The sequence below is a fragment of the Amblyomma mixtum genome, chromosome 3 (assembly GCF_055824585.1).
Source record: "Amblyomma mixtum isolate Tamu chromosome 3, ASM5582458v1, whole genome shotgun sequence".
NCBI lineage: Eukaryota > Metazoa > Arthropoda > Arachnida > Ixodida > Ixodidae > Amblyomma > Amblyomma mixtum.
Window position 1 is genome coordinate 186958249 of NC_143014.1, and position 72089 is coordinate 187030337.

A 72089-nucleotide genomic window follows, 5' to 3' on the forward strand; every position below is an offset into this window, starting at 1 on the left:
AAAAGCGGGAAGGTTCACCTATTTTTCGTAGCGACTTCTTTTTCCTTGGGTCCGGCAAAGCAAAATCCTGCACTGATCCCAGAATGTTCGAAATAAGTAAGCATATATTTTCTGCACGTCCCGTGAGAGCTTAAGATTTCTCGAGATTGGCGAGCGGCACCCCTAATTATACACAAACATTTTTAGCGAATAGAACTTTGTTTTTGAATGGAACTTTGCCTTCCCTGAAAAAGAAAGTAATGGCTCTTGAGTCATGACCATATGGTTTTCAATGGTTCTTTTGCCTCGCACAGCGCAGTGCGCCTGAAATGAAACAGGCAAAGTCATTGTGCTGCGATTCCCCCCTAAATAGCTCGAACTGACGTATCTTTCTTTACCCTTACGTTCATCCTAGAAACTGTAGAACTGTGAGATGAACTCTCCCCTCATATTATGAGAATTTCCAGTATTCGAACATTTAAAAGTGCGCGTGATGGTGGCTAGCAACATACGACCTTGTTTCCATTTCGCATGTTATTCTCTCCTTCATTTGCAACGTATTTTGTAGATGTTTCTATGCTGCGCTCATTCGAATCGATTTTTATTCTCTTTTCCTCCGGGCAATAAACCTCGGTTAAGGGCCGACATTGTGCCTAAATAAATAAAATTGGTCGGAAGCTTTTCGAGAGAAACTATTGTTTACGAAATATGCGCGTGCCCCAACACTGTAACCTAAAAACGGCTTGTTCGATTTTGAACTCACACGACCCATCCTTTGTTAAGGCCATGGTTTTTCACCACAGAGAGCTCCCGCTCGTTCACCTCTAGGTTAGCGCACGTCAAAATGCACGGCATGACAGAGAAGCGTATTAGCAAGACGACCTCCAAAAAGGTGAAGGAGAAACGGAACAGTCAACCGTCATGATATTTTGCTTTCAGAGCCTCACTAATGGGGGTTGTTGTCGTTGGGTGGCTGCAAATTTTTCCACTCTTAAAACAAAGTGCTGTGTCAAGCAGTGCTAATGACCGCGGCTTCGCATGAGCCCAGTGGGCCTTTCTCTGTCGCCACTGAATAGAAGATAAATGTCCATGTGGAGCGGTTGCTGAGTTTCGCGATTGGGGGGAACAAAATCACAAAAACAACGGTCTCTAACTGCTAATAAGTCCGGAACAAACAAAAATGAAATAAAATATAGCTATGATGTTGTGAAACACCTACGAAAGAACAACGGTGGTCTCAAAACACTGCCTTGGGTTTTCCAGACGAATTATTTAATAGCGGCGGCTGGTATAAAAAGCTTCGCTCATTTGAGACACTTTGTTTTTGCGCGTTTTCCCTTATGTTGCAAGCCGTCGAACCATTGAACCCACAGAGGTAACGCAGCTGCTGCTGAATACACGGCTAAGTTAAAGATAAAATAGGCGCAAAAAGAAAAGTTGCGGCAGGCAAAGAGGCGAAAATTACAAAAACCTGATGCCTTCTTTTTTTAGTCATAAAATTTTTTCCTGCGCCGTCGGTAGAGAACCGACGAAAACTGTGGACAAGAGCCCTTGTAAAGTACGCTCTTCAGTAAACTACACTCCATCCGCGTTTTCTGCAAACAACGGCGAATTTTATATTTTGCAGGACAAGCCTGTTTGACAATAAATTATTAACTGGCTAACCTGATGCAGGAACTCCAGGCATCGACGGCCATTCTTTTTCACTCATAAACTTCGCTTACGGATCAGCGTTTCTTGAAAACACGAATTCTCATCATCGACTCCCTCCTGTTTTCCTCCGTAGTATTGACACCAGGAAAAAAAGTTCTTGACCATCTTGTTTTCTTTCGACAAGCCACATTCTGCGTGGGTTGGCCTGAATTCAAGTATATCGCCAAAAGCACTGCGACAACGTTCTCTCGGATATGGTAGGACCACAACCGGATGGCCATCATTAGAAGCCTTTCTCTCCAAGGGCCCAGATTCTTCGCTCACCGACGGCAAGTGGTTCAAGTCCCCGAAAGGGTTTGAAGAACTTTTTGGACACTCACCGTATTTGTAATTTACAGAGCAGTAGTGGAGATAAAAGAAAACAAAGGAGGCAGGGAGCTGATTTTCAACGCAAAAAAATCCCCACTGCACCCGCCAAAGCTGGGTGCTACTGCTGAGGATACGCGCTGCCACCCACTGCGCTTGCGTTTGGTGATGGATTACGACGCCTTTCCGCTACTGCTCTTCTTGCGGTACATATCGCAGCTCATCTTCTCTCTCTACTACTCCTTTTCTCCTCCAAGCCCACGTGGATCTAACTTCTGACATGGATAGCCAACCTTCCCACCTACGCGGCCACCTATACTGTGCGCGATCCCTTATGAAAACGAATTTTGCTTTTCTACTTCCTCTCTTTTCTCTTTCTGTTTCCTGAATAGACCTGCTTAGACTTTCCCTTTCTTCTGACAAAGGAAGTTCATTTTAAAGTGACTTTCTTTAGACTTTCCTTTTTTCTGAGAAGACTAAGCACACTTTGAACTGACTTTTAACACTGTCCTTTCTTCTCACTGAGGAGCGCACACTTTGGATTGACTTTGTTCTCAAATATCTGAGCAAATTACAGCCACGTTCCTTCCCATCGTCCTCGAATAAATAGAAAGCAAGTATAACGCGCGGCTTTTCCTTTCTATGTATTTTTCTTCTGCCTTTCTCCTTCCTTGTTCTAAAGGTTTAGTTTGGTTTCTTTTTCTGAATCAAAGAATTTGAGTTTTAGTATTCTTTAGCTTCTCGCAAAACAAAATACACATTTTCCTCCTTTCTTCGTAAGTCAATAAAAAAACTAAGTGCTTAGCTTTTTCCTTTTCAAGGTGCTGCCTTCTGGTTTTCTGCTTTCTCTGTGTGTAGGCTTAGTTTTCTTTGTTCTCACTCGAAGAAGTTCAGTTTCAGCAGACACTTTAGCCTAACGTAAAAGGAAATGCCCGTCAGCTTCTTACCTGTACCGTCGGGGAAACATGGAAGCATTTGACTGGCGAACAAGTTGCTGTGCAAAAATTCAAATAGTAGGCTGAAATTTATTTTCGGTAAACTGAAATATATGCGCAAAGACATTCAATATGTGGAACAACTAAATATGCAGAGACGCAGGCTATACAGTGCGAGAGACAACGTGCGTGCGCGCGCTCTCTTCGCGCACATCCTAAGAGCGAACAGCAGAAAGTAAACTGAACATACATGCAAAAAAAAGTGATGAACAAGCAATAAAGCAAATCTGAATGAAAAAACAAAAAATAGCGCCCGTTTATCACAATTCCTTCAGTGTTTCTTTACATTGGGCTTTTTTCTGCACCATTTACCGACTAGGCCAGATGTCGATCCTACTAAGTGTGCTTATTTCCTAAATATTCAGTAAGAAATAAATTAGGTATATTGCCCCGCTTTAGCTGTTCATAACGCTGCTGGTTGCATTATGCTAGGAATTCTTGCGGTGAAATTCAGTATGTAGCACGAATTGGGGGCGCTGGGGAAGCAGGACCAACAGCCGGAAGCATGGTAGCTATAGCACGAGAGGAAACTGTTATTACTCTACTCCTTAAGACTTCGAATGTCGATGGGATTCCCTGGAAGCCTGAAAGAAGCTTCATTGCATGCTTAGCGGCGAACATCTAGCTTCCGCTCGAACTTCAGAACTTGGTAGAAATAACCCAACAGCATACAACTTGAGCAGTAGTTTTCATAACCAAAATTGACTACGTTTCATTAGGTTTGGTAAATTTTAATATTTGTTATCATCCTTGCTTATGAGGGTTAATACATGATGTCTATTTTTTGCTTGTGTTTTAGTGGTTCGTTTTTCTGCTGAATTCATTCTGGTTTTCAGTGTCACGGAAACTATAGTGCAAAGAACGAACTTCGATGCTCTTTTTTGCAACTATGTACCGTTTGCGCAGGTTGGACTGTCTGAACATGACGAGCTTAAAAGACTACATAAAATGCCTCTCTCGCCGTATAGAAAGACTGTCTTCTATAAGCTACACCCTGATACATTGTCCATGACAGCGTGTCTTCGGTTAAACGCCGCCTATGTGATGTGCCAGAAACCATTGAGCATTGCTACATCAATTTTAAAGAAAGACACAATAAAGTTCTGGGCTGTCTTACACCAGACACTGGAAAAAATGGCGGACGATTTGGCGTGGTTTGGCATGATGCAAATTAGGTGCCCTAGCACTTCGGTTTCACTTCGAGGTTCGGTTTTCAAGGTAAAGCAGGCTTCAGACAAAGATCTGCGAAATCGCACTTAGGCTCCGCCTTAAGGCTATGACGCGATAGCCTTAATGAATTGATGCCCATATATGCGGACTTGCTCATTCTTCACTTTACATTCAGAGATCGCTGGGAGTCCTCATACCCCTCCTGGCACGGTGGTGCAGCGGTTGAGCGATGCGCCACTGCCCTGCGATGGCAAGTGTTGCCACTGGGGGGACTTGTGAGACCAGGTTGCTCTTCCCGAGCAACACTTGGCCATGCTTTGTTCCACTGCAATACAAGGCTTCAGACAAGCAAACACACAACTGCTAAATGCGGGGCATGGCCTCTATAAGCGCTAGCGCAATCAAAACAAATTAACCCGACGGCTGATACTGTACGATACTTTAGTGTTCTGCAATATATTGATGAACCCCTAGATATGTTATCTTTTATTGTGCTGCACAGCCTAAGAAAAATCCGCATGATGGACCAGTATTGTGAATCTGTAGTATCGACAAAATCCCATTTCAGCTGGAAAATTGTTCATTTCAGGGAAGCGTATGCGCAGACTTCCAACCGCAGTGGCACACTCTCTTGATGTGCTCAGCCTTGTGTCCATTGTAGTGCTTTGTTGCGAAGAAGTGTCTTGCTTTGAAATGGATTTGATATTCATTTCTAAAGACTTTGTAGGCAGTATATGCACATAGAACATTATACAACTGTAACAAATACCATGTTTAAGAAAAAGGAAATGTACTGCCTACCGCGACGGTTTGGAAGTCAGGTCACTGCTTCGAATCCCAGTGGTTATGTTTATTTTTTACTTCCTCTTTTTTATGCAAATTTTTTTTGTTAACCAAAACTTGTCGTTTTTTGTAACACATTTTAGTAGCACATCATGAGGCACAGAATAATACAGGTATTTGATATCAACCGAAAAAGCGCGAAGGTTAGCACATTTCCCAGTTTGGATAAAATCAAGAACCTCGCTATAACATTTTACTAAGAACGGGTCAAAAGGCGCACACGTAAGTACATGTAAAATCAAAAGGCAGGCGCAAACAAGTTGAACAAAACCTGCTGCGTTGTTTCACTTGTTTTGTTTGATACCAGCGTATTAACGGAGATACTATCGCCTTTTGCGCAAAGCTATTTTGCGCCATGCGTTATTGGGAGGAAAAGTCTCCAGGTTGCGCGAAAATTGATCTAAGCGTATGGGAGCCACTTTTCTCTACGGTCACCTCACCTGGCTGCCAGAAATTACAGTACGTGAATCAAACCGTCACCTCCACAAAATCCCGAACCATGGGCTAATAATACAGCTGTCGGGTTTAGGTTCTGCTCGAGCGTCGTGGAGAATTTAATTCTTCATACGTAGTACGTATACTTGCTCACTTGCTAATGCAATAGTGTCGTGGAGCTCTAGCAGCTGCCAATTTCTTTTCTTGCCTTGGTATTAGCTAATAGTTTCCGCCTCATGATCTTCAAAACTCTCATAATTGGAAGCTATTAGCGTATAAGATTCAGGCTTCACCTTTCGGAACTCGTCAGCTGCCTCATTTTTTTAATGGTAAAATTTCTACATATATTACAAATTAGTGGGCATGAAGCATGTTACCGGCTGAAATTCAGGAAATACCTAATTTATATTTGTGTATTTACCTCTCTACGCCGTAATGAGAATAATTATGGTCGATATTTCTATAGCCCAATAAGCAGCAGCTTTTTCTGGCATCAAGCTATACAGGGTGTATCACCTAAGACTTTCTGCAATTTTCAAAAATAGGCTTTTTGAGTTACAAAAGCGCTTTTTTCGGCACAGCATTGTCAGCGGTGTAGTACATCAAAATTCAGCTAAGACGTGCTAACTAGCACGCCGGTTAACTTTTACGCACGCCGGTTAGTTAACTTTTAACTATTACTATTAGGCTCCTTAATTATTGAGAGACCTGTAGCTCACCGCAAATAATATCTAACTTATATCCATAACTGATATCCACAACGGTTTCTAGAATTCGGAAAACGCGGTTACCGCCGGCGCTGAGGCCTAACAAATTCTGGTTATTTCGACGAGTTACGTACACTGGAGAGGTTGCTTTCCTTGCAAGGTTCTCAAAATCCATGTATTTTGGCGCGATGTGGACAAAATTTGTTGGGCCACAGCGCCGAGAGTAACCCCGTTTTCGAAATTTCAAAAACTGATGTGCATAAAACTTGCGGTAGGCGACACGCCTCTCAATAATTAAGGAGCCTAAAAGTTATAGTTAAAAGTTAACTGCTAATTATTATTCAACCAGTCTGCTAATTAGCACATCTCAGCTGTACTCCGATGCATCACACCGGAGACAGCGCTATGCCGAAAAAAGCGCTTTTCTAATATAAAAACTCTATTTTCAAAAATGGCAGACAATCTTAGGTGAAACACCCTGTATAACAAACCTTTTCTTCTCGAAGCGCTCAGCAAGTGCTCGTTTTGGGATAGAGACTCAGCTAGCTTCAAAATACAAAGTACCGCTGCAAATCGCTTCATTCGCAACTCTCGAAAGAAAGAGCCCGCTGTTAAGGGGACACTGAGAACAACTCCACCCTATTATTGTTCTGTTCTGCTCTTTCTGGGTATGTTAACGTTTGTCCGACAGCAAAACATGCATTTATAACTGAGAAAATTTAATTCCAATATTTTACCGTCAGTCGATCCAAAGTCTTTTCTGCCGTTTTGAAGTGAGTGGTGATGTAGCATAGGCTGTGGTAAGAAGCGGAATAAACTTTACTTACTGGAAAAAGAAATATCGCTCTTGCTCCCCGGGTGAGCTCCCAGCAGTCGAGGAGCCCTCTGACCTGTGCTTGTAGCCTCACCCGGGTGAATTGACTTCTCTCTTTGATCGAGTCGGCGGCTTGCAGTGCGTCCTCCCAAAGCTAATGGAACGGGTCGGCCGCTGAGGCCTGGAAGGTGGTGTAGTGAGTGCGGACTAAGGTATGGTGGATGCGGTTCGCTATTGCGGGTGGGCTGAAGAAAAAAATGAACCGCGAAAAACGAACCGGAGTGGACGGCACAGAAGTGGATGATAGGACTTCTACTATACACTTCTCTGTCATTAGTCCTCTGCCAAGTCCAGTCGTGGCTCGTTTGATTCTCTTCAACATGTCAGCCCAACTAGCCCAAAACTCACCCTTTTGAACCCTATTACTGACGGGACGTACTATCGAAAACAGAAGTGCCGAAGTCGCCCAGCCAGGCGCAACCGCTGGCTCAGTGGATTGCTGCGTCACTAGCGTCACTTAGCGGTCCGAAAAAGGCACGTTCATTTCGCGCCCCAAGGGCTGCTCGTCTGGAATCGTCTGCTCTGCCTCCCCTTGTCGAAACGTTGGCTCTAGCAAACTGAGGTTTTCCCCTCCCTTGTTCATTTTGTGATCCCTTGGGCTTAGTGCGAAAAGCAGCCCACATGATGAATAGAAAAGCTGCCGCGATTCCCGGCCTATTCCGCCGCTTTAATAAGGCGCCGGCAACCTCCATTTCTTTTTGGATTTTATCGGCAGCTCACTGCTGCGGGCTGCCGGAGCGTTGCTTCATGTATCAATAAGCAAGACAGATGTATCAAGCTGAAGTATTGAAGCATAGTTCCAGGGACATTCTCAGGCGACTGCCGCTTCTCGCAGGAATGGTCACGACGATACAAAAAAAAAATATGGCAGTGGTTTAGCTCTGGTTAAACCTGGAGGATTACGAAAGCAACGAGGAGAGAGAGAGGCGATGGAGAGCGCGCGGCAGCGGCGGCGGCCCAGGCACGCTAGCTATGCGCCGCTTCTGTGCATGCGCAACTGGCGAGCGCGGCGGTAGCACCCCTGAGGCACCAGCGCAGCGACGGCGGCGGAGCGCCAGCTGTGCGCCGTGTAACGTTACTGCTCCTCGCGCATGCGCAGTATGGCCTTTCGTCAGCTCCGCGAAATGACTCGGCGACTCGCGTAGTGTTGGTTTCGCAAAAAAAAAAAAAAAAAATGGGGGCACTTAACTTCACCTTAAGGGTATGACGCAATACGTTTATGGTTTGTGGGGTTTAACGTCCCAAAGCGACTCAGGCTATGAGGGACGCCCTAGTGAAGGGCTCCAGAAATTTCGACCACCTGGGGTTCTTTAACGTGCACTGAAAATGCACAGTACACTGGCCTCTAAAATTTCGCCTCAGTCGAAATGTGACCGCTGCGGCCGGGGTCGAACCCGCGTCTTTCACGTCAGCAGCCGAGTGCCATAACCACTGAGCCACCGTGGCGGCCGACGGCGCAATAGCATTGAAGGATCCCTACCGTCGCTTGGGATACTCCTGGCACACCCTTTCGCAGACGTCGACGTGACTGCTTTATTACACGTCATCATCCATATTAACTGTTGACGCTAATGAACTAAGTGCTCTTCTAATGTAATCCGCCTGCTGTGCGGTGTGAGGTGCTCGTACAAAGGCTCCATTTATCCCGCTAGGCGAACGTTCAGGTACCGCGCCCGGCTCCCGACCCAACGGACAGCAGTGCAGTTCCATTTGACCGCCTTCTTTCTTTTCAGCGGAACTGCTTTTCTTCTTCACCACCTCTTACACCAATCAGGATTTTCCAGTCATGCCGACGCCGAGTTTTGAGCCGAACGGGATCTTAAGTGCTATATACAGCGTCATAGGTAGATCGCCGCCAGCGATACATTTTCCATGGTCGCTCGCGCGTTCTGAGCACTTCTGCCCCCGATAGTATGGGTTGGTCTAGAGCTGCCTGCAATTTGAGATCCACGACGAAAATCCTGCGTTTATTCACGCAGTTTACTTGCGAATTCGGCAGGTGATGACGGCACCTGTATTAACGCGATAATGTTAAAAGGTCCCGTTCGGTGGAAAACCCGGAGTCGGCGTAACTGGACAGTCTTTATTTGTCGAGGGGGTAGTGACGCAAAAAAGCAGTTCTGCTGGAAAGGAAAACGGTTGTCAAGTGGAATCGAACCCTTAGGTCGGAAGCCGGGCACTCTACCTCTGCACCACTGAGAAACGTCCGTTCAGTGGGATAAAAGGAGCACCGTGTACGAGCACCTCACATCGCACAGTGAGCAAATTGCATTACAGCGAAGTTCAGCTCATTAGCAACACTAATTAGCGTCACCAGTGATATGGACGATGATGTGTAATAAAGCAGTTTGTGATGGAACTAGTTTTTCGATGTATGCAAACGAGTGCGCCAGGGAACCCCCCAGGGAACGTAGGGACCCTTTAACCTCATCGCGTCATACTCTTAAGGTGAACTGAGGTGCTCCCCAAGTGTCTTGTTTTTGGTCTTTTCTAGCTTATAAACGCTCTGCATTCTGTGGGAGTTGTCTCTTCATAGTTATAATGCCGTAAACCTATCGATACTGTTCAAATTCGATATGTTCTCACTGAGAGTTCGATGCCTGTAAGGTCGGCGTTGCAGTGACAACGTCTGAACAGGGCTGGTGAATATCGAAATTAAAATGAGGAACCAATGTCAGCAAGGCTTCATTAAGCACCGAGAAGATTTTTTTTACTCGCGCTTAGTCAATTTCATGGATGCAGTTAGTATACAGCGACATACACCCATTCGCTAAGTACCTAGTTTATATATTGTGACGCACTGCGTACTTTCACTGCTGCAATTTCAGGGAAGGATTGACAATCTCCGACGTCCCTTTATAACATACGGTCATGCGTCTTAGCTTCCATGGTCTTTTTTCGCTTTTCTACTGAAAAGAGAGACTGGGAAGGCCAGTCGATATTGACAGCGCCCGCTGCTCATCGGCTGTCATGGAGACAGGGAGAGAGTAAGCCTTGGTTGCTCGTCTGCTCGGCCCGCGTCTCCTGCGATGTCACCGAGGCATCCGCATTTTCTTTCCGCCATTTCTTTTTTGCTACTGATCTGAAAGAGGAGAGATTGCTCTGCCCAGCGACCGCGATTCCCTCAGGGACGAGAGCAGGGGAGCGGATAGCGTCTCGCCGTCGACGCTATGCACACTTGAGAACTTCTTCGCGGATGGCGCTGTCGCCTCTTCGGCCCGTGAGCGACTAATATGCCGCTCCCTCGTCAACCCTCCCTCCTCAACACACAGCGCGATGGTGCCCCACGAGCTGCCGCGTCGCGCTGCCATGACTCGGTCCGCTTAACAGACTCCGCATCCTTCGTGTCTGTTTGGATGCTCGAGCTTAAAAGCCCAGTGGTGTCTTCAAGGCACCCATTACTCGTAAAAGAACTAATAGACTTCCTTCGCACTCTGAGCCGCGTACCACCGCTATCAAGGGCGTCGTGAAGCCTCTGGCTCGCGGTGTGCTCCATTGCTGCCATGGTGTTTCATCGCCACCATGCGGGTGCCCGGCAGATGGCAAGCGCAAGCCACTCATTGTGCAGGAAATCAGTAAGTCGGGAATCCGGCATGTGTATTTGTATAAGTAATACTTTTTGCCATAAGGCACGCTGTCGCAATAATAAAAAAAATACACTAAGTAAACGGCCGGCTTCAAGAGATGCTTGTGCCGTCTTTGCCAAAAGTGACCAGGCACCGGGATTTGCTTCTAAGCCATAGGGTGGAGCCCTTATGGCACCATGGCACCCCCCCCCTCCCCCCCAAAGACCAAAAGACATCAAAAAGTGTGTACAAAGGCTCTCCTTAGGTTACACAGATTTAGACCTCAGCGTGTGCCTTAAGTGATCCGGTACACGGCTACGAAGCAAACCCCGCTGCTTCGCTACTTTTGACAAAGACAGTATGAGAGAGTTCACCATTATCATGACTTAAATGCTGCGCATTTGGTTGTACGATGAGGGTGAAATAATTTGTCCATCGGTGCTTAGTAAATTTAGCCTAAAGTGTGCCGAGCGCTATTACTTCTTGTTTTTTTTTTCTATGCAACGCACATATTGTGAGGCAACTGTTTGGAGCAGAAAACCATAGTTTTAAGTCCAGTGTCTTGAGCTGGAAGTAAGGGGAAAGCAATCTGCATTTAACCGACGGTTTAGTTGAAACAGCCGTTCAAGGCAACGCTCTTTTGAAGCGTTCTGTAACTTACAGCGGTGATCCTGAGGCCCTTGACAACTACGTTACGGCAGGTTGCCTCTCTACACTACCTGATGCGAATTTATAGAGATGCCCACAATCTATCTCGTAGAGAAAAAAGGCTGTGCTAAAAATGCATTTTGAACATATTGAATGAATTTCATATTAATTGTGTATTTTTCTCCATATGCTTAAATTGCAATACGAATGCTTTCTAAGTATGCTAGGAGTAATAGTTAGAAGATTCTCACAAATACGTCAAAATACACCTTTCGCCTGCTTGGTATATTAATTGTATATTAAAAATATACTAAAAATAGGCACTAAATGCATTACAATACATTAAAAAAACACTAAAAAATGCATTAAATACATTACATTGCATTAAAATACACTAAAAATATGCATTACATACATTACATTGCATTAAGAATGCACTAAACATATGCATTTAATACAAAGGTCTACTAGTCGGCTTCACCAGATGAGTCTAATCAATGTTGTCGACAGCAGAACTAGTGGGTGGCCCGGCCATGAGCGATAAGCATAGGGAGCCCATCCCTGAGAAAACGCGGAGTTATCAATCAAGCGGTCTATGACATCGCAAGGCAACGTGTCGTAACTTGAACGGCAGGTGTTTTTTGCGCAAAGACTGTGGCCCTCCAAATTGTCGCACAAGTGCCGGACGGGTCCCGTTTGAATCTGGGGGCCATCTACAACCGAAGTGCTAATGGTAACTTGCTTTAGGCATCAGTCAGGAGTCGAACTGTCAGCCAATAAATTCATGGGCGTCTATGGGAGCCGGTCGGCCTTGCCATTCGAGGCCCTTTCCCTTTGCACGTTCGGGCCAGGAGGTGCGGAAGGTGCGCTTGCCAGTATATTGCCGTCAAGTTCTCCTCACGTGGTGAATGAGTGGTGATTGCCTTCTTGCTGGAAGTTACCATAAACGAAAGGACAACAAAAAAGGGAGAGTTTTCACTGTTCCCCGAAACGTGATTTCGAGCACTAGATTGTTTTACGGCAGCTTAAAGTGTGCAGAAAATATGTATGTCTACGCGGACTGCCCATTTGTTAGAAATGAAGTATACTTTGGACAAATTAATTCCTTATTTACGAAAGCACACTTCAAATGCACCACCAACGTGCAAATTCAATTTCCAAACACGCAGTTTCCAGTAAGTTCCCACGACAGTGCGTCCATGCGATGATGATAACTAGTGCATGCAGTTCGATCCAGGTCAGGCTGCTTACGGCAAGTATTCTACAGCAGCTTGAAGAGTGCTGAAAATATATGTACGCATACTGCTCATTTCCTAAATTTGAAGTATACTTTCTACGAATTCAGCGCGTATTTCCGAAAGTACACTTGAAACATATTGCCAGCATGTCGATGCAATTTCCCGAAAGGCGATTTCGAGCGCCAGATTTTTCAAAGGCAGCTTGAAGTGTGCTGCGAATGTGTTAAGCGGGATGCGCATTTGTTATAATGAACGTGTAGTTCGGATGAATTAATTTCATATTTACGAAAGTACGCTTTTAATACACTGACATGATGCTAAAAACCACATACACATTTTTTCACGTATTTGAAACGCACTCGAAGCATACCAGTGAGCATAGTGAGCTATGTTTTGCAAATTTGAAGAATATACTTCGAATTCCAAGCATGAAATTTCAGGAACCTATTTCCAGCATATTTTTAGTGCATTCATGAATACAAAATATGTTTAAAATACAATATTAATATCCCGCCATATATTCCAAACGTATTAGTTTTCGCTAAGGGATACTTCACTCGCTAAATGTACAAATGAACACTACATCATTTTTAATGCGAAAGCATTATTCTAATAGCTGCCGCGGTGGCTAAGTGGTTAAGGCGCTTGGCTGCTGACCCGAAAGACGCGGTTTCGATCCCGGCCGCGGCGGGCGAATTTCGATGGAGGCGAAATTCTAGAGGCCCGTGTACTGTGCGATGTCAGTGCACGTTAAAGAACCACAGGTGGTCAAAATTTCCGAAGCTCTTCACTACGGCGTCCTTCATAGCCTGAGTCGCTTTGGGACGTTAAGCCTCGTAAACCATATAACCTCAATTATTCCGATGGGTCAACCCCGAGCAAGATCTTCGGATGTGTGTATGCTTGCGGGGCTTGTGGATTTGTGCCAATGAAAGTAATCAATAAAAAGAATTGAAATAAATATCCATGACTGGGATTCGAACCCGCGGTGACGCGAACAGATCAGCTTTGCATGGCGCTGCGCGACAGCACTAGGCTATCAACGCTTTTTTTAACATGGTAGTTATTACAATGAAGCGATGTTTTATGTATATGAGCTATCTACAAACATTAAGAAAACAGTTCCAAATCAACACACATAAGCAACGAAGCACGATAAAAGAGTCAACTTGGAGCACGTAGCTAATACATCATAATACGACACATCTGAGCAAGAAAACTAAAAAAAAAAAATGAACAGCACACCACTAAGAATGAGTGCACCCGGGTTCAAGCTCGGTCTGGGCACACAATTCTTTTAGCTATATAATCATTCTACAGAAATGGTCTTTAGCAGAAGCAACAGATTCACAATGTCGGTCCATCATGCCTGTTTTCCACAGGCTGTGTAATCCAATTAAAAATAACTTATCTAAGGGTTCCTCAACAAATAGTAGCACAGTGAGAAATCGCACAGAATGCGCGTCAAATTAAGTCTTTTTTTTTTTTCAGTGTCCGGTGCGTGATGTCCCAGAGAAGCATTGCATCTTCACAATTTATGAAAGAATGCTCAATTTTTTCAGGAGAATTTCAAAGGCGACACTTAAACATAGACACAAAAATACCCTTTTTCTCTAACCATGTTTTAACCGGTAACGTGTCAGTTTAACCGGTAATGTCTCAGCTTAAAAAAATGTTTTTGTACATGGCGAGAGCGGCATTGTACATATTCTCTTGATTACGTCGTGTCGACCGATAATCCAAAATGCACAGACCGATACATTTGTGGAAGAAATAGCACGAACATTAAGTTCTTGTACAACCGCCTCCTCGACATCGAAAAAGAAACTCAGGAGAAAAACGAACAAGTAAGACATTCTGAAGAAATAAAACTACGCAGGAGACAGGACACAGAAAAGATGCAGACAGGACGAGCGTAGACTAACAACTGATTTATTGGACGAAAAAACGACCTTCCTTCAAGAGCAACGCATGCGCAACAAAACTTGACGCCCAAAGCAAAAGTACACAATCTAACCAACCCAAAAAGTCAAGTTCCTTCTAATACAGGTGAATTGATGCCTCGCTAACACATTTTTCCCCACCGTATCTAGCAATTTGCCAGGCTTCAAAAATCTCGCGTGCCTTCCGGTCCTTCGCGCAGCCTGTAACCTTCGTTTGCTTGAAAAGCGGCGTACAAAATACTTTTTTCCTCTTGTCATTGATCTTACAGGACTGGCAGTGCCTTGCTAAATGCTGCCCACCGTGCTGGCTCAGAGAGGTACTGTGCTCCTGAAGGCGTTTATTAATGCAGCGCCCCGTCTGCCCTACGTAAACGGAACCACAGCTGAATGGGATCTCGTAGATAACTCCCATCTTACAGGCTACAAACTTAGGTCTGTGGTTGACTCCGCACCCTACTTTCTTTTGCAGGTTATTGTTAGTTAATCGGCATAAACGAGACAGTTTACATGGGGCGGAAAAGAACACGTTGGCACCAAATTTGCTTTGGGCGTTAAGTTTGGTTGCGCATGCGTTGCTCTTGAAGGAAGGTCGTTTTTTCGTCCAATAAATCAGTTGTTAGTCTACGCTCCTCCTGTCTGCATCTTTTCTGTGCCCTGTCTCCTGCGTAGTTTTATTTCCTCAGAATGTCTTACCAACTAGCCTCTCATCACACACTCCTAGAACAAGTAAGAAACGAACAGACAAATACACCTCATGCATGAATCCCCACAAAACACGGACGACTAGAAACATTAGAAGACACAATGATGCTCGGTAAAGCATGAACTAAATTTACTTGCAGGACTGCACGCACTATTGTGTGTGTAGTGTCCCGGAAAAAACATGAAATGTGAAACTATATTCGGAGATACAGGTGGTCTAAACCAAGGCCGCCAGCGCTTATAGGCTGGAAAAGCTTCTCACGCCTCATTGATTCAAAAGACGAATCCCGCACAAAACTTGCGAAAACTCTGTGGAAACGCTGGATATAAACTCTTGTGCAATGAATAGCTTGTAGTACATGATAAATTTTAGTAGCGACAAATAGGTTACATGCGGTCGCCCTGGCAAAAATCGAGGGACCATGGGGCATAAAAGTCTGAGCATAGCACTGAAGAGTGGCACGCGGTCTTTCCAGTAATGTGCACTGTGCTTATAGGCACTCAAAGGAACGCCAAGGTACTTTGGTGACGTACGTGTCTTTTGTATGCCAGCATAATCGGCAAGTGTCGTTCCCCACATATCAAACCAGACGTTGCAACTCTGAGAACGATTAATTCCAGCGCCTGACACCGAACGGAAGTCTTCCGTTAAACGAAACCTCATCAATGCTTGGCTTATCTGAGCAGAAAAACATGAGGTCATCCTTTAAAGCATAGGCATAGGCTAATGCTTTAAATTCGTGACCCATAATACGAGAACCACTGACAGCTGCACTGTTTACATCACTTGGACAAAGTGGCTCCAAGCGTAATGCGAACAGGAGCGGGTACAGCGAACAACCCTGTTTCACAGAGGACTGAATTCGGACTGGTTGGGAGAGACAGCCATTTACAATCAAGCGCGTGGAACAGTTTTTGTAAGAAAGGCGTATCACAGTACAAAGAATTGAACCAAGATTGACGTGATCTAGAAGAGAAAAAGAAATGAATGGGACACCCGATCGAACGCCTTTGCCGGGTCAATTTGCAGCAGTGCTAATTGTTCATGAGCATGACTTCAATGCTGCAACACCGTGCGCGCCACATATAGATTAGACTCTACTGACCGATCCCTCAAGCCGTATGTTTTAGGAGGTCCAATCAAAGCAGTCATGGCAAGCTTTAGCCGATTTGAGATGACTTAAGCGAAGATCTTATAATCAACATTAGAAAGCGTGATAGGCCTGTAGCCATCTACAAATCGTAGTTTTTTGTTATCGTCAGTTTTCGATATTAGGACAATATGCCTTTTGCTAAATAACTTTGGCAAAAATCTAACATTAGTACTGGTCTAAAAAATTTGGAGTAGGACAGGGGATAACACAGATTTAATTGTCTTATAAAATTAAACTGCAATACACTCTCTCGCTGTGCATTGCACGTCGTCTCCTTCATTCACTAATCATCATCATCATCAGCCTGACTGCGCCCACTGTAGGGCAAAGGCCTCTCCTACATCTCTCCAATTAACCCTGTCCTATTCCAGCTACGCCTACCGTGTACCCGCAAACTACTTAATCTCACTCGCCCTTGCCACGCTTGCCTTCTCTTGGAATCCACTCCGTTACCCTTAAGGTCCGGCGGTTTTCTTGCCGCCGCCTTACATGCCCTGCCCAAGCCCCATTCTTCCTCTTGATTTCGACTAGTGTGTCGTTAACCCGCATTCTAATACCAATACTATTATCAAACTAATATTCGCGCTTTGAGTTATGTGGCAGTAGTGACAGAGAATTGCGCTGCATGGATCTTCGTGGACAATGTTGTGGCAGAAACGTGGCACTAGAGCAATACGCGTTGGAGTTGACAACATGATTGTAGAAACGCGGCTCTGGAGCATAGGCCTCCGACGTACATTAGGTAGACTGTGACTTAAAAAGTTGAAGAAGCGCATAACTGTCTCTTTTGGTCAGTGCAAACAGGTAAAATGAAAAAAAAACAGCGCTTTCGTACGATATTCCGTGCCTAGCAATGCTAGGAATTAGTGCCTGGCAATTTTTTTTCCCTCTATAGCATTCGTGTTCTGTCAGATACTCTTTTAAAGACCGCATAGATGAGAAAGAAAGAAGAGGACATCTTTGTACTAATTTGTATATTCATCTAAGGTCCCTAAATCTGGTGCACCTACGAAGAATTAGGGCTTCCACGCTGCTGCCGACAAGCATGTAAGACTGCCCTCATTTTCTTTGGTTTTATTTCTAAAACCGGTGAATACGTTCTAGCGCACCTTGCTGCTGATTTCCCAATGGACACAAATTCTCGACAAAAGTCCGCGACATCAAAGCGCTTTCTCGTTAAGCTTTTATGCCGAAGCTCCGGAATAGCCTGCTTCCGGCGCAGCCTCACCCGCGGATAGAAACAAAGTCGTCCTGATTTGCTCGCTGAGCAGCACCGAAGCGGCGAGTGGCTTGGCCGCCGTAGACACTCTTGGCATATTTACAGCAACACAGGCCCGTGCCCATGATCCGGTAATAGAATTAAGCGCGCTTGCCTTCCCCAGGTGCACGCATGCGCGCACGCAATGCTTGCAAATGAGACTAGCGAACCTCGCGCGCGGCTGGGCTCGCGTTAATTTAGATAGGATTGAAATCTTTAATGCACTGGCTGCGAGCGCGACTCGCAGCCTCCCACACATGCGCCGCGCCACGGTGGGACGACACAGCGAGCAAAGGAAAAGAGCGCCGCTCAAGAAGTGCCGTAATGAAGTCTTTTCGCACTCAGCGCCACCGCAGGGTGTGCGAAGACGTCGAGGATTTCATGACCGGCGCACGAGGGAGCGAGAAGAGACGCTTTCGCAGCCGGTAACGGTGCTCTGCACATAAGCCATCAGAACGCGCCAGATGGAACAGCCGCAGCTACAAGGGGAATTAGCTATTCAACACTTGAGGGGCAAGAGCGAGTTGGACGGGTGGGTGGGTGAGCGCTGCCTGCGCAGGGCAGAGGAAAGCGTTGCATAATTTGCGGGGGAAGAGTGACTGTCTTACACCTATACAGAACGGCCGTGGAGGTTCCATTCCACGCGTTAAATGCGCGATGCGTGTCGCTTTGATTCCCTAAACGACTCCTTGAAAGCTCTGCGCTGCCAACGGAGCTGGCAGTTGCGCCATGTAGAAGACAGCTACGACTTGCCCAACTCTTGGGAACGCGGGCCTATACGTCTACTGAATGTGCGCGCATAACGCCCTCTAGCTCGCGACGCTGCGCCGCACCGTGCGTGGAAGATGCACTACGACGATAATCTTGAGATACCGTCGAGAGAGACGAGGTTGCTGGGGTGCGTCTTAAAGGTGCTACGCTGGCTCGTGGACGCGCTGTTATGGTTAGTGAAGCATGGAGAAGGTGGTTGCATACACGCCGGCACAAATCTCTGGTTTTCAATGATGAGCGCGTCCATCTCCTCAGCGATTACATATGTGGGTTCCCACCTGTTATTGCATTTCAGCGCCATGCCTGCCAAGTGCGCCTAGACGAGCGTTACGTTGAGCTAATTGGCTGGGCACAGTAATGAAATCTGAAGATGTGCCCAGACACCGCCTCTCTCACATGCCTGTGCCCTTCCAAGAATATCTCCTCATCTTGGTGGCATAAGAGAAGAATATGAGAAAGGCGCATCATGGACATCTCCACGAGCTTTCCATGACGAGCCTAACTCACTGCCGCCACCCGCAACCTCTGAGCTATATGAGACGCAATGCCGTCAGTCAGGTGCCGAAACTGCATGTTGGCGGTGCGGTAGGCGTTCATTTATCCGTCCACGCTGGTGTAGTCCCACGCTGGAAGGATCACAGCGTGCAAATAAAAGCGAGGCCAAGGGTTCCTTACCTCTAGTCTGTGCCCGTTCTTGGCAAAGAACTAAAAAATGAAAGCGAACTACATCCTTAGTCGTTACGGGTGGCGCCCGGAGTAATGAAGAGCTCAGCAAAGAGAAGGTAGAAGACCTGTGTTACATTAGCCGAATGTAAGCTATGGAGCCTTAATGAGCGCTTTAGTCATGTGTCACAGCATGCGCTTGTGTTCAGTAGACACTCTTTCGCTACCTCCAATGAAGATGCAGAAGTTCGTACTAAGCAGGCAACGCGGCGTATGGACTGCCCCGAAGCCCGAACTCATCTCTGTGTCAAGTAATAAGTGGATGCTTGCCTGTAGCGGCGCTTAATTGGAATATTATTAGCTCCAGGTGCCATTTAGTTAATTCTTGTAAACGCAGATGCAGTGTCGCTAATGGAAGGTGCAGTAGCGCGGAAGTGTGCGGGATCCGCGGCTTTCATTGCTCTGCACGGAAAATGTACCTGGACGCTTTATGTCTCTGGAACTGGTGGTGCTTTTCTTCGCTGTGCAGAGGAGTCTCGTCGTAGAGAGGTCTGTAGGAAGAGCTCTTATAATTGGCATAGACGTTCGTTTCTACATAGCACTAAGTCAATAAACATATAATTCTTAAGTGTGTCTCTTAAAAGCTAATGATATATTTTGGAGAAAAAAAATATATCCGAAAAAATAAAAACTGAGTTGCTGCACTGAAGCAGAACAAACCTCTGGGGGGGGGGGGGGGGGGGGATATTTTAAGTAGAATTCCAGTGTAGACTCAGCGACAATGCGCACAGTGTAAAAAAGGAGGGGGGGGGGGGGATTGTAGGTTCTGTGATCTAAATCGTATGCTTATTTCTGAGTTTAGTTAACAATACATGATTATGTGGAGGTACGAGTTGGAAAATACAAGTGCTTCACTGCGAATAGGAAACGTCGGCCATTTCACACTGACAACCTCCGCACTCTTTCCCCGATCTCATGTGGCAATACGTGTTTCTCATGCACTGTCAGTCACTGTGTAGGCTTGCCAATGCTGCAAAGTGTGTTTGCAGACAAATTAGATTAGTTATTTAACCTTAAGGCAACATCTAGCAAAGAGCGAGAGGAAGGCGACTGCAGAGTTCGCGTGTGGTGTTTCTGCGTGCTTGGAGACTAATGAGGCAAAAGGAAGCCATTACTACGCCTCGCTTTGGACGCAAGAAAGAAATGTTTTGCAGCGGAACACTTGCGGCTGCGGCGGGCTGGTCGAGCATGCACTAGCAGTATCTCTCAGAACGAATACAAGAATTTCGCTCAGAAAGTGACGACAAAAAAGTTTATGTAGCAGCACTACGTGACGCCCCACAGCTTCAACGTCAGATTCCGGTCGTGTACAACTTTCTTAGGCACCGTAATGCATTAAGGTCTTTCAGAACATTACCTCTCAGGAACGCTGCCAGACAGAAGACTGAAATGAAGAGAACATGGAAAAATAAAAACCCATCCACCGGCTCGTGACATTTCGCATTCACGACGCATTGTTGCAGAACAATTCTCCCAAGTTTGCGGTTAATGTAGGAGTCATAATGAATGACTCCACTTGGAGGCCGGGAGAACGCGACAGGCTTGAAGAATGTGGCTGCGAAGTCTGCGTTTTCTTTCGCTCAAAAAACTTGCTGTGTAAGCACTCGCGTCTATTAGAAAGCTGACATTCTTACCGGCTTTTCCCCCACTTCTTTATTAAAGGCGCACTAGACGGAAGAACGCCGTTTCCTTTACTTTAGAGTGGCGAGCGACACCAAGCACGACTGTTGTAGCTCACTTTCGAGGATCAAACAGGGGTTTATTTTGAGCATAGTGGCTCAAAAAATTAATTACTACTAATGTTTTGTACCTGCCTTACTTGAGCTATTGTGTCGAAATTACGCCGAAAATAAGCCAGAATAAGCTATATTTCTTACATAGAGTCAAGAAAAATGTATTGTGAACCAAATAATTTCGAAAAATAAAAAAAACGCTAACCCCACTGAAAGGTACAGAATACGTGCCTTTGCTGTCTTAACAGGATACGAAGCTTTATTTTGCATCATTTCAAGCGCTACCTCCAACTCCTTATCAAATTTGTACATGACAAATATCCAACCTCATACACAATCCTTGCTAGCGACTTCAACTACCCAGATATAAATTGGCTGACGTGCACAGCCGAATGCGCTGCAAGGAAAAGGTATTGTAAAGAATTCCTTTGTTTGATTTCTTAGTTCAGTTTGTCGCGAATTGTTTCTGCTCCGACACGTGGCGAGTCGGTCGTAGACCTTGTCTTGACAACGCAACCTGAAAAAATGAGAGTGCATGCCTTGGAATGTGTCAGTGATCACAATGCTCTTCACTGTGAATACACATTAGAAAAAGAAAGAAACCGGAATTTCCTCGGAAAACTATTTACAACTACGCACCGGAAAATGTTGAAAGATTGGTTAGTGAACCGTCATTGTTCAGTGAGCAGTTCCTGAAGTCAATATCAAGCCGTTGTTCAAATGACAACTGGAATCTGTTAAGCGCTGAAATGAACAAACTAAAAGAAGGACACATTTCAATAATCATGGTCACGACGTCATCACAGAGCATGTGGTTCACTTCCAACGTCAAACGATGCAGTTCGTGTCTGCGAATAGATTTTGCTCCGCACTAATCCATGTAAAGTCTGGTGTGCCTCAAGGTTCGGTGCTTGGACCGATTGTCTTCCTTATTTACATTAATGACATAAGCAGCAATATCACTTCTAAGATTAGGCTATTTTCCGACTACTGTGTTATTTACAGAAAAATTACTGACCCTCACGATACTAATTCTTTGTAATCTTATCTTGACGATATCGCTAGTGGTGAAAACAAAAGAATAAGAAAATAAACGTTTCGAAAAACAAACTTGTAACATTTACAACGGCTAGAGTCACTGAGCCCATCTTTTATTCTATCGGTAACGTGGCCATTCAAAAAGTTCCTGTAGTCATATACCAAGGTGTCCACATTTCTTCGGACTTGACATGGCCCAAACACATTGATTGCATAACTACTAAAGCATCCAAAACCCTCGGTTTTATTAGGCGCCACTTGTACTTTGCAAATCAAGAGACCAAACACTTGTCATAGACAACTTTAGCCAGACCACAGCTAAAATATGCCCGTGTCATCTCCGTATCAAGCATATCTTGCCGAGGAACTGAAATCACTTCAAAATAAGGCAGCTAGGTTTATCACAAGGAAATCCGCTCGCTACTCCAGCATCACGGATATTAAATCATTTCTAAATTCAAAGGTACACTATAGAAGAATCTCAACGCGTCTTTTTACTGCGGGAACTCGATCTACACGTTCCGAGCATTCTTAGAAACTTCGAATTGCTGTCCTGTGCGACCGATTTCTATAATTTAAATCGGATTAAACGTCCTGGCTCCGGTCTTTTTTTGAACTCACTGCACACGGTAGCAGGAGTCAACTAACCTTTTAGCCAGTCCCGTGTCGGTTTGTCACTCTGCCATCGGCGGAGCGATACGTAGCGATCGGAAAAAGCAAAGAATTCACGCGTATTTTTATTTCCGTGGGTCTAATTTGCAGCTATGTTGTCTCTGACTGGATAGAATTATTCACATATGCCTGAAAAAAAATAAAATCGAAATCGAAGCCGCCACGCGACTGCCTGAAAGGCACTCCACGCGTTAGTTGACTCCTTATACATATTTTTAGCGCAACCAGTACAGAAACACAAAGAAAGAAAAACAAACATGAACGCTTCCTTTCTTTCCTTCTTTCTTACTTTCTTTCTTTCTTTCCTTCTTTCTTTCTTTCTTTCTTTCTTTCTTTCTTCCTTTCTTTCTTTCTTTCTTTCTTTCTCTCTTTCTTCCTTTCTTTCTTTCTTCCTTTCTTTCTTTCTCTCTTTCTTTCTCTCTTTCTTTCTTTCTTTTCTTTCCTTCTTTCCTCCTTTCTTTCCTTCTTTCATTCTTTCTTTCTTTCTTGGTGTTTCTATCCTGGTTGCGCTACAAATATGTATAATTTTTCACAAATCTAACTAGCCCAACATCTAACTCTTTTTTTGTGGACTCCTTCGACCATGTGCCGTGAGTTCAAAAAAAGACCGGAGCCGGGACGTTTAATCCGATTAAAATTAGAGAAATCGGCTGCACAGGACAACAATTCGCAATTTCTAAAAATGCTCGGAACGTGTACATCGAGTTCCCGCGGTAAAACAGGACTTCAGATTGTTCTTTAGCGCACCTTTAAGCTCACTTGAGAAGCGAGGACTTGTCCGCCTGACCTGCCACTTTCACAGGCTTTACCACAATCCTTCGCCGTTCACAGGATCTCATATCAAACCAGCACATCGCATTTTCTCCCGATTAGACCACTGCTTTAAAGTGCAACCCTAGATCGCTCACATCAAACTTATGCGTCATTCGCCATTGTTCCTTGCCATTTACCATTGAAATAAACTGCCTGCAGAAATCGTTTCCGAAAAAAATTACGACGCATTTGTTACCACACTTAAGTTCTTCCTCCGAGCTGACTGATTCTTAATACACTGTTGTCAGAATTGCATTCCGTTATATTTTGTCTCCAGCATTGTGGTCCATGTGTCTGTGTTTTCTCAAGCGCTTCTTCTATCCAGTTATGTTCCCTTTCTATTGGAGCGCATGTTTGTTTATGCTTTTCACATTTCAAATTTAACTTTTTTATGTACTACGATGACTTTATGGGTTTTTTCAGCCTCGCTATGTAATGCGCGTAAAGGGCCTTTAGGGTACGCGAAAAAAAATTACTGTTGCTTTTAAACTTTCCCTCATTTAGATCCTCTCTTCAGATTGCAATGAACGGGCGACCCATCCTCTTGTCTTTCCCTTTTCAAGCATTTATTCTGGTCTCTGCCCTATATTCGCAAATTGTTAGCACAGTAGGACCCGGAATATCTCATAATTTTTTTTTGCGCTCATCATTATGTATTTTTTATTTATTGTGAGGTGCCCACTAACAGCATTAGGCCTTTTTACAGTTGAAGAGCAGCTAAATAGAAAAAAACAGTTAAAAGAATATGAAAAAAGGAAACGATGGAGACTATTACAATCAATGAAGTTAACAGTTTCAGTAAGCACAGCAAGTTTTCCCCTGAAGGAGTTAAAATTCTGTTGAAATATGAAATATATCAGGACCACATCGTGCGATGGCGTTATACGTACACATCATTTGCACAATGGGACGTAGTTTGAACGGTGACACGACAAACACACGGCTTTGTCGCGTGGACCGAGCAGGCACCCGAAGATGGAAATGCCTCCGGGAGGTACCCACATCCAAGTTTTCCAGAACCCAAATTACACTTTTAGAACAAATCTTTTATTACACAAATCCCGCTTTTGGCCGTTCCCTTCATCGCTCTACAATTTGCTACTGGAAACAAACAGTTAATAAAATATTGCTAACTATTTATTCAGCCAAATTAGGACTAAAATGTTTATCTTTGTGTGAGCCAAAGGTCAGCAATACTACAGTTGACTACCGTTTCACTCCCAAAGCACGCACTTACTTTTAAACCTCTGGTGTAAGCTCAGTTGGATGCCCTACAGAATATGAACTAGAACAGCGGTAAGTATCGCTCGACACTAGAGGGGAATAGCTCATTTCCGTCTCCTTTGGTTTGCTTCTCTGTAGTGCACTCCCTAATTACCTTAACTAACAGGGGAGGGAGCCTGCGTTGCAGCGCCACGAGCGCCACGAAGGGCGTGACTGCTGCGCACGTCTTCCCCCTCCGGCTCGGGAATTCGTCGAGTGCAGACGCTTCGGTGCGGTACTCTGCCCTCCGTCAACGGTGTGAGGCCTCTTGGGAACATTGTACCGCGAGCTCGTCCCGTCCGCCCTCGGAGCTTCTCCCCTGCCCTACAGTGGGCGAACATCCGCTCGTAACCTTGCTGGTGAGGCGGACTACCTCGATTCCTGTGCGTGTTTTGTAGCTAGCTGTCGTTATCGTTGTTGCAGCAATAAATTCCATTTCGCGTCAGCCACTGTTGTCGTTCCTTCGCTTCCCTCACAGCTAGGCTCGCCGTGGTCGGCATGCGCTCGGGTAGCACTCGCGATCACGGCGTAGGGTCCGGCGGTTTTGAACTGTGTCAACCGCGGTTAAGCGGGGAAAACGTATCTATCCGCCTATCACGATCCCACGCACTCAACAAAATAGTAATCTAAATGCTCGTAAATGGAGCTCTTTACTGACTGCAAGTATTGTCAACTAATAGTTTCATCGTAGCAAATGGATGTTCATTTTCTTGGTGTCGTTATATTTCATTTCCTAAAACACGCATACACCTAACCTATGATGCAGAAGCCCACACGTGCAACCTTTGTAAAAATGTAAATCCCCGGTTGCCTTCTGGGTCATGTAGTAAGGCTAACTTTGCATTTCAGCGTTACAAATACCTCCAAAGCTATAGGAACTGTTGTCCTGGGCCTTCCAAAGATTTGTACTTGCAAGAGTGCTAGACAGCTTCTCTACACGGTATTGAAAGCAACCTTTTGAGCTGTATATTTCTCGTAAAGGCTACACAGTCTTCGTCAAAATTATTTGTGCTATGTGGTTTTCTTTCGTGAACCCTTCGCAAGAGAATATAATGGCAGTGGCGGCGTTTCTTCATCCGCAATATTTAGGGGACTACACTGCTACTGAAAAATAAACCACCAGCCGCCCTCTTGAGCGTATAGCTGCATATGCTCAGCCAAATCCACAAAGATAGCCCGCGAGATGGGAATGACCCGGAGGCGGTCAAGCCCTTATTAATTATCGCACGACACAAAACACGTCGCGCCGATCATTGCCCTCTTTGTTATTGCCGGTCACTCTTCACCGCCTCATTTGATTTTTTGTGTTTAGTCTCGGCTGTTAAGCGAACGTCCAAGTAAAAAAATAGAACCATAAGTGAAGAGAAAAAAAACGTCCTGTTCACTAGCGCTCTTGAAGCTTAGTGGGAGCAAGGACACGATGGGCCTCCGACGGGCGAACGCCACGTCAAGCATGATCGTAAATTTCCAAAGCAAAGCGCGAAGCAGCGTATGTTTTATTTAAGATATTAGTCCTTCTTTTAAGCCCAGGTTATTTTACTGAAGAACTGTATAAAACCGCGCAGCGGAAGACGGGACAAGAGAAGGACAAACACCAGCGCTGACTAACAACCAAATGGTTTATTGCTACAGGTGAGGCCCTCTCCTGCAATATTTTACTGCGCCTCGTTATTTCCTCAGTTCTACCATCAGTTCTTTTTGCAGTGTATATATATTTTCGGTAATTATAATAATTACGTTTTTACCGTGAAATCCGCCAATAACCATGGTTGACTCCTTGTTACTCTGACAAGCTAACTTCTTTAGTCTCCACCGTATCTGAGAAGTACACGACTCGTAGTGTTTTTCCCGAACTGAGCGTCCCCTAAGTTCTGTATTTTCATAACACAGTTTAAAATTACTTTTTCTAGAACCAAACCGGGTACTTCCTTCTAGGTTAAACAGCCTTTCGCATGAAATCGTAGGGCCTTGTATACAGGACATTGATATGGCTTTCAGTAATGACATGTTTTGGAGATATTTCACTGGCGGTTGGTGAACAGCGCGTCATTCCTCCGAAAAATTTAAACAGCTCACAGTAGCGCCCCGCTCTCATTTACGCGCATGCACTTTCAAATTGGACATAATGTTGTGATACACTGCATCCCCTTCAAAAAAGGAACAGGAATGGTTACTCGAGTTCAGACTATGACAAATAATATTTCCTTTGGCGCTAAACTGGAAGGATATATCCGATAGATACGAAGCTGATTACACAGCAGCACAGCAGAGCAAATTTTATTCTTGTGCTGAGCCCTCTTCACCACGACGTCAAACAGCCTGTCGTTAAACAGCTTGTTCATCTGACAAGGCATATTTGTTTTGCTCAATGTTGGGCTCTTATAACATCAAGTGGAAGGCACAGTAGAGGCAGAGGCTATTTCATGCTCCAGAGTTAATAAACTTCCTCCAGCAACTCCGAGCATTAGCAAAGGCATTCCTGGCATCTACTAATCAGCCATTTCGGCGCTACGTTATACTCTCCAGCAGCAGGTTCCATCAACCATTGGTGTTTTGTATAGTAATTTATTGTGCCTCCTGCATTCTTTCGTATTGTTATCATACTCTGTTAATTCCTGGGGCCAAAGGGCTTGTGCCGGGCAACTGCCAAGCTAAAGAACTCCAGGAATGCTCTGCTTTCTCCGAGAGTCCATGAGCTTGCTTTGTTTTCTGTTGGCATTTTCTTGCACTCTTCGCGCTTTCTGGGGCAACCGTTCTGTCACGCCACAGGGCAAGCCGAGCATTAGACTCTGACTACTGAAGTTCAGCTGATAATCAGTTCCGTTTTTCACTGCTCAAATGAATGCACTCACACCGCTGAATTTTGTTTTTCTTCCGCATAAAGCAGCGAAAGGAACACTCACCGCGATTGCAAAAGTAAAACGGACGCTGCAAGTTGTTGTCAACTATTTATTCAAACTGAAACACTAAAATTTGAATGCACTTAGCGCGCATGAGCCAGTTATATTCTCACGATTGTAGTGACAGAGATTAGTTTGGGCAGAAAAAATAAATAAAACCCGCACCGCCGGAAGGCACAGCACGCCATCATTACAACCTTCATGTGCCCGCACGCAGCATGGCACAAGGTAATCTAAGGTAGCGATTCCCACTTGCTGACGACCCGCCGCGACGACGGAGGCGCGACCGTGGCGATGCTGAGTGAACGCATTCCGTGGCGCTTCGACACAACTGCGAAGGGTAAGCCCTCACTCCAATTTAGGATTATTAAACGGTCCACCGAGTGGATTAATAAGCCCTACGCTTCCCTTAGAGGTGCACCTGCGGCGAATGCCAGCCGTCGCTAAGAGACGAAAGGGTGCGTTGTCGGCAGATCGCCGCTGTGCACAATCTGCTACCCACGATCGCTTGCATCTGCCACCACTGGCTGTTCCCAAAGTTTTACTTTGACCGCGAGATGGTCGACATAAACCGATGTCAGTTGCAGTTTTACCTGGAACACCTAATAAGAACAGGTGTGCGCCCCGTCAGGAGAGTTAAAATGCGGACGCAGGAAGCATATTTGCTAGAATTTAGAAGTCCGACACCTTAATACAAGTGGCATGTCCTGTCAAACGACGAAGCTGCGATCATGACGGCGACCGAACGTTACTACTAGTCCACATTCACCCTCTTGCGTCGATTCGACTCAACCGCCTCAATTAGCCTCAGTTATTTTGGTTGCTGTTTGGTTTTAGGAAGTCGGGTTGACTTAACTAAAAGAAGACGCATTGTAACCTATTTACCTCTGCTCGTTGCCCCTTCATTGCTGCCGCTCGGCATAACGGTGGTTTAACAGGCGTCGCGTAAGGGAATAACGCACGCACAGCGTCCGACTTCAACCCCCGCCTGCTACTCGCGAGTGCCACCTTTATCTCTCTCTTAATGTAGCAGAAATATTGGTTTGGTTTATAGGGCTTTAAAGTCCCAAAGCGGCTCAGGCTATGACGGACGCCGTAGTGAAGGTCTCTGGAAATTTCGACCACCTGTGGTTCTTTAACATGCACTGACATCGCACAGTACACGAGCCTCTAAAATTTCTCCTCCAAAGAAATTCAACAACCGCGGCCGGGATCGAACCCGCGTCTTTCGGGTCAGCAGCTGAGCACCAGAACCACTGAGCCACCGCGGCGGGGCGCAGCAGCAAGAAGATAAACTGACCAAATGGTAATGTAACACAGGGCCGCAGAAAGTAAAGTGCCATGCATGGTTGATAGAGCATACTAACTCTACGGTGTCCTTTCAGTGTAGCCCTTTCATGATGTCGCGTAAGACACTCGGAGGTGGGCTTGGGACAACAGCAAACTTTCACATATTAGTGCGAAAGCACTACTCCAGACGTACCAGCCCTGAGCAAGAATCTTGTATCGCGTTGTCTTGTCTTGCGTGTCTTGTCTTGATCGCAACAGATTGCTCGGGATGGGTCGCAGAATCCCTGCCGGTGGCTGTAATAGAAACAACCACCTGCTAGTGCATTGATGCCACTGCGCTGGTAGTAGTAGAGGACTCGCTGCGATCTGTGAATGTTAAGTAGACAATGACCCATTCTTCACATACGGGCATTAACCCACAAAAGCTATCGCGACATACCCTTAAGGAGGCTAACAATCATCAGCCGATATCAACTGTCTTGCTAATTAATGGTAAACACAAAATAAACACTAGTTAAACAGTGTGCTCAACCAGTGCTTTCGCATGGTAAATCGGTATGACGAAGTTCAACCTGGCTAATTTTTTTCACTAATTTCGCGAAAAGTGCAGACAAGTGTGCTGGAGTGGGCCGCTAGGAGGACGGTAGCGCTTGAAGTGTGGAGGCGGAACAAGAGCACAAGAGGTTATGGGATGGCCCGTTTGAGAACGTCTACCAGATGCGCGGCCGGTTGTGGTCGGTCAGGGTCACATGTCCGAAAGGCGGGTCCACAGTGGCTATGAAAGTGCCTATGGGGGTGACCATGATAGTCGAGGATGACTCGCAGAAAGCAAATGTTACATGCTTTAGTGGTGCTTGTGGCCACGAAATGGACAGCATACTTTTGTTGATTGTAAGAAAAAAATGCGAACTGTTTGTATCGAAGATTTAAAAAGCTCAAAGAGGCCGTGCAAGAAGTCATTTTCATGCAAAACAGCATGGTTCTCAAAAAGATTCATTCGTTTTTACTCGTTTTCCGCTGCATTAGTGAATACACTTACAGGCGTGAGAACTGACAACTGTCCGCAGATGGCACCTTACGGCGCATGGGAGGAAGAGGGTGGGTGGGGACGAAGTTAAATCTGACCTCACAACTTTGTACATCAAGCGAAGCTGCAGCCCTTGCAGAAAATAACTACGCTACTTAGCTTCCCAACGAATAGTACGCAAAGCTTGCCCTTGTTACACGTGGTGAGTGCACCGAGCATGTTTATAATGAACCGATGATTTTCAAATATCAAGACAGTACAACCTTGCAACCTGCAGCTGTGCTATTTGCTTAGGCGGACAGCGCACTGCGGAGTATGCCTTCTTTGCCGCACAAGGCATGTGTTTATGCAGCACGGTTATGGGCAGTAATCACCCTTCAGTATAATCACATAGTAAGGCTCAGCTTACAAATACACAGCACAAAATCTGGTTCCCATTCCAACACATTAACAACTTAACGCACTAGGGAGAGGGCTCTGTGAGGTGTTTTGTAGGTTGGAGTTAGATGGCAGTCGCGTTTGTTCGTTTCCTTTCTTTTAACAGAAGGACGTGCCGTAAGAAGGTACATTGTTTCCTTGCGCACCGTCTAGCCAAAGCTTACGCTGTACGTTGGTGCGCAATAACGCGGAAAAGGGAAGAATTTTTACTCCGGCTGGCTCAAACCTTCTGCTCCTTACATAAGATGTTCTCAAAGTGGACTACATAGGAATTACTTGATGCCTCCGGTTCTGTAAAATAAACGTCTGCCTAGTGGAGACATTACGCACAAGCCTTAATCCACTATTTCTGCTTCAAGAAAACCCATTTTTAGAATGATACTCAGAGGGTGCTATTGTTACGCGAAATAATTCAAGTGACTCAGGTTGCGAAATTATAGAATAGCGTGAGAGACAGAACATCGTATATGCGTCGTATAGCAGGCATATATTTGACTAAAAGGCACTTCAAACGGCGTGCTCTAAAACATTTATTTATTCCTTGGCACTCGTACGTAGAGAACTTCGGCCAAAAACTGAGAAGCTCAAAAATGCCTGGATTTTCACTCACTACTTAACTCTCCAAACCACTCATGGTCTTTCAAATAAGATGTTATTGTACCGCGAATTTCCCATGCAGTGTACCCGCTCTGTGCGGCACATTTTAGGCTGAGTGTTCAGCGGCATAGATGACGAGAATGTGACGCATGCGATCACCTATTTTAGCGGAGTGCCCTTTTTTGTGAATTGCCTTCCAGCCGGGCACTTCTGGTTGGGGGGTCAGGTTGCTATGCTTGAAAAATGTAGCCGAAGTTTGTCACAATGACAAGATGAGCAGCTTATTGTTGTTGCGTATCTCTTTCGCGTAGAGCAATACTTTCGCGGACTCTTTTTCGGCACTTTTACAAGAAAGACGCGTGCTCGGCTGCTTAGCATTTGATGTAAAACCAGTGCAACACGTGACCAATAAAAAAAAAGTGCAGATGCTTTTGGTCTCTTCAATGCACTCCTCAGAGTGACAATTCACTTTGCTCCTGTAATTAGAGGGGAGTGCTTAAGACGATGTTCAGGGGCGGCTACGTTCGCCGGCAGGGGGAGGAGGGGGGGGGGGGGGGGCGCTATAAGGAAGAATGCTCTTGCGCAATTGCGCATCGCGACGCGCTCGCATTTGTATTTCAACAGACCAACTCGAAACACGAGCATCGAAATGACAGGCGACAAGAAGCCTAATAGCTGTCACCTGTAGCTAACGTCTCGCATGTGTGACAAACATTTTCAAAGCTCTTAGTCGTGAATGCAACGATACATGGCAGGCAGAAGTGATGGGTTGGCACTCGGAAGGAGTTAGGTGTCGATGCAAGGGGTGGAAGCAGTCGAGTACACCTTGCCAGCGGCTCTAAACCACTCAAGTTGACTGCAGAGTCTAGCCAGCTTCAAGAGGTGGCGATAGGTACGTTTTCCTTTCCATGGCCTAGTGCAATCTATTTCAACCATCAGGCACCTTACATTGGCATCACACTTCTTTTTTTTTCTATTTCTCACATTCTCTCGCAACTGTTCATTGTAGTATTGGCTTAAAGTGACAAGAGAGTACACGATAAAAGGAGGATACAAGACTTAATGTACACAAACACACGCAATAGAATCCAGCTACAGTTTAGTTTACTTTAATACGCGTATTGTAGATACATAGATGCTGCGTGATTGCCTTTCCTGCCCAGTGTTGCACAGGTCGCTGCAATATGGAAGGGAACGACAAGTTTGCACAAAACGACATTTTTTTGCTTATTTTTCTACCATTGTGGAGATTGACTCTTTATATTATGCACCAAAAGGAAAACTTAGTTTCAGTGGCTGTTGGCGTCCATACAGAGGACAACTAGCTAAAAAAGAGGAAACCTGTGCTTGTAAAACGTAAATAAGGAGTACTCATCTATTCAATACTCAAACCTTGCTCTCTTTCATATTGGAGGGACCTGTACATACGTCACACACCACATGTGCAAATCGCTGCCTTGACCATCGCGCACACTTTACAAAACTCGGGTGGCTACATGAGTGCCAAAGCAATAGCGGCGTATAAGAAAGAGCACCTTTACTAGCAGCACTTATACCACCGCACTGCAGCACGAGGTGTGTTCTGTTATTCTAAATGGTATCGCCAATGAAAGGTCGTCTCAGACATAAATAAAAACACGTAGCAAGCTTCATTCAAACAGCTTTTTTCCCAGCGTCCTCTCTCTCCCAGTGGTACCTGTACCACTAAGAGCGACAAATAAACTTGAATTAGCAATTTTGAACGCATTTCTGACGTAAACATCCATTTTATCAAGAGTATATTACTGACACAAAAGTTTTCTACGTTGCGCGCCCGTTTAAATTTACAGCCGAGGAAGGGCAAAGTAGCTGATATTTCATATTTTTCTGCCAGAGTGTTCTTACAAGAGGTGCAAAGAGAAAAATGTCAGGTTTTATACCATAGTCTCTTTTTCCTTCTCTTTCCCAACCTGCCACAGCAGTTGAGTTGAACGTGAAATCTGTAATGCATGCATAAATAGGTACGGCACTGACATCATTTGCACAATGGACGCCACCTCCTCTCAAAGAATAAAGGCTCAGAAGAGCATGGCGTATCCGCTCCCAGACAAAACAAGTGACGATGACGTAAGTGGCTCTGTTGCATAGTTAGAGCCCAATTAAATTTACGTCTTACTTCCTTCCATCGTGGGCTCTCGCTGATTCTTGCAAGGCGAGAAGGAAAAAACGCTGGAGGTTTTCAACGCCTCCCGAGCGCTGGTACTCAAGCTTGGCACGTATGTTTTCGAGTTATTTGGAAGAACGTACATGCCAGCGGCGCAAAAAACGAGCACATAAATACCGGAAATGACAACCTAGATTTCTTCTAGTTGACAGTACACCATCCTCGCCACATTCTTTCAGGAACAATCCTGATTTGCTCGACATGCTGATCGCAACTCCGCGAAATGATGACAACGTCATCAACTGGTATTTGGGTCATAGTAAAAATCTACTGCAGAGTGTAAGGCTTTCAAAAAAAAAAAAAGCTAGCTATTTGGCCCCAGATACGTGCGAACCGATCCAAACAGTCCGATTCTGGATCAAGCACGCACATCACAACAGAAACGACAAAGCAGCTTGGACAGCAGCTGGCGCACCGTCAAATAGCCGTGTCGCGCGAAGGACGCGTACAGCGGCCCTTGTCCCACTCGGCCAGCGGCCTGCCTCTGGTGTCCCGCTCTTCAACCGTGATTCCCCCTCTTTCGGACAGAGGGTGAATGCGCGCGTGACTGGCGCGGCAATAGGCGCCTGTCAGTGCTGAGGTTTCAGGCGAAGAAGAGAGTGGCGAAGCGAGAAGGTCTCGTCTTTTCTCCCTGTGTTCGGGCCGATATGGCCCGCCAGACGAATGACAGCGAGAAGTTATTTGACTTCCCATCGGAGCCGGGTTATTTCGAACGTGTGCGTGTCGTTGACTGTGTACGCTGGTGCGGCGAAACTGCCGCCTTGTGTTCTTTGGGGAAGCGTCATTCAAAGAATCGGCATTCGATTAGAATGCAGGCGCGCTAAGCTATATGTTCATTGTGTTTTCTTTTATTATCCTAGCTATGAATTTGAAAGCTGCGCTGACGTCCTTAAGCTGTACCGGCTCTCAATTTGTTTGTTTTACAGCTGTCACAGTGTAATCGTTTCAATTTGTGTCTGTTCACTATTTTCTTCTCCAGGTAGAGCATCTTCGACATATATACATAATTGTAAGCATTTCATAATATGTCGAAACTATGGGACGGGAAAGAAACGGTTCGAATTCACCACCGGCACAACCGAGTAAGCTGGAGCACAACTTGTGCTAGCCCCAAACTATGGCGGAAAACTTAAGATCACCGTGTACAGTGCACGATGAGAAATATGGGAGGGAACAGAGTTTGAGCATTCATTTAATGATTACTCTGAAGTTATGTGCAACAAGCACAAATTTTTCTAACTAGTTTTCCTCTTGGCGTATAATATACCAGAAATTCTGAAATCACTTGACGAAATTCACATCGCTAATCCGGTGATAGACAAATGCGCAGAGTATAACCAACCCCTATGATAACGTTCACTGATTGCGAGAAAGCATTTGACTCAGTTGAAACGTCAGCAGTCATGAAAGCATTGCAGAATCAGGGTGCAGAAGAGTCTTATGTGCAAATACTCGAAGATACCTATAACGACTTCGCAGGTACTTCATAGTACTTCATAAAGTCAGCAATAAAATTCCAATAAGGAAGGTTGTCAGACCGAGAGACACGACCCCGCCAGTGCTATTCATCACTTGTTTACAGGAGATGTTCCGAAGCCTGAATTGGGAGTAGTTGGGGATAAACTTTAATGGAGAATACATAGGTAATTTGTAATTCGCTGATGACATTGGCTTGCTAAGTCACTCAGGAGATGAGCTGCAAAGCATGATCAATGAGTTATTCAGGTAAAGCAGAACGCTAGGTCTTAAAATTAAAATGCAGAAGACCAAAGTAATGTTCAACAGTCTTGCAAGAGAACAGCAGTACACAATTGGTAGCGAGGTGCTGGAAGTGGTAAGGGAATTCATGCACTTAGGGAAGGTAGTGGCTGCTACTCCGGACCATGGGAGGGAAATAACTAGAATGATAAGAATGGGGTGGAGCGCGTATAGCAGGCTATCTCAGATCATAAATGGCAGGTTACCAATATCCCTCAAGAGAAAAGTATATAACAGCTGTATCTTGCCGGTACTCACCTACGGGGCAGAAACGAGGAGGATAACGAAGAGGGTTCAGCTTAAGTTAAGGACAATGCAGAGAGCTGTGGAAATAAAAATGACAGGCGTAACGTTAAGAGACTGGAAGGGGGCAGAGTGGGTGACGGAACAAACGCGATTAATGACATCCTGGTCGAAATCAAGAGGAGGGCAAGGCATGTAATGCGAAGGCAAGATAGCCGCTGGTCCTTAAAGGTAACGTAGTGGATTCCGAGAAAAGGCAAGAGTAGCAGGGGGTGCAAGAAAGTTAGGTGGGCGGATGAGATCAAGAAGTTTGCGGTAATACGGTGGCTGCAGCTGGCAAAGGGCAGGGTTAATTGGAGAGACATGGGAGAGGCCTTTGCCCTGCAGTGGGCGTAGTCAGTCTTATGATGATGATGATGATTCTGAAATTTAGTAAAGAAATAGCCAGAAAATTTGCAATTTTTCGGAAAATTTTTATTCCCTCTCATATTGCTCACAACTATACGAGTATGGCTGCGCTGTGAAGGGAAAACACGCTTTTGTCGCGAAGACCGTCGACCTCCGGAATATATAGTGGTCAGGGTGGCTATCGGTGATTTTCTAAAACGAGCAACACACGGCGGGGACCCTGTGAACCACTGAGAGAAGGAGTTGCCGTGAAAGTAACCGCGTGTTGCGCTGAGCACTGTAGGCCATTCTAGTTAGCGTTTCGAATCACAAATTGATCTTAGACGCTCCTTTACGTGCTGTCATTTCGTGAGCCCTCTGGTGACAAAGACACAAAATGATGAGCTGCTGCGGAACACTCGCAGGATTTTCAGCGAGTCGAACGGCATGCGACGCATAACGTCACAGTGGGATGCATTGCTTACTATCTTCCCTCTGAAAATTAAATCCATGATCAGGGTTGCACCGGGCGTACACATACTTTAGCTTTTAGCAACACCGTCACAGTTAACCGGAAGTCCTGGGCCAGCAAAAGGGACAACCACACTGCACAGCCTAGCGCAAAATCAACACCGTGAGAAAAATAGGTACCGAGGTTGTTTGCCCCTCATGAGCTCCTCCAAAAACACATCTTTGCCTCCTGACTGCCGCAGATGACTGGGCTGCCGCCCATCGCTCGTCTACAGTTAAAAGTTCTGGCAGCGCCCATGCAGGAACGGCGGGCGGGAAATCTAAGAACGCGACATGCAAGCGGCAGAGCGACGTGCGCTTGTCGCTGCGGCTGCGAGCGCTCTTCGGCAAGTCGGTCTGGTTTGCCGCCCCAGGCGAGCCAGAATTCCTTCAGCTGCTGCGCCTGCGATAATGGCATTCTCGGGAGTCCAAATAGTGTTACGGCTATTACTCATGACGAACTACTATATTTAATTATAAGCGGTTGTCTAACTGAAATCAGTTAAAAGTTAGCAATTCTTTTTACAGAACAGGCTTGCTACTCAGCATGTCTTAACTATTGTGTGTTCTCTGCCAGTAGTGTCAACATTGTGCTGAAGATGACGTCATTATAAGTAAAAAAAAATCTCTTTTTAAATATTCCTAACAGTCTTCGGTGAAACAGGCCGTAGAAATCAAGCCACTGTTTTATGCTCGTAATTTGCCCACATGGCATCATCTTTTATTTGACGCCGAGCCATCACTTGCAGTGTTGGCTCCATTTATTCTGCAACAAAGCACGAGCTCGGGTGTTCGGCATTAACTGCGGCGGTGGAATCTCGATGTAGGTGCAATCCGAGGCTCTGAGTGCACATTTAAAAAAGCCAAGTAGTCGTAAGGAATCCAAAGCCCTTCACTACGGTGCTCCTCCCAGCCGAGGTGTAGATATTTAAAATTTATTATTTTTTCATCTTACTTCGGGAGCATGCGCTGATTACACTCGATTTCGACGTTGGTTAAGAAACATAGATGCTGATGGTGATACTAGCCCCAAAGCGCTTCCGGTATCAATGGCGCGGCGTTTGAAAAGCTTTGCGCCGGTGCAGACGACGCGTGTTGCGCTGATTTTGATAAGGCAGCATTGCAAGCGAAGCATATTACACGCAGTGTTTGATAAAACACCGGTGCAGGTGACATGCCATCTTTCGACGCTTCTCTTTTTCTCCTGGGGTTCCTACTTGCTCGATAAACGCGCCCGTCCAAATTCTTCAAAGAGGAAGTGTTCTGGGGTTAAATCGCAGTGTTTCCAGAACAAAAAACTTTCGACGAAACGGTGCATAGGCTTAACGCTATATTTTTAGGCATATATTTGCAGTGGTGCAGCGCCGAAGTTTTCGGAAAACTGACGGTCACTAGGTTGCGTTTTTCACTGCCGGAATGGCATCTTGGAGTTCGCAGTAATAACCACTAAATGTTAATTTTTACGTAACATTACTCACTTAATGATGACTAAGTTTACGCTTGCATTTATTTTCCCACAAGTACAACGCTTGCATGAGATGTGGCGAGGGAGGTGGGATATAACATATAAGCTCATCAAAGCAGTTTGATTTGCCCGTCTCCCCACACTACGTGGCAGCAAATACGGCGGTTAGGAAGCACGGCACCTATATTAAAAGGAGAGAGTGGCAAAGAGCCATAATTTCATATCGAAAGAATATCCCAATTAACGCTCGGTTCCTAGCTTTTGAAAAGGCCTTCGACAAAGTTCCTCATAAGAGGCTTTTTCTAAGACTTTAAAGCCTAAATCTTAATTCCTTGCTTTGCATTGGATTCGGAACTTTCTTGCTAACCGATAGCAGTTTGTTTTGGCTAATAAGCGTACCCCCTTTGGCAAAAGTAACCGAGCTACAGGTTTTTGCTTCTCACCCGTATAACGGAGCCTTTACGGCAACCCTAAAGACCGAAAGGTGTGAGAACGTGAGGACAATTGTTCACCTTACTTTAGCAGGTTCAGAGATTAAGGGTTGCCATAGGTGCTTCGCTACGAGGCTAAGAAACAAACTATAGTTGCCCGGTTACTTTTAACAAAGACTGTGCATCTTCTTATGCCTCTATTGTATCTCGGGTACCCCGAGGCACCGTCCTGGGCCCTTTTTGTTGCTTATATAAACGACTTAGCAGCTAACTCATGTTCTAATATGCGCATGTTTGCAGATGACTGCGTTATTTACCGCCCAATAACCAACAGTATAGTGACCTTCAGTTCTTTCAATCTGACATTGAATGCAGAAGAACCTGGTGTAACAAATGGCTAACGTTTTTAAATGTGAAGAAAACATCACTACTATCCCTTCATCGACGTCACTCCCAACCAATTTCACACTACTTTATCTCCAACTCGGAAATCACTGCTAATAAGTGAGTAACTACTCATTTGCATTCATCGAAACGCAGCCATACGGCTATAAAGGGAAGCATTACAGCTTTCTCAGAAACTTCGTAGTTAAAGAAAAGTTCGTCCTTGTCCGGGTTTCGAACTCAGGACCACCGCTTCACCAGAACTGTCGCTCTACCAGCTGAGCTAACCGAGGCGGCAGAAGTATTTATATTCTGTCAAAGTGTCACAGAATATAAGTACTTGGGCGTTCATTCAAGGACGCTAATCGCGTTATCGGTTATTTTCGGCGAATCCTTCTCCTAGCACCCCCGTCAGTGAAGTTATTAATTTGTTTAACAGTCATTTGTCCCAGATTATAATAAGCGCGCTTTTTTGGGGACCCCTATCAAAGTAACCTGTTTACCTTGCTGGAAGCAACACAAAATCCCGCAGCAAGATTTATCTACTCGGCCTATTCCTGTCATATAAGTCTCACTGAACTAAAACGGAATGCTCATCTAACTTCACAGTTCACCGTACTATTGCAAGACTATGCCTTTTTCATAAGTTTTACTATCATCCCATGATCGAGTCTATTATCAGCCCTACCGACAGCATCTCTAGCCGCACGAACCATCAGAAGGGCGTTTACCCTCCCTCAGCCGGGACATGAGCTTATCTCTCATCATTTTTGTCCGCACTGCAAAGGACTGAAATGACTTGCCCTACGCAGTCGTACTTCATTCCGACCCATCATCATTCAGATAATCCATCGACTCAGCCCCCGGCCGCCGCTGTTGAATTTCTTTGGAGGAGAAATTCTAGAGGCCCGTGTACTGTGCGATGTCAGTGCACGTTAAAGAACCCCAGGTGGTCTAAATTTCCGGAGCCCTCCACTACGGCGTCTCTCATAGCCTTAGTCGCTTTGGGACCTTAAACCCCGTAAACCAAACCAAACCAAACCAAACCACCGACTATGCCATGTGTCCTGAACTCCACTCCCTCATGAACTACCCCTTTAATGGGACCGTTGAGGTTGTAATAAATAAATAAATAAATAAATAAATAAATAAACATTTCGAAATGAAGAATAACAAAAACAACAGTTTTGTTCAATTACAGTTAGACCATAGGGTGTGAGTTAGTTAATAAAGTCATATAATGTTTTCTTCGGGAGAACGAGTGGTTGTTCTCCGGTTAGCCGATTTTTGTTGGGCATACGTGGCAGGCTGGATCTCAACATCTGAAAACAGTAGTAGGTAACGTCCCAAAGCGGCTCAGGCTATGAGGGAAGCCGTAGTGAAGGGCTCCGGAAATTTCGACCACCTGGGGTTCTTTAACGTGCTCTGACATCGCGCAATACACGAACCTCTAGAATTTCGCCTCCATCGAAATTCGACCGCCGTAGCTGGGATTGAACCCCCTTCTTTCGGGCCAGCAGCCGAGCGCCATAACCACTGAGCCACCGCGGCGGCTACGAGATCGTTGAACGTGCCATTCTTCATGATGGCGGTGTGTGGAATGGGATGACATGTTAATCTGTGTGTTAGCAGCGGCCCGTATTCTTCTTACAGTTTTACGTATTTCTGATTTCAGGGACGCCATGATCTGATGCTCACAGCGAGAAGAAAATTCTGTAACTATAAACTTGCAGAATAGATCGGAAGTATGGGTACTGTACGGCAGGTTTGTCACTGCCCGTACTGCATTTTTCTGTAGCGTAACTAACTTAATTAATGATCAGCTTTTCAGTGCCTTTACCTGAAGCCAAGTGAAAATCATGCAGATGAGATGCGAACAGTGTTCCGTAGGGCATGAAATCTGCAATGAACCTGCATATTTAGTTTTATTTCAAGTTACTGCGCCGACTGCAACCGGTTTCTCTTTGTTTTGTTTCCGTCTTCCGTGTAGCCGATAGGATTTCTCAGTTGAAATTGTTCCGGCAACCTCCACTGATTGCCTACTTTGGACGTCCTGAGAAGAAATTTTCTGCGCATTTCACGGCCCCGATTCTCCTGGCACAATTCATTTTAACCGCTTCTGGGAGGAGTGCCAGGCCTACCCGGCTTTTACAGCTGATCGGGTACAGCATGAACCTAATCCCTGTGTTATTTCTTGAGCCATTCTTGGCTATATACTGAGAAGTTCGGAGTGTTAAACACAATCCACGCGGCTCGAGACAGCCGAAATCGGATGCTGGGAACAATGGTTTGCACTTAGGGCGACTTAGTAACATCGGCTTGTTTCTGCAATAATAAAAAATAACTTAAAGGTTAAAAGTGCTAGTTTGGAGGGCGAAGATGATAGAGGCCGACAAAGTCAGGGTGATGCAGAGAGAGGGCCAAGAAATTTTGCGGAGTGAAGGTGAGGGCAAGAGAGAGCCAGGGAATTTCACAAAATGAGGGTGAGGCAGACCCAAGGATTCACTCGTGAGGGTAACGGAAGAAAGGCAAAAATAAGGGCATTTGTCCACCCCTGGTCGGCAGTGCAGTTATGTACAAAAATATGTTGGCGGTTCTGACAACGTCATTTCCCTTGCTTCCTCGAAAGATTATGCTAGTGTCGTCGGCATAACTAGAGCTTAAAGGTCGTTAACGTAAGCACTGAAAAACAGAAGGGACCAGAACACTCTCATAAGGTACGCCATGCTTAAGTTTTTGTACCGAGGACATTTTATGTCCAATGCCTGTTAGTATTTGGCGTCGGTTAGTCAGAGAGGTTTCAGCTAGACTTTCGGCAACATCGCGAGCACTCTGGTAAGATAATTTTTCAAGCAAGAAAAGTTCAGAAGTAAAGTGGCCGGAACGCATAATCAGCGGAGGTAGCCCGAGATTGGCAAACTGCGTGTACTTACGCAGAGAATTCGCTCCATAACCGCCATAACACTCCTCCGGCGTAAACACTAGCATTGTTGTGGTAATCTGGTTTACGACTTTATCACCTTTCGCTGTACTATCAGATTAGCCGAGATTCACAGCGTTCGCGCTTGTGTCTCCAAAAGCCATTTGGCACAATCATTGTTCCATTTCCTACGCGAGAAAGAGAACTTTCTACATCATGGTTACGCAAATACGCTAAGCCCAGAACATAGCCGTGGGCTTTGTGTACTCATATGGCCTTCGGTCATTGTCCGCTAACGGCCACTCGCAAGAAGCTGATTTCTTTGAGTTCGAATGAGTTTCTGTGCCGCTTGCGATTGCTTGCGGACGAACCTCTTTCAAACCGCTAGCATTCGGCTACAAACGAACAAAGCAAACCAGGGCACATCCCCTTTTACTCTCACGCTTTGAAATTCGAATCATTTGCCATACGGAGAGTAGCTAACGTAACAGTTTTTCTTTAGGACCGAAGAACTTTTCTCGTCAAGCCCTTTTTGTTGCCTATAATCCATCAAGTGCGTACTCAAACGCCGTAGAGAGCCATCAGAAACGGCGTTGACCTCTAGACCTTTCTTTTCTCACTCAGGTAAGGTAAAGTAAAATGGCGCTATTGTCACGAGGACATCCCCGCAGAAACCATGGATGATTGCATCCCTCCGAGGTTATTTGTCGGTAAGACACGATAAATCTTCATCGGGTCAAGCCAACAGCTTCCAGAAGCGAATAACGCCAAGCTTAAAAACAATTGGGGTGTTTTGAGTATTTGTTTTCTTTAACGTACTGGCCTCTCTCCTTCACAGCACTTCGCAGGCGAAGAAATCGCGCACAGTTCACTCAAACACTCATTAATCTTCCTTCAAAGCTCGTTTTTTGTGGAAAATAGGCCGCCTGAGGGAACGGCATTGCCGAAACGTTACGTAAAAGCATCACAAAGAGATTTCGACATTCGCACGGAGGCCGGGGCTTCGCGCTCAAGACCTCCGTGACAACTTTTTCTCTCGCTCCTCTTGCTCTTCAGAGGAACGTGCATTACTCAGACATAATGTCATTGTCAGTGCTTTTAGATATATTTTCTTTAGTAAGCAAAACATGTAATTAACGGTTTTTGCCCCGCCGAAATTAAGAGTTCAGAGCAAGCCGCAATATAATAATTGTATAAACCCTGTGCAAAACTCCGAATGTCGGCTTTTCTGCACGGCAAAAAGTCCTTTACCATGGCGACGCGACCCGTCCTAGGGAGCGCAGTTGCATGCAACGCTGAATATTTCTATTCTAAGCCTCGTGTCATGCACGCATCCGCAGAGCAACAACTTTGCACAGCTGCGTTTCACCCTTCCTTCGCGATTGGGGCGCGGGGCAGGTTAACTGCACCTGCGAAGCACTTGTTTAGTAGAGCTGCGATTAATACTTTTATTGGGGCAGCTACACACGGCAGAAGCGGCTGGGAAAGGCCCCCGACATTATTCTGACGACTGGTGTCCTCAGCGAGGCGCCCGATTCCTACCCCCCAAGCCTGGTCGGACCGTTATTGCGAAGAATTTCCTAGGGCAGAGAAGATGACTTCCAAAATTTTACAAATGGCCCGTTATGATGATGATCTCAGTGGAAAGCAACGAAGAAGCCTTGAATGAAAGTTGCTACTGCAGGGAAAGCAGAGGAAGGTTCGAAACGGCAGGCGACGCGCCACTGTAGTGCACGATCGGCGTCGCGGCTAGATGGGCTAACACAAGCGATGACGGGCCAGTTTCACACCTAGTCGGCACTCGCTCAACGACGTGGATACCGAATACACAGGTTTCACTACAGGACCGTTTCGGAAGCCGGTGGCGAACCGTCGCCGGTATGCAGGATTGATCGCCAACGCCAAGATGCGCCAAGCCGTAGAGGAGACAAGCTGAGAACATTTTATGGCTTGACCTACTTACGGAGCGAGGAGACACACCGATAGCTCCTTCAGAATGCGGCTTCGCGAGAAGATTGCAATCGCTGTCACGGAAAGGAAACTTGGATTGTACGCCCTTCTATTATTCCTGGTGGAAGACACAAATAAAAAGGGAACGGAGTGACATGCGACAGTCCGCTCTCTGACGCTAAGGCCGTCTGGCCGGTCTCTGGGCTGCTTCCTGTTTACCCAAGCACTGACAAATCGTCGCTTTTCTTTCCTCGGGCCGTCGGCCTCTTTTCCACCTCCATTAGTGTTTTCGTTACGGCACAAGAAAGGCATGCATTCGGACCAACCGCCATGCCAGAAAGTACCCTCCTGCGTAGGAGCAGCATTAGCGGCTGGGTTTCGGAACCCTGCTGGGACTCCTTCCATCCATTCCTCAAGCGTTCCCTTTCGTATTATCGTTATCATCCCCTTGTTCTTGTGCGTGCGTGCGTGCGTGCGTGCGTGCGTGCGTGCGTGCGTGCGTGCGTGCGTGCGTGCGTGCGTGCGTGCGTGCGTGCGTGCGTGCGTGCGTGCGTGCGTGCGTGCGTGCGTGCGTGCGTGCGTGCGTGCGTGCGTGCGTGCGAGCGAGCGAGCGAGAGAAATTTGTATTGTGATCCTTATACCATGTTCAGGTACATTGCTCGTACGCTCTATTGTGACTGCTTGAAGCGCACTGGAATGTTATCTGAAAAACTCCTCCTGCTGCAGATTTACACCACATTTTTCCCCCAGTGAGTCTTTGCCATCATGGAAGGTGCACACGAAAAGTCTTTGGTGCGTCTGTGCTCAATTAGCTCTCAAAACATTACTTGGAGCAGCGTTTGAATACGCTGACGAAATAATAACCATACAGTATAGAATACAGGCGCTCTAAAGATTAAGTCACTACGCTACACAACATGCCATTTAGGCACCCTAAATAGTGTATTATGAAAAGCTATGCGCGTGCCATAAGCAGTTGCTGAAGTAAGACTGTCAATAACTAGCCTTTAATGCTATTCATGCATATTGTATCGGCTACCATGCGTATTAATTATCGAGCTTTGTTTGCGTAGACTGTACTGAGCTTATATAAAACATGCGCATACTCTGAGGTGATTGATTGGATATTGTGCTCGGCTGCCGACCCGAAACACATTGGTGCGATCCTAGCAGCGGCCGTCGCATTTCGGCGTAGGCAAAATGCTAGAGGCCCGTGAACTGTGCCATGTCCGTGCACCTGAAAGAACCTCAGGTGGCCAAAATTATCCGGAGCCCTCCCCTACGGCGTCCCGCATAGCATGAGTCGCTTCGATAAGTTAAACCTCATAAAACGAAAACTGAACCACGCACATTGGTATATTAGCTGCTCAGACACTCCTGTATGCTTTTCAGAAAGCTGCACAAAATGCGCACAAATTCAGACATTTCTGGACAGCAATAAACGCTAATTGCTCTTAAAAATAGGGGCTTTCTATATCCTTGACCTCAAATCCTATTCGTTGCGGCAGGCTACGGTTGCTTCCCTGTGTCCGTCAGCAAGCATGACACGAAATAATTTTTTAAAAGAAACATACGCTTGACACAAACATTTTTTTTCTTTTGATGAAATTTAGTATTTGCGCTTCTGCCCAATACCTCCGCATATTTTCGGCGCGGTTAGATGATTTTCTTATCCCAGGAGCTCGAACTGAAAATAGCCAGTTTTTTTGTTCCTTTTTTTTTACAAGCCATTCGCTTGAACTTATCATACCCACTGATTCTCGGCAAAAGCCTTTTTGAGCGGGAAACCATTTACAAACGCAATTTTTTTTTCACATAATGTCAGATTTCACTATAACAACAAATACGAGGTCTGTTAGAAAAGTATCCGACTTTATTTTTTTTTTGCGAACACCTGATGGATATGAAACAAGCGCACTTGCACCAGCCGACCTTGAACCTTCGTGCGCATGCACGAATTTTTTTCGGCCTGCCGACAGCGTCAGTCTCTGGGACAGAGCGTTTGAGCGCGGCAGTGCGCAGTGCTCTCGTCGGTTTTTTATTCCAAGGAAAATGGCGGAGCGACAGCAGCAGCGCTACTGCAGCAAATTTTGCCAGAAACTGGACGACAGCCAAGTGGAAACCGTTCGGAATATTCAGTACGGCTTTCGGTGAAGATGCTATGAGCAGCACACAAACTAAACAGTGGTACAATTGGTTTAAAGACGGCCGCACATCGGTGGAGAGCGAGCCACCCTCCGGTCGGCCATCAACATGCCGAAATGACCAGGTCATTGCCGAAGTGAACGCTGAGGTGATGCGGGACCGTCGTGTGACTATCCGAGAAATTACGGAGGAGGTGGACATCAGCAATTTTTCTGCACATTCCATTATCACCGAAGATTTGGCCATGGAGAGAGTTGCGGCGAAATTCGTGCCGAAGCTGCTCACGACGGAGCAAAAGCAGCTTCGTGTTGAAGTCTCACAGGACATGCTAGATACCACAAACAGTGACCCCGACTTCATCAACACCATAATCACTGGTGACGAGTCTTGGGTGTACGGGTACGACCCGGAAACCAAATCCCAGTCGTCACAGTGGAAGCATTCCATGTCACCATGACCAAAGAAGGCCCGCCAAGTGCGCAGCAATGTGAAAGTGATGCTGACAGCTTTCTTTGACTCCCTCTGTGTGGCAAACCACGAGTACGCACCCTACAGGGTCAAACAATGACCAAAGAGTACTACAGGGACGTCCTCCGTCGCCTACGTGGTGCTGTGCGGCGCAAGAGACCGGAGCTGAGGACAACAGGAAATTGGCGCAACCATCACGACAATGCTCCCGCACATTCCTAGCACTTGATTCAGACTTTTTTGGCGAAAATCCAGACTCCTGTAGTTCAACAGTCTCCTTACTCTCCTGATATGGCCCCCTGCGACTTCTAGCTGTTTCCAAAAATCAAGAGGACATTGATAATAGCGCGATTTAAGACAAGAGAGGACAATATGGCTGCAACGACCGCTGGGCTTAACTTCATTCCGAAAGAGGCCTTTTCGGAATACTTAAAACAACGGCAGCACCGCTCGGAGAAGTGTGTGGAGTCCCAAGGAGACTACTTTGAAGCTGATTAGGTTTCCAACGCTCCAGTTATGCCAGTTTTTTTTCTTCGGCCAAAGGTCGGATACTTTTCTAACAGACCTCGTATGTGCGCAGATCACCCGACGGCAATCTTGTATTTTTTTTTCTATTAACGTTTTCGCTATCGTCAAAAGTGTTCCCTGTTGGTTTTGTACGGCAGTCTTAACTCTTCGATGCGATCGATGGAAACACCTGAAAAGAAAGATTTTGCTAGATATCCGAGGAACGGATCATTACCTTCAATATTTCCACAACAGTGTCTTACAATTTCCCAAATTTCAAAATTTTAGTCCGAGAATGTTGGACATGGTGAGTAAAGCGTAGCGCTGCAGGTCCGTAAGCCAAGTGCCGAAGATGGAAAAGGCACATGGTGCATGCCAGGAAGTCGGTGATGCGGCCAAATTAACGGTTCAAGTTATTCCGTTCCCTGAGGTCCGCTGCTGGCGGCCACCGTGCCGTCGACCGAAGCTTCCATTTTGTGGTACCGCCCCGCTTTCATTGCTTCGAGCCTTGCTTCTGGCTGTGACGTTACTGGCCTAGCCAGCGATGCTGCACTGCATTCCAGTGATGCCAGTCGTACGGAGCGCTCTTACTTGCGCCGCCAATGAAGCTGGCTACGACGGGCAGCTATCCGGCGCGCGACGAGCCGTAACACCGATTCTTGATTGAGGTTCCTGTGAAAGCACCAGGAAGCCAGGAACAAAACTGATTTGAACGGGCCGTAGACGTATATCCTGAGCACAACATGTAGTACCACAGGCTTTGAAAATACAGTATGCAGACCACAATGTTTGTTCCTGAGCCGTCTTGTGTGACCCGTTTTGCGTCAACGGTGTTCCAAATCTGCCGAAGGTAACCAGAACTCTCGCGCTCACCTCTCCGAAGCTTAGGACTTAAAGGACTGTTGCCAGAGTTCCACTACACACTTCAGAAGTAAACTGCTTGGGCTACGCATTTTTGACAGAGGATATGCAGGGTGCTCCTAAGCGCTAGTTCGTGCAAGCGAATCTTTAAAGGGAAGAAAGCTAAGCTCCTGTTTGTTGTTCCGGCGGCTATAGCCGAGGGCACCGTTGGCTGTGATGACTTTTCTCGCTGGTTTGCCTGACGTAGCACGGCTTTTGAAGCGTGGCGGCAGCGCTGGTAAGTCACGCTCAGTTTCTTACGTGCACAATCAATATGACCTGTTGCACAGACAACATGCGTCGTTTCTATTGATTGGCAGCGGAGCAGTGCTCTTTTTTTTTTCGTTCTTTCTCGGTTCATGCCAACTGGAACACCCTTCTGGCTAACATCCCTGCTTCTCCTCTTCCTCCTTATCTCTCTATCTCTCTCAGTTCATGACCTTTATTTCGCTTCTTTCCTTTCGTGGCTAACGTACACAACAGAAACTCGTGGCCATCTAGAGCAAGCACCTGGGCTAAAGGGAAGCAAAGCCAATTAAATAGAGAAGTTGCGCCGGTGAGAGTTGCCGACATCAGATACTTTTCATGCCTTATGGATTTCGCGTTTTTTTTATTCAAATGTCACTACAATCATATAACTTGAAATGATTACATATACTGTCTTATCATGCTCCGAAAACTGCCTTCGAAGCTGAGCCAGGCAACTTATTCGTACCGTAATGGTAACCATCTTACTGCGAAAAAATGTGTGGTGACTTGCCATGGATGTGCATTTCCGGTTTGCTCTATTGTCCTTGTTATGAAGCCACGCTTTTCTTAAACTAGTAATGCCTGTCACTGTTAATTCGGCCAAATCCACGAAGAGCTAAAACGGTGTGAGCCGTTAATCTTTTTTGAGGGAATTGGTTTGTCAAAACCACTCGTCCTTTTAATGACTAAATGTTGAGGGATTAATCATTAGTCTCCAGGAAACTATTCCAACGATAAGCAACAGTTCGTACAATAAAGCGGCGAATAAGAAAATAGCAGGGCACAAGCCAGGAATCTAACCACCGATAAACGATTACGAGCCTGGCACACTGCCGACTACGCCTCCTTTTCTTTTCTTTTCTTTATTTTTATAATTTTTTTATTTCCGCCAACAACAGAAACACATTTATAAAATATGTACAGGTGTCCACCAAAGTTTTCGGGACACGGAATCTAGAAAAAGCTTGATCTCTTCGCAGCATAAGCATGCTGCCACCAAGATTACACATCTCCCTGTTTGTAAACCAACAATGCGACATCAGGGAAGCACATGGGTAAGGGGGCGCGCATAAAGAAAACAGGCTTGGTTGACAAAAACGGCCTTTCCGGTCCGGTCTACCTGCTATGCTGATCATCGCGGAGATGTGCGGCGGTGTATGTTTTCTGCCTGAAATTATGCATGAACTATACAGGGTGTTTCACCTAAGATTTTACACATTTTTTAAAAATAGGCTTTTAGAGCCAGGAGAGCGCCTTTTTCGGCATAGCAGTGTCAGCGGTGTAGTGCCTCAGAATACTGCTAAGATGTGCTAATTAGCAGGCTGGTTAACTAATATTGAGTACTTAACATTTTTTTACTATTACTGATGGGCTCCTTAATTATTGAGAGGCGTGTAGCCCACCGTAAGAAGTATCCATATCAGTTTCTATAATATCGGAAACGCGGTTACCCTCGGCGCTGTGGGCCATCAAATTATGCCTACATCACACCTAAATTCATGCGCTTTCGAGAAGTTTGCAGGCCAAGCAACCTCTCCAGTGCACATAACGAGTCGAAATAGCCGGAATTTATTGGGACACAGCGCCGAGGCTAAGCGCGTTTTCGAAATTCTAAAAACTGATATGCATATTACTTACGGTGGGCTACACGCGTCTCAATAATTAAGGCACCTAACAATAATAGTAAAAGTTAACTATTCATTATTAGTTACCCAGCCTGCTAGTTAGCTCATATCAGCTGCATTTGAAGTACTACACCACTGAAAAAGCTATGTCAAAAAAAGCACTCTTCCAAATCAAAAAGCCTATTTTTTTTTTCAATTGTGTAAAGTCTTAGGTGAAATACCCTGCGTTTAGATAAGGCACAAGTATGCGGTGCTGCACTGCTCAACCCCTTGGCGACTGGCAAGTGGAAATATAGTTTCAGCTGACCGGAAAACGGGCAGTTCGGAGATAGTTTCGTGTAACTAGTTAGGACAAGCCTGATCCGTGCACATGCTCAGGACAAACTGACGGGCTAGTTGGTTACACATCTCAAAATTTCCGAGCGCACGAGAACAAAACGAAGACTGACTGACTTTGTGGTGTGTGTCCTTTCTGTCAGTCTTCGTTTCGTTCTCGTGCGCTAGGAAATTTGGAGCCCTGCACTTGCATTGCCATGTTGCCATGCAGTACCTCGCAGTGAAAAGGCATGTTGGCAAAGTGGTTATTTCAGACCTCGGCCCGGGTTGCAGCATTCTCGAGGCCCTTCGCAAAATCGACTGCAGAGCCCTACGAAGTGCACGTGAGCGCTCGTCCGCGAAGACAGCAGCGTACGCACAAGCGCCGTGCTTGGCTGCCCGATTTCTCGCAAGTACAGATATTTCTAGTTTGTCTCGCTTAGGTTACGCTCTGCCGGAAAAACACATGACATCGCTGCCAGAAAGCATACCAGCCGGAGTAAGCGCAGTGCGAAACCACCAATGCGATGCCCATCGGTAGAACCATGCATTTCCGCGCATAATAGCGGGGTAATTAAGTGCGTTTTGTACAACATTGCGTAATATTCTTGCGAAGCGCACTAATATTTAAAGCAGCACTTAAATAACGCAAGCAGATGCGCTAACCTTGCTGCAGAGCAAGGTTAGCGCACGTGTTGTCTTTTGCATGTTCTTCCTCGTTTGCAAGCGCTAAATGTTTTGTCATGACATACCAACTGGCCCGAACAGCCACTCTGATCATGAAGGACAGTTTACTATCATCATCATCATCAACAGCAGCAGCAGCAGCTTGACTACGCCCACTGCAGGGCAAAGGCATCTCCCATGTATCTCCAACTAACCCGGTCCTTTGCCAGGTGCAGCTACCGTATCTCCGCAGACTTCTTTATCTCATCCTTTCACCTAACTTTCTGCCGCCCCCTGCTACGCTTGCCTTCTCTTAGAATCCACTCTGTTACCCTTAAGGACCAGCAATTATCTTGCATTCGCATCACATGCCCTGCACAATCCCATTTCTTCCTCTTGATTTCGACTTTGCCGCGTTTGTTCCCTCGTTGTACCCGCGTTTGTTCCCTCACTCACTCCGCCCGCTTCCGATCTCTTAACGTTACACCTATCATTTTTCTTTCCATAGCTCGTTGCGTTGTCCTTAACATCAACTGAACCCTCTTTGTTAGCCTCCGCATTTCTGATCCATAGGTGAGTAACACGAAGATACAAGGTGAGTACCGGTAAGTTTACCAAAATCGCTTAATTGGAAAGTATATAACAGCTGTATCCTACCGCTACTCATCTATGGGCAGAAACTTGGAAGATAACGAAAATTGTTGAACTTAAGCTGAGGAGAACGCAGCGAGCTGTGGAAAGGAATATGATAGATGTAAAGTTAAGATACAGGAAAAGGGCAGAGTCGGTCAAGGACCAAACGCGGATTAATGACATCATAGTCAAAATCAAGAGAAAGAAATGGGCTTGGGCAGGGCACATAAGGCGTAGGTAAGATAACCGATGGTCCTTAAGGGTAACGGAGTGGATTCCAAGAGAAGGCAAGCGTGGCAGGGGGCGGCAGAAAGTTTGGTGGGCGGATGAGATTAAGAAGTTTGCGGAGATAGGGTGGCCGAAGCTAGTGCAGGACAGGGTTAATTGGAGAGATATGGGAGAGGCCTTTGCTCTGCAGTGGGCGTAGTCAAGCTGATGATGGTGATGATAATGATGAGATCGGGGAGATTCCTCATACTACTGATACCGCGTATGACTCTGTGAGAACCAGGTTGGTCTTCCCTAGCTCCCGTAAGACATTTTTGCACAGATAGCTCTTCGGAGGCTATCTGTCTCGCCTCCAATGAGCTGATGTGCAGTGCCACGGTGGATAGGTGGCAGTTGCACTGAATTGATTTCAGTTAATTTCATTGCCACCTTCCATGGTGGGCAGGTTGCCATCTGCCTTTTCGTGACAAGGGCGGACGGACGCCGGCTTTTCTCCAGAGCGGGTCTTCTAACGCCATCGCTTTAATAGTAAAATTTACAAATAAAAGTATTAAAAACTTCCGACAGCCCCTTAAAATTCGAAAATTACCACTTTTACTACAGACAAGAATAAGCTTAACTGCTGGAATTGGGGTTGATAATTAAATAAAACAAAATGCTGGAATAGTAGCCAGCGTTCACTGCCCTCTCAGTTGTGCGTCTGTCTTGTGGCAGATGCGACTAGGCGGAACATTGATTCTGAAGCGGTAATTTTTTTTTCGGATGGGCTACTATACAACAAGAGAAAAAAATTCAATTTGACTGTCTCATTGGTTTATGTCCCCGTCGCTTAATCCAGGACACGGAGCTCGTGCGAACGCTTGTCGTCCGCTGCATTCATCGCACCCTGATAGGGAAGAAAATCCTTTCACAAAGTTCGCGCTAAAGTGTAAAGTTTTGTAACCCCAATTTTCGCTTACTAGTTGCTGATTCTCATTTTCATCGAAGTTGGCAAGCTGCCATGTTTTGTTTTGTTTTTTAATTTCACTACAGTGCAGTAGACTCCTCTTGCTGCAACAAAAGACTCTGCTGGCGCAGCAGCGCTTACACAAGGCTCCCCACAGGGGTTGATCTTCACCTGGCAACAAGATTTTCCTCCATATTCTTTTGTTTTTCTCGAGGCTGCCTTTTATACCAATGCGTGCCGTGGTATGTGCCCGACTACGAATATACCCGGAGCACAGTGACTGGCATCTCCATCGGGAAAGGAACTAAGCGGATTAGAGGTGTGCAACAAGCAGCCGCTTTTGTCCCGATTTTTTTTTTTCCTGATCGTGATCCGCACAAACTACGCCAAACAACCGAAACTCATCACTGCAGCGCCTTTGCAAAGAGCTGGGTTGCAGTTTTTCTTTCTCTTTGTGTGCGTGTATGCGTGCAAGTGTCTTCCCGTGTTGCTATCGCGCACCCTAGACTTTGAATCGCCCTACATTTTCTCCAGTGTATTCTGATTACGTAGTGTTCACTGTTCACTCGAGCTTTGATCTTGCAGATTTGTTGCGCTGATGATTACCTAACCTCACCGCGCACTAACTCCTATCTCTTTCATGTGAACTGCTCGTGGCTGTTGTATTTGTGAGCGCTACTGCTTCTTCAATGTTCTGCTACTTTTGAACGCTTTCCAACGCTTCTCTCTGGCGCGTTACAAGAACAGCCCACATTGCGAATACAGTTATTCGTGAGGAGCATCACAAAATGAGATACATATTACATAGTTATGCATTTATTTATATATAAACTAACATTTCGCGTCTATACCATTCGCGTGGAATTGGGGTGGTTGTGTTGTGTTAGGTTTTATGGCACATAGGCGTGCAGCATTGGTGTCGACCAGTAATTATTGCCTGCATCGTTGAGCTTTCTAATCTGCTTGGTAGACAGCTGTAATAGCAACGAAAAGGCTTTTTCGCAGTATAACGAGGGCAATATAATTATATAAGCTAGTGACACACCATGGTGGAAACAAAATCGCGGGCGTTTAATTGCATTACGCGTTTATAATGCCTTAGTATTAGAAGCATGTGTGCACTGTGTGGTGAGTTGTGTAGCTCCGAAGTGTCTGGCGGGCTTTGCCTATTTGTCGGAAGGCTACCGTGGCCTCGAGGTAGCCGGCTTGGCTTTGAGGGACAGTGGGTTCGACTCCCGCTGCAGGCCGGTTACCCACCGGTTTTTCTTAAATGGGTGCCAGCCACCGCCCGGCCTGGTTCTCGGCTTGCCAGGTGCATGTCTTGGGAAAGGAGCCAGCGGCTTCAAATCCGGTTTCCCGTTGGTGTTCTTCCCATAGCAGCTACTACCTTGCGGCCTCTCCCGCCTCTCCCCTAAAAGTGCAGCGGGGGCATTTCTTCTCTCCCCTTTGCCACCTACCAACCGTGACAGGTGGCTCTTCAGTGTACAGAACCTACGCCGACACCGGCGGGTGCTCACAATGGGGCGTCTACCGCCAGCACATCGGAGCTGAATCCCTTGGATCATACGTTGTGATGAGACAAATCTTCGCTGGCAGTAGTGGTTGCACAAAGAGCATTTACATTGATCACTTTCCCAGTACATCATTGAATATAATTCTGTCGTTGCTTGTTTCGTACTTGTTTCGGTTGTCTGGTGGGTGGAGGAGGGTGGAGGTTGGGACTTAAGGAAGAGGTTAGGTGAGCTGACCCTTAGCAGGAGGGAATTGGCTGGGGAGGCGAGTGGTGGAGAGGTTGTGGTAGGAGGTTGCAGGTGGAACGTCACGTGCCTTGATGGCATCATAACTGTCTCGATTAATCGGTGAATTTTATGACGCACCACAAAGCCGGGTTTTTTCTGCAATGCGGCTTCTAATGCTGTCCCATTGAACACTGTGTCGACGCACCGCAGTTTACGTGTGGAAAATCAGCGGGGGGGACGCCGACACCTGTACGTAATTTTTTTTTAGCTTATAAAAACTTCGTTTTCAGTTAAATTAGCGTATTGATTGCTAGGATGCGGTAATTTATCACTAAAGGCCAAATTACATTTTACGTCTCTGTCAAGTTAATATCAAGGAACTACAGCTGGCTGTCAACACCGAGGAAAATGTTTAGCCGTCGGTATTTTTGCAAATATTTTAAGCTTTAAGCATGTCAATCATACGTGTAATTTTTTTTTCAACAAAAACCAAGAAACCTTCAACCGCGTGAAATTTTTGCGCATGACTGGCGATCTAGTGCTTACCAATAACACGGTCAACGTTAGCCAAAGATTTCAATAAGGAGAGCTGTGACGCCACATCAAATGCACCCCCGATTGCTAAATAAACATCTTACCCCTCATTCCGCTGGGCACATACAGAAGACAATCATACAGAAGAAAATAAGATGTCCTCAACATCTAGTGCGAGACAACCACCGGGACTGTCCTATTCAGATATTCAATGATACACAGCGTTCTGAACCCGCAAAGGGCCTTCGAGCTGTGCTGTGCTTTTGGCACATATCCGGACACTACGGACTGTCAAACTGAGCACTCCATCACCTTTGCCCGACACTGAGTATCCGGTTTATGCGTTTGGGTGAAATAAAAAAAAAAAAAAAACCTGAGGACGAAGGCCCTTAGTTTTTTCACGCTGGCGCAGACGCTTTCAGATTCAGGGCCTACATGAGGCTCACCGTCTGCTTCTTTGCAGCTCTCAACGTAACAGACCCAAGTATTTTGTGCACCAAAGCCATGGCCTTTGCCGACAAGATTTCAAGCATAAAGAAGAATAAACAATCTGACGTGACTTTCCGTAAGCAATCACATATTATAAAATCCACAACGGGTCCAAAGCGATCTCTTTTCAGAGCTAAGCGTTTTGTCCGAGAAATAAAAGCCATACATTCAGCTACGCACCTAGGTCTGTCTTCTTACAGCACGAAGTGGGAAATGTGCCTAGCAAGAACCAAGCGAAGCCTCGTCACCAGTTCGAGGACCTGTTTACACCTTTCTCTTTCTACAAAACCGGTGTAACCACGCACAAGAACCCATTCATCCAGCTCGGAAGCTTTCTCCTTCTTTGGCGTCAACCACAGCCTGCATCTCAGAGTTCCGGAGGAATTCTGTCTGTTAATCCGTTGCCCCACACTATTCACGGAAAAGTCACGACTGAGGTTCTTCCTTCGTCTCGCGGCGCACCCGACGACAGTCCTTTAAAACCGACCCTTCTGTATTCCCACGACACATTCTGCAAATCTTACGAGAGCGCCCCCTTCAAAGTTCAAGACATTTTGCGCTATTTGGATGGTTTCTTGATTTTCGATGAAAAAAAAATTAGGCAGTGGCTTAGCTCTGGTTAAGCCTGGATATGCAAGCGAAAAGCTGCAGTTGTGCTTGGTTTGACGTCATGGCTGTCGCAGTTGGCGCACAATGCACTGGGAGCACCACGATAACGGTGGAGGCGTTCGGCCTTCCACACACTGCCTGTACGCAGGCGGAGAAGGAGACACGCGTGTAGTGAATACGGTGCTGTCTTAGAAGGTTGCTTTAGAGACATGTACTGTGGTGTCCATTCCTTTCGGGTGTACACCAAGATATGAGAGACAGGCATTTCCTTTCCTTAAAACCAATTTTCATTTCATTTTCCTTAAGGCCTTTACGGCACGTTTCGGGTGTCCACCGAGATATGAGAGAGACAGGCGTCGTTTCCTTTCCTTAAACCCAATTTTCTTTTCATTTTCCTTCCCTTACGGCGCGGCTCGGGTGTCCACCGAGATATGACAGTTTCCTGGCGCACTGTTTGTCTTTTATTTACTTTTTTATTTGTGCCGCGTGTGACGACACTCGGTTTCGCGCATGCGCAGCTGTAGCAAATCTTGGCTCCGACGGCTCACCCGAAGCGCGGCTGTGGTGCGGGTAGTGAAGCTTTTCGCTTAAAAAAAAAAAAGCCGTTTCACTAGAAATACGGCTGCCATGCTTGAAGCATTTAAGCCATACAGACGTGCCCTAATATTTTCGTCATAGATTCTGGTTGACAGCCAGTTACAATTTCTCGATAATACGTTGAAGCTTGAAAATGACTACGTGTGCTGGACTTCCCTTGCTCAGATAGAAAATCCACTGTTGAATTTTAGTTCTGTCCACTAAAAGATAGAAAACACTTGTATTGCTGTCTCGTGCATCCCCTGCATCCTTATTAGGTCCGATGTTCGCAGAATCAGAGACTTCGTGAATCGAGCTACCCGGATAACGTTATCAGGTTAACTTGCAATAAGTCAGTCGTAAGGTAATATCTGGAGTTGGGTAGACGGCAGAAAAACCTCAAGGCGAACTGAATTGACCGTTTATGGAACCCTCTACAGGCAATTTAATTTTGGTTGGAAGACATGAGCCGGCCGTGCATTACTGCGCTGTAGTGCGGCGATTGATGCGAGCTCTTTGCCTTGCTTTTGCTGCGTGTATGGAAATGCCAGCTCACTGCGTGGCCTATGGCTACAATGTCGAGCTGGGCTATCTGAACAGCGGAAGCATGGAAAAGCCCAACCTCGCGTATATGCGTGCATTCTAACGCTTCTGAGGCCCGTTAGCATGTAAAGCAACGCTCTGCCGTATCAGCGCGAGCCGTAATTGGGATAGTACAATGGATCGTTTACTAATCAGTTAAATGTGCCCTGCCGCAAAAGGGGCTGTACGAAGTTAGCAGAAGCTCCTGACCTATCAAGAAAGCGTAAACATAAACATCTGTGCGCATTAGGAAAGCGCATCCCTTTACAAAGTTACACTCGCCCGGCATAGGCGCACATTAATGCACAATTTCATTTAGCCATTCGGCGTTCCGCACTAGAGAGACGCACGATTATGAAAAGAATATCTCACCCAGCAACGCAATTCTAGTGCGCTCTAAAGATGTGGCCCGTACCAACGACGAACCATGCCGTTGTCACATAAGCACCGGTCGTCACGGACGGTGCACACGCGTTCCCACCAAACCTAGTTTATTTTCAGTGGTTTGAATATTCACCGAGTTTCTCACTTGACCTTCCTCATTGAAGGACCAGCCGCGATGCCTGGTGAACAGTTGAGGAGCCTGGTGAATAGTTGAGGTATAGCAGACGGCAGGTATTGCCTTACACGGTCGTTTTTCAGGCTACAACGCGAAAAATCTTCGCTCGAGCCAGTTTCTAAAACCGGGATTGGGATGTTCTCCTCCTCTATTATCCTCTTTTGTTAGCGAACGCTCGTTTCTGGCAAAAAAAAAACACTGAAACAACAAAACAAGCCCACGTGAACTGCTGAACGCTGCCTTGCACATGTTTGCTCGACAACCCCCATCCAACCAAAAGTTCCGGCAGAGCTTTCAAGTTTGCACGACAGGTGGTGCTCGCTTTTCCGTAAATGGTATATTAACTGTGCTCCCTTATCGGCGGGTTTTCGCTGTTTTCACCTACTGGAGTACTTGGCCAACGGCGTTCCATTCTGGAACGGCGGGTTGTTAAAAAGGCGAGCGAAGAGTGACTTGAACGCTCGCGCTCAGTGAACCATATGAATAAGTTTGTCAGGCGCCTCAAATCAGTTGTTTGAACGAATCTTTTATCTTCTTGCAGCACGTGCATCGGTCAAACGAGACGATGTTTTATTACATGAATTATAAAACGCGAAAATTATCTTAAGAGTTCTCCCAACGCGCATTTCTCGGCGCATTGTAAAACATGTCATTTTTTGCCTCACAGCAACCGCAATAATGTTTTGTTTTTTCCTAAGCACTAACGTACTCCGGAGATACCCGAGTCCTGTTGAATGGAAAATACTGCCGACAAGTTCGTCAGTAAGCCATGTTTAGCTCTGCTTGAAACCAAGGTTTCGTATCAGGATGCTTGCTAACCGAGCATATAGATTAGTTCATTTTCTTGATTCACATTGAAGTTTGTGTTTCCAACAAAACCTTCAGTCGAGAGTCAGAGCATGTCATGTCCATTCTTACTGCGTGTTCATCTTTCATGCTCTTTCTTTTTTTTTTTCAGGAGGCTACAACACCAACTTCCTTAGTTATCGATTTTGCTAAGCTTTATGTGTTGATATCCAGCGCTGTCTACACAGTCAGATTCCGTTTAAAGGCAACAGATTATCTCGAACGTGATAACCAAATGAAGCAGAGCAGTTCTCCTCAATGCTTGCATACTGGAAGAGTGTGGTTTGGCATGGCGTGCGAGCAGAACGTGATATTATAATAGCTGGCTAGATGCGGCTGCCTGTCAGAAGCGGTAGAGGTAAAGGAGCCAGCAGTAGTTCCAAATGCCTGAAAGCAAGACTTCGCAGTTCAAGACGTTATATTCTGACAACGTGAGACGTTCAGAGAGCACTGGTTTACAAATAAAGCGCAATATAAAAGCCACTATTCGAGTACCCCCGCAGGATCTTCACGTGGGCAATGTATGAATAGGTATACTTCAATTCAAAGCAGCTTATCTATTCAAATAAATGAGCGATATCAGACAAATTGTTGCACCGCTAGCGTGACGCTAGCATATGCCAGTGTCCAGAAAAAGTTGGCAGCAGATCGTACATCATGCGGTAATAAACCCAAACACAATACCCTAAGTCATCTACATGAACTAAGGCTTTGTAGATCATTAACTATATTGTCGTGGTAATCATTTTTTCTGTTCGGTAAAATATCGACCTCTTTTACTAATGCGAGAGCATTAGATAGGTCATCGACACAAAAAGCCGGCGTCTGACAAAATGTGGCGGCAGTAAAAAACTCGCGATTGGTCTAAACGGTCTGACGTCGCCAAAGGAAGATGGTTTGCGGTTTCACGCCGGTATAACGTCCCAAAGGGACTCAGGCTATGAGGGACGCCGTAGTGAAGGGCTCCGGATAATTTCGACCACCTGGGGTTCTTTAACGTCACCTGACATCGCATAGCCCATGGGCCTCTAGAATTTTGCCTCCATCGAAATTCAACCGCCGCGGCCAGGATCGAACCCGCGTCTTTCGGGTCAGCAGCCGAGCACCATAACCTCTGAGCCACCACGGTGACTCATGGTGGCTCACCAAAGGAATAAAAATACGAAATGTTAACCACTAATAATCAGTACTAATACTAACTGCACCATCTACAAAGGAATAGAATCAACTTGGAATAGAATTCAATACAATTAGAATTGTACTGATTTCGCAATATTCCCACGTAAGTTCCTCCAGTGCCCACAGTAGTTTTTTTGGAAGTATAGTCTCCTTTTCTGCATTTTACTAGAAGCGGCGGAGAACATTTTTGAACGCTTTAACGTGACAGACGTGTGACCGCAGTTCAAAGAAGTTCTGCCTGTTGAAGGGAAGCCATGTGGACGAATTTTGAAAATCATGAACAGAAAGGCCCTCATTTCGCCTCATTCATGGAACACTACGCTTCACACAAATGAAGGCCCACGGCATTGTGTAGTTCTCTCTTTCTCAATGCTTGACTTCACAGCTTCTGTACAGCCTATCTATCGATTAGGAGCTGTGAAATTAGGAGCGCTAGCTAATCAGACGTTTGCTCAAATTTTCTCATTTTGTAGCAGACTGCGTCGCACCGCCGGAACAATACAGTGGTTTAATTGGAAGTTCTGCTTCTAAGAGTAATAAAATGTTTTCTGACCGCTTTCATTCAGCCTTCTATTATTTTTTACAATTGGCTCATCTCTATTTTCATCTAGACCCTTGACGGCTGTGCTGCCTCAGCGCCGACGCGGATTTCAGGCCCGACTACATGAAGTTCGTCTCAATGAAATGTGTCTGGTTCTTCCAGCTCATGGGGTGCTGGGGGAGTTGGGGTAAAGCTGTGAGCTGTGGTCTAATTATTATGGCAGCCACCGAGGAAGGCACCGGCCAATCACGAAGAGCACCTTCATGGGTTATTTTATGTGCCATTCAGCCCGAGGACATCATCATCATCATCATCTGTCCATGCTCTGTCAGCACATCGAGATGAGGGCAAGTGAAAGGTTGCCCAGGTAAAATAGGTTTTTGAAACCTCACCCCGGAATTCCCTTCGGATAAAATCCCATTGCTTTCCTTTTTAAATGTCTTGTGCCGTATCAAAGTTTTGTACGTTGGTAACGAAAAGCTTACGCTTTGAGAAAATTATGGTGCGGGGACCTGAAGCTCAAATTTAATATGATTAATGACATAATTAGCTGACTGTAGCTCCGGCCGCGTGGTGCATGTTTGCCAGAAGTTTCGTGAGAAATCTAAAACTCGTCAGCTTTAACCGAATTCGTAAGCCAGCAGCGAGAGACGTATCGCGTGATATTAACCGTTGATAAACTGCACGAGTCTCATGAGGTTTAGGCACCCTGACGGCGGGTATCAGGCGGAACTTTCAGCCGCCTTCGTCTGACCAGAACGGAGCAGCCCCATCCCGTGGCCCCATCTGCCTGGCCACTTGCGCACGAAGTTATACCGGGTCATATCGCGAGAGACACAACACCCGCAATCGGCGGTGGACACACGATAACATAGCAGATCTGTAGCAGATCAGCTCATTGTTCGCGGGCAACCAGGGAGAAAGGTAGCAGGCGGCCATTCAAAGGGTGTTGCGATCGACAGCGGGAGCTGTCGCTTTGTCGACAGATGTGTGGTCTTCCCATCGCGAGCACGTCCCTCTTCGCGCCTTTTGTAAACGCTGTACTGTTGTCAGCCGAGTATCGGACGAACTCTTTGTCCTCGGGGATCTTCGATCCGCCATCACCGCTTTCTCCGTGCAACTTCTTCGGAGGACCTCCTTGCCTTTCCTCTTCCTCCTCCTCCTCCTTGGCGCCCTTGGCCCATACGCGTTGCCCTTCGTGCGTCATAGCACGACTTACTGTATATGCTACCAAAGGTAGCAGAGTTGCGCGTCTGTTTCCAAACGCCGCTCGCGACTCCATTGGTAGAGCGCCATCACGTGGTGTCCAAGCAACCGTGTACTGCGGAGAAGGCGACGCTCGGGACGCTTTTTGTAATTCCCGACGCCGCCGCTGCAGCGAACTGGATTGACAGCCGGCCAAGTTCGAAGCGTATCCACTATCCAACTGTTTTTTACGTTCGCTGCTGTTCACGTGCGTAGCTCTCGCGTTGTTGTTGTTTTGTTTTGTTTTTTTTTGCTAAAAGTTGCATTCTTTCTTTACCGGAAGCAGGCTGGACTTGCGGCTCTGCGCTTTTTCGTGTACGCTGTTTAAACGCTAAAATAGAGTTCTGCGTTCCGTGTTTATCCCTGTTGACATAAAACCCGAATGTCAAACAATTTTTAAGCTAGGGAAAACGTGTTTAGGCATCTTGATTGTTTACCTCAGATGCTAACTTTCATCCAGTTTCGAGTAAATTGTATTCTGGGTTTTATACTATTCTTTAGTTCCGGCTCATAACTTTTTGTAGGAGTTTCGGATTCAATAAAGGGGTCTATAAACAGATTCTTTAACGCAGGTTTAGGCGATTAAATGCTGCCACAAAGATGAATCAATGCTGTATTTGTACGGCGTATTTGTAATAGTGAGTATGCCCTTAAGTTATCAGGTAAATAGTTCGGGGAAGGCGACTGTAGGAATCGCCTGCTGCCGCAGCTCAAGGCGCGCACTAGAAGGAGCAGCGCTCTTTCTTGATTATATTTTTTACTGGGTTGCGCAGTGAGCTGTTTCGATGCTCTTTGTTTGCGATCAATCGAAAAAGTAGTTTGCAAACCTCGGAAAAGCGCCCACGGTCGATCGGTGATGCGCTCGGCATGTCGCCTGCATAAACAGAGTGCGGCTTCGCCGCATAACTTCGGTTGCTTGACAGGCAAGATGGCGGACCTACGCGCAACTCTGCTACCTTTGGTAGCATATACAGTAGCTCTAGTCATAGCCGGCGTAAAGCGCCCTCTAGTTTCCTTTGTGGCGCTGCGGCCCTCCGCTTACTCTGTTCAGCTCGTCGAACTTGCTATCTCTGCTGCTCGGACGGAGATTGCTTTTTGCGTGATCAAAGTATGTATATTAGGGAAGGAGAACGCAACCAGCGCCACCAGACGCCACGCATGTTAAAGCATGAAAAGCTTTGTATGTATGGCAACCCAGCAACAGGTGCCATAACAGACCATCGTTAAAGGAAACCTTCTTCGTCCGGCCAGTGCTCCAAATGACAGATGAGCCCGACGTTAGAACATCTCACTATAAACCTAAAGAACAACTTTTTTTCCACAAATTCGTGGTGGGTTATTCAGGATAGCTCGCTATTACCGGGTGAATTTGGTGGTTCGGCAGACGCCGCAGTGGAGGGTTCCGGAATAATTTTGACACCCTCGGATTCAGTAACGTGCACTGGCACCGCACAACATGGTGCCGTTTTTTTTTCTTTTCGCGTTCAGCCTCCTTTACAATGCGGCAGATGCGGCCTGAATTTCATGCCGCAGGCCCGTGACTAGAGGCAAAAAAGTGTTTGAGCCACAGTGGTGGGAAGGCGCTATACTTTTCCAAGCTACGGCTAGGTGCTGGAGAACGAAATATTATGGAAAGGCCATGTTGCCATATAGGATATTTCATCTCTGTACGTAGGACAAAAAGACGGTAGAGAATATTCGAATGCAGCGTCAGGCCCTCCATACTGCAGTAAACTAGGCGCCCTTACAGATCCTAAACTCTCTGTGATACAAAAATAGCTACGGCTCGGCAGATTTCAGAAAGCAGAAACAAGTAAAAAGAGATTACAGGATTGTTAACAGAGGGCGAAAATATAAATTAATACAGGAAGAGAAGAGGACTTGACAAGGGGCCCAAAGAAACACCTCTTGATTAAAGCTGACGAGGAGTGTGCACGTATGAGATCAGGCGCGTTAACTGTTTTTATCTCGTTATTAAGGCACCGCAGTATTTCATGGCCGCCATTAAGGACTAATTAGCAAGATTGGAACTTTGTCGTGGTGAGCAAGGTTCTCTGCATTTTTGGCAGGGATCAGCAAATTACAGGGAGTGAGTTGAGCGCACAAGCTTCGAAAATTACAAACACGACAGCAGTTAGAAGGTCAAACTATATATGGCGACCGTGCTACATTCCAGCAAGGAACGATTTATTGTTATTGGCAGACATTAAGCGTAAACGGGCAATTAAGAAGGGTAAACATAGTGCCACTCGGAAATTCTGGAACTATATCGAACTTGTGTAAGTTTATTAACTGACACACTGTGCTTGTTATCGAATTCCTTTGAGGGTTTATTCAGCAGGAAACCTGCAGGAAGACTAAGAACGGCAGGAGTACAATGGGTGACACTATCACACATCTTTAAAAGTGTGAGCCTATTTCAAGCTCAGATAATATTTAAGTCGCTGGAGGCAACAATACGTCATCACAAAAAAAAACTCATAAAACTGTGCCGCGTCATAATAACTATCAGCACAAGACTTAAAGGGAAGCTGAAGAGATTTTCGAATTCATTAAGATGCTCACGTATGGATGTGGGAACCTTAAAAATCATGCGGGTGAAATTTTTTTGCAGATTAATCACTTAGGAGCGCCGTAATCGCTGTCCCCGCTGTCCGCCGAGCGCTGCTGATGACCCTGACGATGGAACCGAAACCGGAAACCGTGGGGCGGTGACGTAAACGTTGGTGTTCCGTCGCCTCGCAGCCTCCGCGACCGCGCTTGCTTCTGCGTGCGTGCCATCGTAAGTTGCTTCGAGCTGCCGTGTGTTCCTGTATATGTGCGTTTTTATGTTTGTGGTGACGTACAGAAACGTGTGCAGCATCGAGTGAAGCGGTGGACCATCATGCCGGCGTTCTGCGCAGCCTTCGGCCGCACTAACACCAGCGGCCGCGACGATGTAGTCTTTCATTATTTCCCGCAAAATAAGAAGCTTTCAGCGAGGTGGGTCGCTGCTGTGAAGCGAAGGGATTTCAAGCCCTCAAAGACTGCAGTGTTATGCTCTGACCACTTTCGTGATGAAGACTATAACCAGAGCCTGTCGATAATGCGTTCATTGGGCCGGTCAACGAAGTCAGCTCGACTGAAACCCGGCGCAATACAGTCTGTCGTCGCGCACAGGAGCTCGTCACCGCCACCGAGGCCAGCTTTCGCGAAAAGGCGGAAGCTCGAGGTAAGAATTTGTGTATTAACTCTATGAGAATTTGACTGCGCGAACCGGTGTTCTGTGTAGTGTATGGCGCGTAATTTCGTGGATGCAAGACTTTCGGAAGTAGCGAGATGAACAGCGCTGGAATGAGAACGTCAGGACGGCAGCGAACTGCAGCTTACAAAATAAGTGCTTAGCATTTATGCTTGCAGGATTGCATCATGCATCTCGTACAGGATTACTCATATCAGAGCTCGGCCTTAAATTTTTTGCAGAATAAAAATCGTTAAACTGCTACTAATACTGCAAGAGCTGGAGCGACGTGAAGTGCGCCTCACAACCGGAGACTGCGCACCGCGCGTGAGCACAGAACTTCGGTAAGCGAGCACGTGAAAAGACGTTATATGCAGACTCTTTACTCAATTATGTTGGAGCTCAGATATTCTAGGATTCATGCGTAGCCCTCAGTGGCGAGAACATAGGGAGTAGTACGCGGCACATTTTTCTTCGTGCTCGGAGCGCCGAGAAAACTCTTTGCAGATATGTTTCTGGTATACGGGCGCGCGGCGTTTCGTTTTCAATTTGGATTCGCCTGGGGCCTGGCTGATAGCCGCCTCGTCAGCGCCAAATGTGCGCAGTCATGGCGCTTGCAGTCCGGCCCCAAAGCGTACAATTTTTTTTTTTTTGAGCGATCTACGTCGGACGCGCCCGCTGGCGCTGTGTTAGCGCGTGAAGTTGCCTGTCAGGGCGTAAGTTTTTAAAGAGATCTTTTTTGCTTGGCTATAGTATTTGCAGGAGGTGCTCCAAATCTGCAAATACAACATAATATGAAAATAAAAATTTAATTAAGATATGCAGTTTAGTGAGCTAATGTAAGCCTTCTGCCTATTACTGGTGTCTGCCATATCCCCCAGTATAGCCCCGGGGATAAAATTAATTCTATGTTAGGTACCCATTTTTTTAAATAAAATTTGGACCTTGTAAAGAAACGCCTGGTATATAATAAATGATCTCACTTTGCACGGAGCTCGCCAATCAACAAAATGGTTTATGGAATAAACCAGAAGATTTTACTCATACTGAAGCACACTTTTGTTCTGTTTGCAACAATAACATCATATGGCTTATGCCTTTCAGGTTATTGCCGAACTGCTGCAAGATCAAGACTGCACACCAGACGATAGTGCAAATCAAGAGTGCATGGAAAATGACATCACACCTGGAGGCTGCACACCAGACAGTCAAGAATGCACACCAAACAGCAATACAAATCAGGACTGTGAAATAAGTCGAATGCCACTGGCAGATGCTGCTGAGGACCCTGCATCGACTTTTCTAAAAGTGATGACAAGGCTGACAAGTGTGTTCAAGTTCTAATGCAGCCAATACCAGTAAAGTGTTCTGCCAGGAATACATTTGTAACAACACATGTAGTCGTAAAAGATTGCCGAGTGCAGCATGGCTTCATACATTAATAATAACATTTTATAATTGTGCGCCACGTGTGCTACAGCCAGCCTTGCGATTCGGCCTGCTCGGTTGCAGCACGAGGCCATCGAGTTAGTGAAAAAAAAATCACTTGTCGCTTGATCTGAGAACAGCACGATAAAGGCGGCCGCAAACGGATGGAGATATTACTACAAGGGCTTGCAGTATGAAGCAACTCTCCTAAACAAGGATTTAAATTTACTGCCAGATCTCATCTTGGCACGCAGAACGGAAGGCGCACGTTTGTCACCTCGACGAGTTCTGCCGCAAAGCGCCGCGAACTTTTGTTTTACGCGTGTGTTATGAACCGAGCCGGCACGCAGCGACCATGAAGCGATGCCAGCATAAAATTTGCGTGCAAAAAGAGCCTGATAACTTCTTGCGCATGTCAGTGGTCTGTGTGCATTACAAGCAGATTTGCGGCAGCACCGACAAGCGGCAAGACAACAACGCCGACGATCGCATCCCGCTTACATTGCATTAGCAAAATTTCGTGGAGCAGTGCTATACTACATTTGCTCGTTTCAAAATTAATTTATTTTATCTCTGAATGAAGTTTGGCTAGAAAAGTATGCTTACCAAAGGACATCTCCAACACGTGGAGATGCTGACACTTCGCTTTCGTTCAAGCCAAAAGCACCGCTTGCGCCAGCATCGTTGCTTCCTTGGAGCGGTTTGCTCTTTGCGATTGGTTCGTACATGTAGGGGATGACGCCAAGATCCTCCTGGTAATCTTCGATGTGTTCCATCGTGATATAAGCATCAAACCAACAGCCCGAACCACCGCGCGCCGCGCTTCATGTACTACATCGGCGGCGAGCGAGCCGGGCTCACCGAGCCAACGCCAGTGTTCACGTCACGAGGCGCCCAACCAATCACAGGCGGCAACGAGGCGCGCGAGCTGGCCCGAGGCTGCTGCTGCACTTTTCGCCAAAATAAAATAGGTTTCCGCTTTCCTTTGCCTAATTTCGATGAGAAATTCGAATTCCGAGGGTGGAAAACTGTAAAGTGCATCTCTTCACTCAATTTTTTTGGGAAACCTTTCAGCATCCCTTTAAGCCTACGTAACGCCGTTTTGGCGATACGCAGGGCGTTTCGCACAACTTTATCCAAGGCCTAAATGAAAGTGGTAGACTGCAGCTGGGTGAAACCGATGACTGTTTGCTGTCATGTGGCGCTGCTCAGAGCATATTTTAAATTGCGCCTAATCAGTAAATGAATTAAGATTCATTGTTAAAAACTTTAAATTCACTTTAGAGCTAAGTGGGTTTCTTGAAATTGTTGCGGAGGTTAAAAAACAATAAATCCAGTTTCTTGTGACAACGTCCTTCCTTTAGGGTCCTTGTTTTGCGATATTTAAAAATATCGCAATAAGAAAAAAATATGAACACGAATGAAAAATATGTATGAAAAATATACGAAATATGAAAAAAATATCGGGGCTGCGCTAACGTGCATCGTTTCCAGTCGGGTTTTGAACGAACGAAACCTGCGCACAGACCATGGCCAAGTGAATGGCCGCAGCCCACTTCGATGGTCTGCACAATGATGCACATAATGCAAACGTCTGGTCCGTTAGACTACACGGCTTCCCTGCTTTCTCTTCCTTTTTTTGTATTTTGTCTGTGTAATTGCTCAATAAAAGCATCGTCTGAGTTGGCCTTCGGTGGCCTGTGCCCGTAGAGAAAAAGATTGGCAAAGAGCTGATACTCAGCGAAATCTGGCCTCAGGAAATATGCCACATGACCTAGGGAGCTAGCAAACCCTCCAATCAAGGGATGGCGCGTCTACGTGCACAGATCGTGGTGACCGGCGACCGTGACAGTCAGCAGATGCGAGCGCTTGGCATTCTCAATTTCAACGCGAAAGCATTATTGCATCACTCATCGGCAACGAAACCCAGCATCGGCGCGTACCTGCAGCAGTGGCCCCAAAAATCTTAGATGCCGTCACCGGGGTACCGAAAAAACGGAAAATCAAATTTCTTCCGGAGGTGCGAGAAATTAAACCCAGCAGTTTCAAATTACGAGGCGAGCACGCAACCCATAGGCAACGAAACCGCGTTGCCTCTTGGCGAAAAATGGTGAGCATTATATGCATTGCCTTACGACTGTATGCTAAGGAGTAGGTTCGTCATTAGTAAGGAGAGACGAAGATTTTGAAATAAATAAAAAATAAAACGGAAATAGAGAACAATAATGCTCTCGCATTCGAAGCACTTAAGTAAAGTTTAGTGCCCTACGTAATTTTTTCGTTTGTAGTTGGCACTAACTGTGTTTCTGAGTATTTTCGTGTCCCTGCTGCTGTTCGACGCTGCAGCCCTGCGGTCTTTGACAGTGGTGAGGTGAGAAAATGTTTTTAATTAGACTCTACGGTGCACTGCAAGCAGTTTATATTGGAAACGCCGGCCGGGCCGGCCGGTGTCACGAACTGCGCAGACAGCGTCGGTGCACCGGCCGCGGATAGTTTAGCATTGGCTATTAAATGGGGGCGGGACTTTATTTTTTTGGCATTTCTGACAATACCTAAAAAATATCACAACAATACGCTACATTGCGAGCAATTTAGACAGCACGCCGGCCGTGCCGGTCGCTGTCATAAGCTGCTCAGTTAGCGCAGGTGTGCCAGCCGCGGGTAGTTTCGCTTTCACTCATACGGATACGCGGTGTTTTTTTTTTATGACCTTAGTAAACATTTTTTTATGGTAATGCAAAATCTGGTCAACTTCAATAAAAGCTGACAAACGTGCCGATCAATTCGGTCTCGCCCTACCATAAGCTTGCTGTCCCGGTTAGCTGAATTGGTAGAGCGACTGCTCCGGTGAAGCGGTGGTCCCGGGTTCGAACCCCGGACCAGGACGAATTTTTATTTAACTACGAAGTTTCTGAGAAAGCTGTATAGCTTTCCTTTGTAGCCGTATGGCTGCGCTCGGGTGGATGTCAATGAGTAATTACTCCCTTATTATAAATCTACTCCACCTTGGGGGATTCCCCTAAATATTTAACCAAAGGTACTCTCAACCACCTTCCAAAGAGAGCACGTCAACTCGATCAATCACTGCATTGTTTTGTCATGAAAACCGTAGGCAAATAATATCCTCCTACACGCAGCAGAGAACCCACAATCACGCGCGAAAGTTGACGAGCCCTTCCCGGCGACTTTTTCATGCTTGCAGCCTCCTTCGTCGCTCGCGCCTGCGTACACAAGTTGAGAGGTGGCTATTGGTTAGATTCTTTCAGACGATAGGCAGCTACCGTGGCCGCGGCCAATAAGCTGCGCAGTTCCTGCGGGGGACACGAAGCTCCGCCCCCGGAGGTGGGGCTGGCGGAAGAGTGCCGACCTTCCAGCGTTCAGAAAGTGACGAGAGGAGACGGAAAGGCGCGAAGACGCTGAAATTCAAATTTTGACTACAGATAACTTAGCTTCTACTGAGCGCAATAAAAAATTCTTGCTGGGCAATATCCGTCAAGCGGCGTGCTTTGACATTCCAGGTATACCGCAACTTTATTACAGCCCCTTTCAGAGTCCCTTCAAGGGAACACTAAGTACAAAAATAAATTGTCCTGAATCGACGTATTACCTCATTCTAATGACAAATCAATCATTTTCGGTGATAAAGGAGCTTTTGAAGCTAAATAATGTCAAACAATTAAATGCAGGTGTCGCCACGACTGGCGTTTTTACGAACAAACTGCTTAACGTCAAAACAGTTGTTTCAGCGAAGATCCCTGTGGCTATAGACCAGAGCCATCCACTTCCAGTTTGTAACCACGGAATCCTTTTTGGACCAGATGTCATGAGTCTGAATGGAGTGGCAAAAAAAATCCAGTCTTGAACCCAATTTTATAAGCCATCAATGTTTCTTTTTCTGCCAAACAAGCACCAGCATAGCGAGAAAAAAAAACATACCATCAATATCCACTGAACACAAAAATCGGATCGAGTTGTTCCCAATGTCCCTTTGATGTTCGCGCCGCGATCTCAGGACATTCATGTCGTTGGATTCTACTCTGATGGAATCCAGATGCTCCGGTTGAGAGCTGAAGAAGCAGCCTGGAGCACCAAACACATCGAAGCTTTGCATCCTCGTTGTTCGTTTTCTAGCGGACCTTTGACACTTTGGTCGTATTGGTGCAGATTGGTGCGCGTATGCGTGCGCGTGCATTCGTGAGCGTGTGACACACACAAAAGCATTACAAGCAGTCCGGCAACTCTTTAGTGATGCCGAATTTCCCCCATTGCAACCGGAGTTAGTGTAAAACTTGATTTGTTATATCTGGTCGCTTCCTTAATTTCTTCTGCAGAAGTTACGATGCTCCCAGATTAATATTGTAATGGCACTCGCCAAGTTTGCTTTCCGCCGCAAATGATTGAGTACGCTTCATGCCTACATTGAACGCAGGAGGATTCTCCAAAAGGTTGCCTTGGACCAGTTTTTTTAGTACTCATCCTCACATTGTTGTTTCAACTAGGCGCCCTGGATTTGCACGGGGAAAGAAACGAAAAAATTGTTTCATGTTTTAATAGACATGCGTGTTGACTAAAGTCGTCTGATTGCAGTTGATTTTTTGTGGAATCAAGTGAATCTCTGCTGATACAGAAACTGGGAGATCTCGTGGGATCTCGTGGGAGATCTCGCTCTTAGTCACGGGAATTTCAAATTTGTCGAGTTCGTTGCGATGACCAAGAAGTCGGCAGCCTGAACGTGGAATGCTGACCTGTTGATAACGTCGCAGTGGAACAGAGTCCGCAGGAGCTAGCCACACAGGTATGCAGAAATAGCATAAATTTTTGTTTGTTAAATGACCGCATGAGTGAGTGGACGAAGGCTAAAATAAAAAGACGCGATGCTGCGATCTATCCAGTGCATTCCGGCTTTTGTAAGAACCGCGCTACAGACTTAGAATAAAAGCACATCGAATGCCAGAAACAGGAAAGGAAGAATCCTGTTAGGTGTATCCTCTTTGCTTTCGGCATTTTTTTTTAACATACCCTGATCATCTTCTCAGCTGTTCTCACACATTCGAGCTCGAATGTAAGTTCCGAAAGTTCAAATTGAATTCCGAATGGACAGAATGTTCTTTTAGTTTCAGCCTTTCATAGCAGAGAATATATTGAAAGAGCGCTGGGAAGATCACACAAAAGTGAGCAAGGGGAAAGGACAGAAAGAAATCATTCTACGCAACAAAATAAAAAAAAATATTAGGCACTGAAGCAGAAGCATTGCAAGCATGGCATCAAACACACAAGAAGAAATTCCCGTCCCGGTTATTGAATATGCGCCGCGACCACTTTATCGCAGCTCCCAGTCTGCGCTCCGAAGAGAATGTAGGAGTCACGCGCAGCATATTGGAAGGCTTTTTGTCAAAGGCAGCTCGCGTTGTGCGATATTTGTGCCGGAAATAACCTCGTTTCAACTTTCTTGTCACACTGTGCGCTAAAGAACCAAGCTAGGAATGAGTCTAAAGGAAAAAGTGAGAAGATGGAGAGAGGCACCCTGTCATCCGAGTGCCGCGCGAGTGCATAAGCCGGTTAGTGTACCGCCTCGAGATCTTTCGTTTTGGAGCTATGCCCGGGCGTTCCGCCTTTATAAGTGGCAACACCAAAAATGGCTTGGCCAGAAAAAAAAAAATTATTGGCTAAGATGTGTGCTGTATACTTCGTTGCACAAGAGAGCTGCATATATGTACCACACCATGCGTCCATGGGAAATATTCCACTTTTTTTTTTCCCCCCTTTCATAGAAGTTCGCGTCAAGCCGGAAACGGAGCACGGCCAAGCCTGGAGGGCTGTCTACAGCAATGGTTTCCCGTACGTTGGCGAACCACTCGAGTAATCACAAGGCACCAATATAGTTTGTTCTCTCTCTATCGCTCATTCGCACTCTTCATCCTTCAAAACAATACAGAATTTCACGTTCCTGTTACAACAACATTGTCTTCTCTTAGACTGTTGTCGCACGAGAAAAAAGAGAGAAGCGACGAGTGGGGAGCTTCGTGGCCACGATCAGGAGGCGGCATTTCACTTTTTGAGGCTCCTGTAGAAATTAAGCGGGGTGAGAAGAAATTAAGATGCGCCCCTGAACTGCGCTAGGAAAAGAAACTGAAGAAAAAGGTGCAGGGAGGTTAACTGGGCATAACCTCCATTTGGCTACCCGGCATATGAAGAGGAGGGTATAGGGAGTGAAAGAGAAGGGAATGAGAAAGGAGAGAGAAGAAAACTTTAGGTCTTTATGCCCTTGTGTCCTGATCGTAGATATAGGTCCATTATGGCCAAAGAAAAGAAAAGACACTCACAGTGCGCCTGCGAAGAAAGAGGAATAACTCGGGGGCCTTCTTAACCACCATCTTAAGGAAGAAAATGCGATAACCTTTAAGTTGCCTCGTATGGTGTCTACAGTGTGCTTCTTGCGATTTTCCTGCCTAAACTCCGGTTAGAACCGGTTTCATTGCCCTTGTAGGGTATGCATGAGTCATCACCTTCTACAATGTTCGAACACCTTCCACTGGATCTTATGAGATTATCCTAATCCGACCCTCTAATCGATGTTAATCCACCAACTAGTCCCCACTGCTCCATCTTAATCTATTTTGGGCGTTGGCCTACTTCCAAAATTTGCCATTGCCCTACGATTGCTCCACAAGTGGTAATGCGGTGTTGATAATGTCACGGCATTCTCAATCTCATGCGCAGATTGCGGGGAGTCCTCATACCACTACTGGCGGTGAAAAGCTGTGCCACTGGCCCGGTAGGTGGTGCTTTCAAAAACAGTCACCTCTGGGGCTT